General features: G+C 49.5%; 1 protein-coding gene across 1 annotated transcript; it reads left to right on the top strand.

The window, feature by feature from the left end:
• Window positions 1-21,052: 21,052 nt before the first annotated feature.
• On the top strand, window positions 21,053-57,101 carry LMCD1 (LIM and cysteine rich domains 1). The gene is made up of 6 exons (XM_050904557.1): window positions 21,053-21,093; window positions 39,430-39,518; window positions 42,202-42,457; window positions 47,946-48,281; window positions 54,035-54,250; window positions 54,752-57,101. Exons 1-6 carry the CDS (start codon window positions 21,067-21,069, stop codon window positions 54,908-54,910), a joined length of 1,083 nt encoding a protein of 360 aa, XP_050760514.1. The 5' UTR covers window positions 21,053-21,066; the 3' UTR covers window positions 54,911-57,101.
• Window positions 57,102-70,570: the final 13,469 nt, after the last annotated feature.

Genomic DNA, 70,570 nt, shown 5'->3' with positions numbered 1-70,570 from the left:
CAGCAGTCCATCCACCATGGGGTCCCCCTGGACAGGATAACTAACAGGGGGACCCTAGGGTCCCACCAGCTTCCCTGTTCTCCCAGCCAGAAATGGCTCCCCCAAATATTTGGCTAGCTGGTTTCGTATTTGCTCAGGGGTATTTTATATCCACTTCTCATGAATATTTAGCAATTTACTTGGACATTTTTGTAAATCAATTTTAACCAAGTGGGGAATATTTTCATAAAACCTATTTTGAACTCGCAAATGCAAGTGTTCATGCTGGAAGCCTCATTAGAAGAATTACAAGTAATATGCCATTAATGTGTCCAACAAAAAGAAATTAATTCTGAAGATGAACTACAAATGAACTTCAGATCAAGAACTGTCTGCAGAAATTACTTTGTGATGAACTGAATAGTGAATACTGGCAATTTGTGACAAGAAAATGAGGCAGAATTTATTGAATAAATTACTTGTGTTTTTGCTGTAGTGGTGGTCGAGAGATTGTTGGGCTGAGTCTACAATTAGGACTTGGGCTCTTACTGTAGGAACAAACTCTTTTTTTTTTCATTTCTTGACCTGGCATTTTCAGCGATGATTGGTTTATTTTTCAAGATGGCAAGAAATGGACAGAGATAGATGGGGAAGAAAGAGCAACATCAGGTTGCAACAGCAAAGCGACAACAGCTAGCAACAACAGCTAGCAACAGCAAAGATTATTAACCAAAAAATGCGATCCAGCAGTGTGGTTTTTATAACCTCAGAGGCGTACCTTGCTCAGGTGGGACAGCCCTGCCCTGCCAGCCGTGCGGTTCTCCCGGCTGCCCCAGCCCAGGCAGTGCCCGTGGGTTTGGGCTGATACCCGTTCCTCATTCAGAGACTTCACGTGATCGAGAGTCTACATCTTCATTGCTTTGCTATACGAGTAGGTAAGGAATTTTTCATTGAAACGATTAAAAACAACATGTGTGCATTGCTCCGTTAGAGAAAGGAGCCAGTGCCAAAGCAGCGATCTCCGGTGGCTTCCAATATACTGCTCTCCATGCACCTTGTACTGCTGCTTGGACATCATCGGCAAGATGTAGACACACATCCTGTTCAGTAGTACGCGCTAGTGCACTTTTGTTCTCTTTCAATGTTCAAACAACATTTGCCATGAAGACAAAATTGAGCTCGTGAGCCCACCCTGCTGCCCCATTGTGGTGAGTTTTCTGTGGGAGGAAGGGTGGCTTCCCTTCCTCGGTGATGGGCCGTCAGCACGGAGATCAGGTTGCCTCGTGGCAGCTGCAGGAGCACAGGAGAGGTCAAAATGGGTATGAACTGTCTACACGTAAGAGGAAAATTTTATTTACAATTTTAATCACTTAGGTGTTGCCCTGCATTTCTTGCATGACTCCCTAGGTGGCGGATGCTACCTTACTTACAAGAGTTATTATTCAATCAATATTTTCTTAATATTTGGGTGTGTGCTTCTTGATTCTAATTTACACTTAAAGGTTGAGTACGAGCATACGGCTAGACTTTGTCATTTAATCCACAAAGAGGAGTACTTCACCATCCAATATTTCTTCTCCCTTTGACAGGACTCCTTGAGGGAAGAGGCAGTCCCCAAGCCAGAGTACGGATAGCAGAGCCAGGTCCATGGATGGTGTCCGAGCCCACGGGCTCTCCGGGACGCTGCTGAGCCTGGGTGAGTCTGCGTGTTCATCTGCAGCCACTGAAGGAGTTCCTGACCATAGGATTATTTCACACCACTGCCATGTTTACTCTTCTGTATCTGGGGAATTCATCGCACTATGAATAAGTAACCAGATGTTGTCCTTTTAATTACACAGAAAAGCAGCTCTTGCTGTTCAATAAGGAAAATGGTGAATAACAGATCTGGTTAAAGTTAGTGGGGACCCTGCTTTACTCAGAAGAGTTGTCCCGTCTATGAGTAGTTCCATGGATTTCAGTAAGATGCAATTTGCATATTATGAGCATTAGTCCGATTTCTGTTTTCTCAAGATTTATAGAAAACCAGTACTTCTGAAATACTGAAACAAACCTGATAAATGCCTCTTAACAGACTTGTGACCAAATCACGGAAGGCATTACCACAGTTTGTAGTAAAAGCCCGCTTTTTGGAAAATCTCAGCAGAATTATTCAGGGATGAATGAACTGTACATCCATGGCTGGACTCACGGATTTACAGTCAATGCCTTCAAGTGACGGAGGAGTACAGGGACATGCGTAGCAGTACTGGGACATTTTCTGAATCAACTGCAATCAACTGTCTGGGTTTTTTTACTGAAGACTATCTCCTTGTACTGTCTCCTTTCATACGGCATCACGCAGCCATATCTGTGACCTTCACAGATGTCACATCAACAAAGAATAAGGTTCAGTTAAAAAAAATGAATAGAGTAGTTTCAGATCTGGAGTAAATCAGTGTAGCTTCAACAGAGTCAGCAGAGAGATGCTGATTTACAGACACCGAGGAGCTTGTCCTATGATTACAAATAGTTTAAGTGAATTGTTACTACCGTGCCAGTTCAGGGATCTGGTGATTATACAAGAAAAAGCGAGTGATTCATTGGAATATATGAGCTTTCCCAGCGCATGAAAGTGCAGTGCCTGGAAACGGGCAATAGAACTGAAATACATTTTTTATTTTTTTTAAGAGTGGTCCCTGATAATGTGCACTTGAGCCTACCCCATTAAACGCACTGAAAGATCACAACATTAACGAACTAATGCCTACCTTGTTCCGTGCCCTCTGAAATGTCATAATACAGGGGGCTTGTAATTCATTATGGGCAACAGTTTACCTTTCCGTACCTCAATCAAGGGCCGCCAGCCTTCCTGCAGGGCTCGGCTTGAAAGCTGAAATCAACCCCTGCCAACGGCTTTGGGAGAGTGCCCCAAGCCTCGCAGCTCAGGCGCAGGGACCGGCTCTCCCCGTGGCACAGGGCAGGCACCGGTCTGGGCGCCGGTCGGGGCCGGGGGCTGCCCCTCGCCTCCCCTGCCCCGGCAGAGCCCCCAGCCCCTTCCCGCCGGCTGCAGGCTGGGAGGCTGTGGGCTGAGGGCTGCGTGCTCGGGTGCGTTGAAGAGCAGGCGAAAGAAAGCGTTGCCAGCGATCGGACGACAGGGAAATGTGGAATGGTCAAGAACATTTTTTTTCAAGCTTTCCCCAAAAGAAGAATCTCAGCCTGGGTTCTTCTGACTGCATATATAAACCGAGATTTATGAACGAGCGAATCTCAAACAAACCTGAGTTTACGTGTGACCGTTTCATGTTGTTCTGAGTACAACCTGTGCTTTGGCTTTCTCTGAGGGATCCAAATTTGGGAGTGGCTGCTGCTCTCCTCTTAGCCTATAAAATACTTGAAAAATAATAATTTAAGATGTAGTTTAAGATTATGGACTGTCTTCGTATTTCTTATCTCTGAGTTTACTTAGCACTAAGACTACCAAAATAAAATCATCCATTATGCTTGAGATTTTTATTAGCTCCTAATCTAAGAGCGGGCAAAAGAAATGGGAGATTACTTCAAGCGGCGGGATCTGCAAGTGTGCTGAGCAGCACTGGGGCAAGGCTCGGTACCATCCACAGCAGTGAGAACTCATGGGTCCATTTCCTGAGTACAGCAAGTACTCTTCTCTTTTAGATTTTGGCATAAAACAGATAGGCGATAGCTTGAAAATAACGGGAAACATTTATGAGCCAAGAGTCCCTTTCTGTAGAGCTGTGCAGAGGTTCTTCAGTGTCCAGCGCGGACACTCGCAAGACTTTCACTGGCACTCGTGCTCGGTGTGTATTTACTGCCACAGGGAGCAAAACACCTCTGCACCCTGGGAGACCGTGAGCAGTCCCCATGCCCCACATGACGGCGAGATGCGCAGGTAAGAGAACGCCCACAACAAAATCACCCTCCCTGTCCCTGAAAGGCATCTGGGCCATGTTCCGGGCCATGCACCATTTCACTTTTAACCTATGACATCCCCACCAGAAGTGATAAAATATCAGACGTGTTAATGCAATTGCTCTGAAACAGAGCTGGGAAGCTTTATAAAATATATTTACTGCGGTTATTATGTGTGTTATTCTCAGGGGACAGGGGACAGGGGACTTAAAAGTAGCAGCCAGTAAAAAAATGTCAGCTTGCGGGTGATCATTAGAGATCACAACTAGCATAGCACTTGTTTTTGTCTTTTCATAGTCCAGTGTTGAGTTCAAAGTGGCACTGGACATCAAGGATGCCGTCAGTGTATGAAAGGCATTACCAGCAGGTCATTTGGGCAGGTGACTTGGGCTCTGTTCTCCTGTATGCTACCAGCCTTTTGGGTTTCTTTCTTTTTCTTTTTTTTTTTTAACCAACTTGTTTTCCTTACCTTGATCAAGGGTCTTAAACCTTATGCAACCCTACATACAATCATTTTAATTAAGATCAGCAGTGCACTTTGAAATCCTCAGATAAAAGGCAGTCTATAAATGCAACAAATTAAATTTTCAAGAGGAGTTACGCAAGATAAGAAAAGTTCAATCCCCATATTTGCATTTTAAGGAAATTTGAAGAATCTGGGACCTGAGTGTATTCTAGAATATTTTTAGTACTAAGCTTTTCACTTTTATTATTCAGGTCAAAACAACACTCTTCGTACCCTTCACCTTTGAGATATTTTGTTTCTACTTTTTGACTTCAGCTTTACAAGTCTGTTTTATAATTTAGGTAATTAGTTGGGTAGTGTGTAGGTATGTATCCACATGTATACAGGTTTTTATGCCTAGTTTGACTATAGAAATAAAGAGAGTTTCCCATGCTGCAAACACTTCCACATGCATTTAAACATACGTAATTAATGCCATGGCGATTACTGAAGGAAAACAAAATGCATTCCTGAAGATGATGGGGACCATTCACTTACTTACATTACCAAAGCAAAATTAAATAGAGTTGTTTGTCACATAAACGGTCAGCTGAGAAATTCCCAAGTAAGTAAACTCAGAGTAAAAATTGCTATTTTTTCCAGTGTCCGTTTTGCTTTCAGTACAGGTTTGTTTATGGGATTTTGTAGAGTCATTCTGGAATACTCAGAGGCAGGGGGTAAATTAAACGGAATGAAATAAACAGGTTCCTGCGATTCTTGTGTCAAAACCCTTATTGGGTGGAACTCTGAAAATCTGGGAAGTCCTAACAGACACACGCGCCAAGGTCCTTCGAGCGGCTGCCTTCGCCTTGTAGTGCTTGTTGTCTGCAAACAAGTACATTAATATTGCAGTGATTTATCTACTGGAGAATGAGGTTCTCGCTGGATTGCAGAATGCATCTGGACCAGCCTAATGAGCACATTCCTCACCATCAGAGAGGCTGTGGAGGGCTTGCAAATATTTTAGACATGAATCACAGAGCCAAAAGGTCTTGTTTACTGATATGCTATTTATACCTAGCTCAATTAAACCTCTTTGGAAAAAAAAATCAAGGATGCCAACACTGGCAGTGCTGTTGGAAGTGAGTATCTCCTCATTAAAAAGGTTAGAAAAACACCATTAATAATTTTGATAGATTCTTTCGGGCATATTTATGCCCTAGTCTTTGTCCAACTGCATCACGTATCCTATATGGTGCGATTCTGGCAGCAGACGAGATCGGCCAGAGTTTAACCGTGTCCCCACGGCAGCCAGCCTCCGGTGCTGCATCCTTGGGGATGAGCTTTGCTCCCTGTCAGCCCAGCCTTCATCCTGCCAGGAGATGAGCTCCCAGCAGTGCCCGGTCTGCAGGGCACCGGCCCCGCGGGGCTAGCACGAGGGCTCTGGGGCAACCGCCCCCGAGGTAGGGACAGATCTGGACAACCTCCTGAAACCAAAGACCTGCAGCTCCCTCCTGGGAGCAATACTCTCACGTCAAGGTGTTTCCTGAGCAGAGATGTTTCTGCTTGGTCTGGCTCCTTATCAGCACCTGGTAGAAAAACAATTGCTAATTCTCAGTGCTCAGTAGTTGCAAAGCCTTCGGGGATGGAGACAGAGAGCAGGGTGGTGTGAGCTGCGAGGTGCATGGCAAAGGGATGAAGAAGAAACGCAGAGGGACGTGTAGGAAGCAAGCGGCTCTGCTGAGGTCAGATCAGTTCCCGCAGGTCCTGACCTCATAAGCTAGAAAAGAGGTAAATCGCCAGAAGGTCCCATTCTTTGTGTTAGTCGCAGGCTTAGAGAGAGAGAGGCCTGTTTAAAGGAGAAAGCTAAAGAATAATTCATACCACTTGAACCTCAGTTTCTTGGAAATCCAGGTCTTTCAAACTTGATGGTTAAAAAAATCAAAGCTATATGCATAAAGTTCAATGTACTGCAAAGTGCTATTTCCTGGAGCCTTCACAGTGGAATTAAATACCTTGCCTTGAAGTTCACAGTCATGTATGTAGACTCTTTCTGGTACATGAACCAGCTAGAGCTTCTGAAGGTGTCTCCTTGCACAGTGTGGCCATACCTTATTCAACCCCTCGATCAAGAGCAAGAAGCCTGTGAGATAAGCATGAACGTTCATGTGGCAGTGAGCACTAGCAGCATTGACATAAAATACTGAGACATAAATTAGTGGTGGAAAGTAAGCACAACAGCCTTTATATAATACTTTAAAATTATGTATCCATTAAATAATAAAGGTTTTGTTCCCTTAATACACTATTAATAAATTTCAAACCATCGTATCTTTAAAAAAATGTACCTCAGTCAAGTGGAAAGCAGACTAATGTGGATTTAGAAAGAGGTTGGGAGTGCAACAAATTATAAATGCTTTCTACTTTATCAGCATTACAGAGTACTATTAATTTTAAAAATAGCTTTTAAAAACATACATGGCATACCATAATGGACATGGCTGTGTTTCAATACATCATCCTTATGACTCTTTCCACAGCAATGAGTTATGCAGACACGCCAAGCTCTGTTTTGCAAATATGGTATGTACCATGCTGCAGCTGAAAGTTAAAAAAAGCAGTTTTGTCTTTTGATTCAGGATTGCGCTCTGCTGGGACTTCCGAGTGCGAGTGCTTGCGGATGCGCTCTGTGTGTGCATCAAAGGCCGGGACGCTCCCTCCCACTGCGTATCTCTCAAGGAAGCACCATCCCTGCAAAATTTCCGTTGTTCATTATCCCCGTAGAGAGTTGGAGTCGGACCACTAATACGCATTTTGAATGATTAAAAATAAAGATGTTAATGGAAAATGCTAATGTAACTGAGTAGCTCCTTTAAAATACTTTGTCTATAAAAGTTTTCAGTGCTAATTGGCATGAGCATCCTTAGAATGGTGCGTTATGTCTGTCTGAATGATGAAGGAGGTAGTTGCCATAGCAAGGACTGTTTTTATTGACTGCTTAAAGGAAAGAGACACATAAAACTGTAACTGAGGCCAGAAAATGAATTAGAAAAATCCCTGGGTAGCTCTAACTTACACTCGAGCTTGCTTGCTTGCTTTTTTATTTTTTTTTTCCCTTAGACTGCACAGTTCTCTGCTCCTCATAAAATAGCAATTACAAATATGACAGAAGTCAGCGCCCCGTTAGGGCAGCTCTCAAAGGCTGGGGTACAGCCCTGCCTTCTGGCAGGCTGGAAAGGCCCCACAGCCCCCAGACCCCATGTCCCCAAGCTTTCTGCTCAGCCTGTAACGTGCCCCGAGGTGAGCGGCAGCCACCGTCCCCTTCACACGTCCCGGGACTTGGTCCAACTGGAACACCAAACCCGTCTGCATGCGTGTGTGAGACCATGCCACCTCTGTCGGTCAGTGCCTCGTCCCTTCTCCCAGCAGTCGCTTTTGAAGCTGTTTGCCAGGTTCGGCTGCGTTGCCCAAAGCCTCCGGGTCTCCTCGGCCCCGAGAGGCTGCAGGGCTCGCAGCAGCGTGGGGCTGGGTGGGATTCGTGCTGCTGCCGGGAGAAGGGCTGCAGCGCGGGGCCGTCCCGCACACACCGAGATCCTCAGGGAAGGCCTCCGTTACGAACACGACTCTGGCCATGGGAACGGAGACACAGTTCGTATCACTTAAGGCATCGGGAACATACACTCAGGTTTCTCTCTCGCGTGGCCTCTTTTGTATGCGCTAAGACACGAACTCCAGTTCAAGCTTTCCCCTCAGCTGTGTCATTCCTAACTTTTCTTCAATATTTATGCATAGACTCCAATATCAAACTCCAATATTTATGCACAGGACTACATTGTCACTTTCCTTGCGGATAAGAACATTATTTACAGAGCATGTACGTGCTGCATTAATGTGTTCCCCAGTCCCATTTTATTTTATTTAGTAACATAAGAATATCCCTAATTTAATCACCATTTACTGGTTACCTAATTCAACCCAAAAGACCAGAATTCACACAAAGGCAGAAGATTTGTTCTCTAAAAGCATTAGAATAATGATCAGACACTAGCTCAAGCTCTAACGATAAGGTTAGCAAAAAGTCATTTATTTTATTACTTTATCTCTCATAAAAAATAAATTTGTCCACCTAGAAATGGCAAACGCCATTTACCTGTGTACTGCTCTGTTCAACATCCTTCCTTCAGGCTTTCACTCTTGCCTTCCTACCAGGGTAGTCTACTGAGCTAATCAGCGTTCATCGCCTCTTGGGAACTACGGTAATTGAATCTGTCTTTGTGCTCTTTTATGCCAATGTCCAGTTACATGGATTTGGAGCTGCATTATCATATGCTTAGTCAAATGAATATCAGATGCAAAACCATCTCTCTTCATAATGCTTATGTAGCACTCTGTTTCCTCTGTTGTTGATGTGATTATACAGATAAATAATTCCGCTGTATAAAATCTTTATAATGACAGGTACAAGGAAATTCCTTTGCCCAGATTTACTTCCACATGCTGCTGTGCAGCTAGGAGCCATAAATCTGGCTTCATCTGCGGCCAGTAGCCACATTCCAAAATCATGTTGTGAATGTGTGTGCGCGCGTCAGGCTGTGATGGATGGATACACACACAATGGTCACAATCAACCATCGCCAGCAATTCACTTTCTTTCTTTCTTTCCCAGATTTTCCCAGTACTTCATGTAAGTTTAATATCCAATGGCACCTTCTCTAGATTATAACTCAGACCATCACGTGATGCTTCTGTAAAAACAGCTTTAGAGTTCCTAGTCCCCAGTACAAACACCATGGACACATGGTACATTCATTGGTTACAAACGCATTCGGCAGATTCAAATTTGTTGTGAAGGCTGTCCCCCCTCGCCTTACGCCAGATCATGCATTGTGTCCATGCTATGCCAGCTTTATAACAGATCAGATATTGTCTCTTATCTCACATCCAGTAGAAAAGTATGAGTCAACATCAGTATCAACGTAGCATGCTGGCTGGAATACCAGGAGTTTAACTGGGTATTCATCTGTGCTGTACATCACATCTATATGTTGGGTCCTATGAAAGGACACAGACTTCATATTAATGGTCGTGGAGCCCCTGCCTGCAGAGCAGATTAAGTCTGTTTGTGTAGGATCCAGATATGCTGCAAGCTGTAACATCATTCTCTCATTTTTCCTATTATGTTATGATCAACTGCTATTATTCGAGAGTATTTCAGCTCCATTCATGATGCATACACAGAAAAATGTTCCGCACCATCATTCTGAGAGTAAGCTATCTAGCTTAAATGAAACATGATTGTTCCTGCTTCAAGCAAATGAGAAGAGACTTTCTATTTTGCACATCACTGAGTTCTACATTTTGGCATTGTTTATCTTACTGAGCCTACATTACAGAATTAAAATATTAATATATTGGCGTTATTTAGATGGTACCTTGAGTATGTCTCTCATTTATATGAATTTCCCAGGAGGGAGATGTTTCAAAGACCCAATCAGAGAACAGAAATAACTTTATCTTTTAAAACCATGAAACATCCTCTCCCTTATTCCCAATTACAGGTTTCAGTGCCGCATCCCTCAGAAATCACCAACAATGTGCTCAGCACATGTCAGTCATCCCGTGTCCTCTGTTCAGCACCTCCAGCCGTATCTCTCGGCTCCACTTCTGGTTTCCCAGTTCAGCACTCGCACCTTTCCCTGGTTCTGGGCTGTTTCTCCATCACCTTCCCAGCGCTCTGGGGGTAAAGGAGAGAGGGTGCTTGGGCATTAGGGTGCAGACTTGTTCACGTGGGTTCGTTAGGAAACGCTCTGCTGCGAGAGCCCCAAAGGTGATCGATAGAGATCTCAAAAAGTAGTTTACATTGCCCAGAATGCGTGGAACTGTTATGCTGTCTCAGTGAGCAGCATTCGCTGGCTTCCAGCAGCGCTCCAGTGTGTGCGTACGCTCTGGCCACGGCCACAGAGAGATAATCACCCAAGAAGTCTCTGAGACAATCTAGATGGAGGGAAACGAGTGTGTCGATGGGGAGTAATGGTTTTACAGTGTCCCCGCATCTCGACTGGGGACTGGAAAAACTCAGGTCTACTTTCCCCCTCCTGCAGCCTTCTGAGTTTTCGTGACCCTTGCTACGAGAGCAGGGGAGATGTGTCTGACCCTGGTGTTGGTACGTCCCCGCGGCAGTTGACCAAACTTGACTAAAAACCTGAGGGCTCTTGTTGGGAAGTGTCATTTTCAGATGCGCTTCTCTCCCACCCTGACTCTTTGGACAGAGATGTGTTTTAATAACCCCTCCGTCTCGATGCTGATTCAGACCGCGAGCTCCTTAAAGCAGCCCTGAGCCAAAGGAGGGCATATTTTCCAGTGACAGGTCGAAAGAGTTACAGCCCCTTAAATCAAATTAGTAGACAGCATCTGAGTGGGAGCCTCTGCGAGATGAATGAGCTGGCAGTTTTTAAAAAGTAACAAGGAGGTAATAAACAAGATTAACACAAAACTAATGGAGGAATGGAGATAAATACAGGGAATGTCTATGTAATGTCAGAGGGGGTTGCATGCCAGACTTCTGGCAACGTGTTTGAGACAGGAGTAGGTAACTCGTACCTACTAAATCACAGCCATAAATCCTACGCTGTGTTAACAGAACATGAATGATCTGCTCTGAAATGAATGGGAAAAAGAAAGGGAATTCACTGTTTGTGATAAAAAGAGCTGCTAACCTAAGCTGCTCCTTTTTGTTCGAGCCGGGTTTGGAAAGGCACTCTGGCTGCCTGCTGATGCAGGTGGGTGTGCATGTTCAGTCCCCCCGCCGCAGAAAGATGCCCCCTGAAGAAGTCTGTGTGCTCAGGGTGCCACCAAAAAGGCTCCCAGAGCCGTTGTTTTGAAAAAAAGAGGAAATTTATACTGGCAAGTCGATTCCAAATTATGAACCAAGAGCAAAAGGAGGTGAAAATGGCCCGTTCCTTCCCCTCCAGTCAGAGCAGGTCCCTTTCGAAAGCTAAGGCAGCCTACACCAACCCGTGAACCTGCATCGCGGGTTTACGAAGAGATTTCAGTGTGTCAGATCTCCAGGTACGGTCTGAAGTTTTAGTCATTTTTGGTTGAACATTAATTAAACAAAGGAGTTTCTTGGTTAATAGGTGGACTTACTACTAACAGAAGTACAAAAGCCTCTCCAAAGGAAAAGATGGTTTTGTGGCTACAGCACAAGACTGAACCTTTGCAGCTCTGATGCAGAATTTCCCTGTTAGTGTAAGCAGGTCTTGTGAAGTTCCTTGTCCTTCAAACTTATTTGGACAAAATCTGGGTAAGGTAAGGGATAATATCTTTTATTGTGTGACCTGATGATACACTTGGAAAAAGGAGCCAAGCTGTTGAACTGACAGACTTCATCAGACCCAGCTCTATCCACTCCACAGGTTCCAGTTGTATCAGCGGGTCTGGAGAGGTTTACCTTCTCGCTACAAACCTTCCTGCCTTCTGTCCTCAGACCATCAAAGCATAACAAGAGGATGATTTGCCTGCTCCTCTGGAGCTATTGAGTGTGACTGTGCAAACACGTGCTTACAGTCCGGCACTTGTCAAGTACGTTTTTATTAGCGTCCACACCTGGAGAACAATAAAAGAGGAGACATTAACAGGGACTTGAAGGGCTGTGAAGTGGAGAGGAGCCTGTAGCGCAGTGTTCTGAGCTCTGCCTGAGACCTGGAGAGCTACCAGCGCTCTTGCCACCGGCCCAAATGCAGTAGTTAGCGACGTGAGAGCAGAGGTGGATGCAGAGGTGGTTAGGCAGGAGCCTTCCTAGCGAACGGGCTTGCCAAAGTCTCTTCTTGCAAGGCAGAGTTCGTCATTTGGAGCTGGGCTCACGTTTTAGGCGTGTAAGCTCATACTTGGATTGAAACCCTTTGGTGGTGTTTGGTGCCCTTACAACCATTTGAGCAAATAATGGAAACTATTACATTTGTGATTTTGTCAGCCACTGCTCAGAAACAACGCGTACGGTACAGAGATGCCTTTCATTTTTAAGTGCTGCATGGTTTCAACTCGCAAGAACATTTGATAAACTGTAGCTAGACTATAGGGAAATAAATACTTTCTTTTAAATCCATAGTTGTTTTTTGAACTTGTGAGCAACCAGTTAAGCTAGAAGGATTTAGAAAGGCCCTACAGTGTTTTTCTGTTGAAATACCAAATAATAAACACCATTTTTCTTGTGTCTCTGCAGAAACAAGACAGCCCAGGGTAACATAAAATTTTCTTTTACTTCCTTCCAACAATGGCACATTTCTTCTTTTAGAGGCTGATTAATATTTATTACTATAGTAAATGGCAACTTAAATATATGCTAGCAGTTCTGCAGTATATCATTAATTTAAGAAAACAGGACACCTACTATCAAACTACAATGGGTCCTTCTGCAATGAATAATGGCAGTGATATGGCAGCCTTTTAAAAGGAATTACTGAAGCATCGTGATACCGATTTAAATGGCAACACGTTACCATGCAGAAGCAGATCATTCCAACCAGTACATATGATTACACGGGCAACCAGCAAGTGAAGCGCCTTAGGTCATGCACTGCGAGTGGCAACATAAAAATAAGAAAGTGGGAAAACAGTCACAACGTGAACATGAAAATTAGTATTCTCCTCATAAAGGATACTGAGAGAAGTCCTTCATCCTTTGTCCATCCTAGGGGTGCAGGGATGCCTTTGGGGGGGCTGGCGGGCATTACTGCATGTTTTGTGAAAGGCTACTCTTAAATTCTTCCAAAAGAGGGTTTGAAGTTGGAGCTGGGAGAGAGACTTTTGGGGCTGTGTTTCAATTAAGAAGATACTTTGCAGAGGAGGAATCTTTGGTTTTGAGTATTTTTCTTTTTGAGATTCCTGAGTTGTTTTCAGGTGTGCCTTTTGGAAAGTTAAAAGAAGACTCTTAGTGTCAAAATGAAAAACTATATAATCCATAAAACTACATACCAGACTCTAAAGAGTAGCATCAGATAAGGTTAGTTCTACTTTGTTAATGGTTCTATTTTTTAACTACAATGATCTGCAAAATTACTTCTGTTACTTTTGTATTCTTGCACTTCTAAGATTTCTCACTGTCCTGGTTTCGGCTGGGATAGAGTTAATTTTCTTCTTAGTAGCTGGTGTTTTGGATTCAGTGTGAGAATAACATTGATAACACACTGATGGTTTAGTTGTTGCTCAGTAGTGCTTATCCTAAGTTAGGGATTTTTCAGTTTCCCATGCTCTGCCAGCAAGCAGGGGCACAAGAAGCTGGGAGGGAGCACGGCCAGGGCAGCTGACCCCAACTAGCCAAAGGGATATTCCATACCATGGAACGTCATGCCCAGTATATAAACTGGGGGAGTTGGCCGGGAGGGGCGGATCGCTGCTGGGGCATCGGTCAGCGGGTGGTGAGCAATTGCATTGTGCATCACTTGTCTCTTCTTGGGTGTTATTTCTCTTTTTTTTTTAAATATTCCTTTTCATTACCATTATTATTATTATATTTTTTTTATTATTATTGTTAGTATTATATTTTATTTTACTTTAGTTATTAAACTGTTGTTATCTCAACCCACGAGTTTTACTCTTTTTCCTGATTCTCCTCCCCATGCCACTGGGAGCGGGGAGCAGTGAGCGAGCGGCTGCGTGGTGCTGAGCTGCTGCCTGGGGTTAAGCCACGACACTCACTCTGGTCATAAAGGTCTAAATGCCACAACACTTCAGTCTTCAAATAAAGGCAACTCAAACAGCCTGATACAGACACATACAGAGCGGGTGACACAGGTTTGGTGCAGGACCGAAACAGAAGGCCACTACTTTATTTACATGTAGTGACTATGCACAATAAGAAACCAGGGCTGCTGGATCCGTAGGTCTCTGCCATTTGTAGGCTAAAAGATCTACAGCTCTGAACCAAACCACTCCTGCTCCGGGATGGCTTTGCCGTGGTTGAGGCACCCCAACGGGCTCCCATGGTCATGATCTCTAACGGCTGGTCTTTGTCTGCCCTACCACCCTCATCATCTCCACTGCCTTTGCAACCGCATGACTGGCCAGTGCCCTCTGGATCTGTCTGCTGACCTTTCACAGCCACACACACGTCAGCTAAATACAGCCCTTCACCCTGGGACGTCCCTTCTGGGACATTTCTTAGTTTCCTTGTGTACGCCCACGGCTTTCTCAAGAGCTTTTGCCTCATCCAGATTCAATTTCCTCCCTTCCCAGATCTGTCCTCCTACCAGGTGGGACAAAGCCGCTCCTTCCTTGGCAGCATGGCCAACTGGGCGAAGGATGCTAACTGGGTGATGGAGACGCGACATGGCAGCCCTGTAACACCCTCCGCTCTCAGCACTGGGCGAAGCTAATGCAAACCACAGAGCTTTGCCCATCAGGGTGCCAGTCTCTCAGGAGCCCAGTGGTGGGTCCTGCAGCCCCTGGGCAGCAGCGAGCCGGCAGCCTGCCGTGACCCCCAGCTCCGGCCGGACCCCCAGGCAGCGCAGGGCCGGCCAGACCCGGCTGCACCCGCACCGTGCGGTTCTGGTGGCTGCTTTGGCTCGGCACAGAAGCTGGTTGTGCCGGGCAGCCGCTTCCCGATGGGTTCGTCTGCACTGGAACAACATCCTCGGAGCAGCATGGCCAAGGCAAAAATAGAAAAAGTCCTTGATTCAAAATAAAAGGGCAAAAGGGATGATTCATTTTCTTCATAAACGCTATATGTCATTTCTTACTTTATAGATAGGCTTACAGAATTCAGAGACTCAGGCTGATACATGATTTTAAGAGCTTTACTCACTACAAATAATCTTTTGATGATGAAACTAACTGCGTAAAGCTTTGGAAGAAAGACCTTGCATGAATATAGCCAAATTAGGAAACCCATATCATAACAGCTGTGTTCATAACCACATGTATTGCTGTTTTGTTTTTTAATCTACATTACTGGATCTATTTTTGACTACAAACTAGATGACTCATTTGATCACAACCAGTGAAAAAAACATAGTATGTTGCCACAAAATATTTCTTAGAGTTGATGCAGTATTTTTTTTCTTTCCACTGCAATCATATATCTCTTTACAACCAGCCATAGGCAAAACCAGCACATACAGGAATTTGGCTTGTTTTATTCAATAATCAATAGAAAAGGAGCTGCCTGGATTTAATTGTCATTTGTCTGCGTTTTTGATTAGTTTCTTCCATTTATTTTTCTGTCTTTTTCCTTTGATTGCATTGCTCTGATTGAGATGAAAATTTCTTCAAAAATATTTCAACCAAATCTGTAGTTTTACTACTACGTTCATGGAAGGGGGGCAAAAACTTAACCAAAAGCAGCTGCGGAGCAGTATTTTCTACTTCATTTATCCCTTTATGTTTGTACAAAAGAGAAAAATTGAAAATTAGCCAAGAATGTAATACCACAAATTCTCTCACTAGAAAACACAGCATAGTTTGCAGTAATCCCTTTAACCATAGCATTAGCTTCTTGATCTGCAGCGCCCAAACTCTGCTCTCAAAGAGGCGAAAGACTTGGCCAGCTCAGGCAGGCCCCCGATCGCTGAGCCTGCGGTGGTCCACCCTGGCACATCGGGCTGTGCTGTCTGTGACTTCAGCTAGTTCATGGCGTCATAAATATTTATAGTTGTTGGCCATTTCTGTTGTCTCTGGGCGAAATTTTCACTTGCCTCAGTCAAGGAGCAAGTCAAGCAGCTCTTTTAAATTAACAGTATCAGCGCGGGTCTACCCCGGGGGGCAGAGCAGCATCGACTGCTCGGTGAGGCTCAGGTTAGCTCTGTCAGCCCAACGGCACCAGCCTTCTGGTTCACAGCAAAATTCATTTTCGGCTCCAAGGTTTCATCCCCCTTTCTGCAGCAATTTCTTTTATTTCTTCACAACAAAGCAGGTCAGCATCAATTCCAGGCAGAAATTTGGCCCTTTCCTCCCTGTGGGATTCCTGAAGAAATCAAGACACTCTTAAGAAAATCTTTCTGCTCCCCCAGCGCTGCCTCTCTCCTGCGGCAGGGCTTCAGCCTTGTTACTCTGCTCTGTACACCTCCGGTCTCTTAAACCCCGCACCCCGCAGCCTGACCCCGATTCCCCAGCCAGGCAGCTTCAAGCTGACCTTGCTCCGTGTCACCTCTCCACCTCCCCTGGGACTTGTCCCCTTCCCCTGAGAAGCCCGAGCAGGGAGAGGGGTTGGGATCAAAGCAGGGCACCAGCACTCATCCCTGCACACACGCGAGGGCAGTGAAAATGAAGCTGTGGCTCAGGCACCGGTCTCCCTTCAGTCCTTATGGCTGATGTATATTGTGTGTCCGTAAAGCCCCGTGTAAGCGTGGACAGCATCCGTGGCGGGACCTGCCAGGCTGCGGGTGTCCAGGCAGGGCTCCTGCTCCCCACGGGCAAGACCTCCGGCAGATGCACAGGCAGGAGCACGTGGGTTTGTGCCCGCCGCGATGGCAATCCACATCTGAGGTCGGGCACTAAGGACTGCGCTGAGCGCGTTGTAACCCACCTCATGCCAAGGCCGGATCCTGCCACGGTCTGTGCCGTGTGTCCATGGGCACGCAGCGGGGAGTGGGTGCCACAGCCAGGGATGGCACGCGGGCAGTGGTGAAGGGGGGGACAGGGAAGCTCCAGCCCAGCGAGCTGATCTGGTAAACCATCGTCCGGCTGCAACAACCCGGGGAGTTTGTCTTAATTCAGACAGCGCCAGCCGGCACCTCAGCACCTGACGGGCTCCTCTCCTTTTTCATCCTCTTCTTCCCACCTTTTGGTGGGTCTCCGCTGCATGAGGATAAAGCCTTTGAGCTGGGCTTGCCAGCTCCAGACGCAGCCCTGATGCACACGCTAGAGAGCCGGGCTCGGCAAGCTGCTCCCTCTCTGCCGAGGGGAGCGTCTGGAGAGAGCGGGCGGGATTCGGGAAGGGGCAGGGAGGACGTGGCCTTCATCCTCCAGATTCAAAAGTCAGAAGGGCTGGAAAGCGGCTTGCTCCATTCTTCAAAGCCACGGCTGAAACAGTGGCAGGAACAATAATGAGGAATAAAGCTGCAAGCTCAACTGAGTTACACCTTGCAAAATCCATCTTAGAAAGTACGGATTCTGACCTGAGAAATGGGTATTGCTTAAGACGCTTTAAATCACAGAGAATGATGCACTAGGAGAGACAGCCCTCCACAGGTGACCCAATACGTCTTTTCCTCCCCTGTCCTCAGTGACTCCAATAAACTCCTGACCTTGCAGACCAATAAAGACGAACCCAAAGGAGACGGGAAGTCTGGCTTCACCTTCAGCATCTTGTCAGAAGAAGCGAGGAGCTCTGCTTGGTTCAGAAACGATTACTAATGCCAACCTCTTACTGCCGTTGTATCAGCTAGCAACTATTTTTTTGCCTGTGGTACAGGCTCCTGCCTTCAGAGCTCAGCTGACCGCTGAGCGCACCTCAGGAAGCAATAGTCTGGTGACACCTCTGCAGGGACAGTTTTGTCCTGATAAAAGCTGCCGGTGAATCAACAGGAAGCTGAAATCTCTGTTTCTCATAATTGAGCATCCTTCCCCTTTGTCCATTTGTCGGCAATTTATGGGGAATGACTACTGCCGAGATTTAGCTGTGTTTAGTCATAGGATGATTTTGTCTCTTCCTAGCAAAGAGCTAAGTATAGCACAGACTCATTATTCAGAGGCCGTCAGTGATAACTGGCGTTGGCATCCTTCCCGAGGCACAGTCTGAGCAGCCGGGTCCTCCTCGGAGCCGACTTCAACTTCCCTTCGCCTCTCCCTGACTGCACTTCGCTCTGCTGCACAACCTGCCGCGACGCTGGAGCAGACCTCATCCTCAAAGACAGCATTTATGGTTGTTTATTCCTGGTGACAGGCTGAAGCATTCAGAAACCTAGAAACTGAAATAGTCACCATCCAGCTTGGCTGAGCTTCCCGTCTCTGAGAGCAGCCACTATCAGGTGCTTCTCAAGGGGTTTCTGATCATCAGAAATAATCTGCCCTTGATATGGCTTCACGCTCTGGCTACACTTAGATATCGCTTGTCATGATTTATTTGTGTTATCATTAATTACAATAATTCTTGATGTATTTTATTGTAACTATAAGCATCCAGGATGTTTTTAAATCTTATTCTAATCTTGATTTTATTATCTTCCAATATTAAGAAATCGTAGAGCCTAATTACACACTGTGCCAAGCATTGTTTCCACGCTGATGAAAAGCCTTCGCTACACAGGGAGAGCCTGGTCATTGCCCTGGCACCCAGAGCCTGCTGGTGCGCAGCTTTACAACTGCTATTTAAAACTAAAACCAAGAAACAAACAAAAAAAAAACCCCAAACCCTGCACTTTCACATGTGACGTCTCCCTGCAACACAGATTTGCCACCCACAAACAGATGGCTTTCTCTCCGTGCTTGTCCGACGCGCGTCCCTCGCTCCGGGCGAGCGCGGGAGCTGTGGGGGGACCTGCCGCAGCTGTCCCCGGGGCCGGGCGGCCGCGGGGCAGTGCCGCCGCTCCCCGCTGGGTGCTGGCCCGTCACCCCGTGCCTCGTGGCTCCCAGAAATCCCTTTGTGAGTTCTTTCCTACTTCCCAGGTTGCCATGTGCATGCGTGCATTGGGAAAGTGAGATAATGTCACCCCACTGCCATTTCAAATGTTTCCTGGGGCTGCCAGGCCCTTCACGGCACGGGTTTGAAAAACAATATCCCTGTGCTGTTCCCTCTGCTCGCTCCCAAAATGCCTCTGGAAGGTCAGGTTCAAACGCCCTCCCCAAAGGGACTTTCTCTCTCCAGAATTTCTCTTCTGCCTTTGCTTTTTAACCCAGATTTTTTTGAGGATGTTTAAACACCTCTTCTAAACAGATGCAGACATTCGCTCTGCGTGTCAGGGCACGTTCCCGCTCTGCGGGGGGGTCGCCAGCCCCTGATGCCTCTGCCCGCTTTGCCGGACCAGGCCGGCATTACCTACGCGGCTCCATCCCGATTATTTCTCTTGAACAGAGCGAATCCCTTCTCCCCGGGCTGGATCCTGGGAGGCATCGACCGCTCAGTCCTGCGCCGGAGAGGGAGAGCACCCAACGTTGCAGAGGGCTGCAGAGGAGAGCCCAGTGTTCACCAGCTGTAGAACGATGTCATCGCGGTCCCTGGGTGATTTTGAGGCACGACTGGAGGATTCAGCGAGCCAGCTCCCCCTGAGGCACTGTGCAGATTCACCCCTCTCTGCAGGGACCCCAGCAACACATCCCATAGCTGGCAGCAGCAGAAAGTCCTTCTCTTCTTCTGCAGACTGAGGAACCATGTCGGCAGCAAAGCAGAGCGTGGCTGGAGCACGAGACGGGAAATACAGGCGCCTGCGTTGCGCTCCCAGTCTCCTCCCAGTGAGGTACCAGCCTCTGCCGCCGTTCGCTCCTTTTCCTTTCCACACGGCTGCTGTAAATTGTATCCCTTCGTTTCGGAAAAGCATATCCAGGTGCTGGGGACAAAATGCAATGTGAGCTCTAATAAATCGTGCCGGGGTCACATGCGGAAGCAGATGAGCGAAAGGGACAAAATTAATCGTGAAGCACTCTCAGAAGCTGCATACAGGTCACAATGAGCCTGGGGTATCCGTTTCCCTTCTCTGCAAGAATGTATGCAAGAAATCTCAGAAGAACGTACCAACATGTGAGATATTAAATCAACACAAGAGTTTGGGATTGTTGTTTTCAAATTACAGTTGTAAAGAGGCAGTTCTGTCCTGAGCTGTGGTTGTGTTCCGTGCTCCTGGTAGCTCTGTGTTGATGACAAAACATAAGGAGGCAGTTGGGTCCTGGTTTCTGTTATTTCAGCACGGGTTTTTCCTGGACTCAGGCGCGATGAGGAAGGGAGAACGACGGGGGACAGCGGAAGGGGGGAACTGGGGGAGAGAGCTGGGAGCAGGAGCACGTGGAGCCCTCTTACCCTCACCTGCACAAAGGGGCTTTGTGCTGGACCTCCTGGCCAAGCAGGAGCGGGCAGGAATGTTGGCTGAAAGCTGTAAAGAAGACCTCGCCATTTCATGTAAAAAAAAACCCAAAAGGCAATAGATTGTCATTCAATGCTTAACATACATTGAAATAACAAGAGAAACATGGTTTCGGACAGTTTCTTCTGCTAAAAACATCCCACGTCTGTCTTCTGTGATAAACCGCCCCGGCACATTCCTGTCTGATTCGGGAAATCCGTTTCCCTGCGCTTGGTGTCAGAGCCTGGGACAGCGGGACAGCGGGGCAGTCCCCAGCCCAGCCAAGTAAAGCGACTTGGCTTGAGACCTGTCAGCTCCCTCCACCCGGGCCACCGCTTGGGCATCCCCGGGCCCCGTCCCCTCCCTTCCGCACCCTTCCCCGGCACCGCCGCTTTGGGGCGGGAGCGCTTAAAAACATTCCCCCCCCCCCCTTTTTTTTTAAGCCCCGGGCGCTACAGCGGGGGCTGGGCTGGGCTGGGCTGGGCTGGGCTGCGCTGCGCTGCGCTGTCTTGCGCTGCGCTGCGCTGTCCTGCGCTGCGCTGCGCGGAGAGGAGCGGAGAGCCGACCCCCGCGCACACGTGCGCGCGTTAGCCAGCGCGCCCCGCCCCGCCGCACGCCATTGGGCAGAAAAGTTTGTCGCCGGCGGCGGATTGGCTGAGGGCGGATCGGGGCAGCCGCGGTCGCCAATGAAAGGCGCCGGTCGGGCAGCGCGCCCCGGGCGAGCGGCGGGCGCGGCGCGGGATGGAGCTGAGCCCCGGCGTGCAGAAGGTGGGTGCGCGTCGCCGGGCGGGGGGACAGACGGACAGACCGACCGACCGACCTGGGCGCCCCGTGGGGTGCTTTTTCCCCTTCCCTCCTCTCCGGGTGCCCCGTGCCCGGTCAGGGCTCGGGCTGCGCGGTGCCGGGAAGCGGTTGCGTGCGGAGGCGGGAGAGGCGCGCACCTGGGAACCGCGGTCACCGGCAGGGCTGTAAAACTCCATTTTTTTCTTTTTTTTTTTTCCTTTTTTTCCCCGGTACCCCTTCGCCTCCTGTCTTCTCCTGCCCCGCGGCAGCCTGGGCTGTACCAGCCGCTGTGCTTGCTCAAGTATTTCACTGAATGGGGGGAGGTGCTGAGCCCCCTTGGGTCTGGGTGATAAACGCTCATCTCACACCGAGTGTTGCGGTGGCAGTTTGCTCCCTTTTATTTCTTTCCTTCTGTCTATGTGGCCCAATTGAAAGCTTCTCTGCAGCAAAGCTCCCCCAGCAACTGTTGTTGTACTGGTTTTGAGTAAGGAACTGAAGCAGCGGATGCAAAGAGAAGGAATGTCGCAGAGCGTGAATATTATGTGAGTTATTAAATACTCAGGGTTAAGAGTGGACAAAAGTGGTCTCTGAAGTACTTTTTCCTACATCTCGACAGGGCAAATCTAGCTGTGTGTTGTGGCCATGCAGGCATGCTCTGGGTCTGCCCAGCCACGGTGTCCAACGGTGCATCGGGGTTTGTTCTTATTTCTGTACAAGAAATCTACTTCAGCAAAGCTTTTGCTAGAAAAGCAACTGTTCGTTGTCTACCTTAACTGGCAGAAGACTGACCACCGCTGCTCTGAGCTTGTGTCCTTGGGGGGAGTTGCTTGTCTCCTTTTAGACCCTCTGGGAAGTGTTCACTCCCCGTGCTCAGGCTGTCGAAGGCTTGCTTTCCCCAGGAAATCCCAGGTCTCTGCCACAGTGTCTTTTGATGAGCAAAAGAACCAGAATAACTGAAACGCCCTCTTGGCATGGCGTTAAGCTGAATGGAAGGGACTTTAATTGCTAAATAAAAAACGTGTGGAATGGGTTGCCAGGGAGCAGCTGCTCTTACGACCTTACTTGCTGTACCTTTGTCACTGCATAATTAGGAGATGAGTTAAACACTTAATGTCAGCGCTTCTCGGTTTCCACATTGTTGTAATCCCATCTCTTGATGCCAGATGGCCCCGACGGGGCAGCGCTGAGTGCTGTGCCCAGGGACTGGCCTCCACGGGTCTGCCAGGGCACAGGGACACCTCTGGCCCTTGCCGGTGGGGGACGGCACCCTTTGCCATGAACTTCTGTGAGAAGTTTCTTGCCAATGCTGTCCTTAGAGATCCCTCCCTGGCTGTCAGCATGGGAAGGGTCAGCCTGCCTCCCTCTTTGAGGTGTAGCTCCCTCTATCCCGTTAAGTTTGAACTGTGCCACTGCTGAATCCCAAGGAAAACTATTTGCTGGATTTTGTGGAAAACTGGATGCTCCTTGCAGGTTGCCGCAGGCAAATGTTGGTGTTTGCAGCAGGAGTCACTGTCTGTGCTGCAGTCTGGGTGGCCGGGGCTGTGCCATGCACTCCCTGCGCTGCCCTCCCCTCTGCAGCGTGATGCTCCTGCTTTCCCTGTGTCCTGCCTGAAATACCTGATTTTTGGGTAGGAGTGAGGGCTTCCTCTTTCCCTCCCTCCCCTCCTCCTTCCAGCTCTGCTGACCCTGTTGGCTGCCTGCCACAGGGACCCTGTCAGTGCTTGCTGGCGAGGGCATGCTCCCCCAGTGCAGCACTCCGGGGTGACCCTGTCCCTGCAGGTGGGGATGCGGGGGGTGCCCAGGGCTTGGCGAGGACCTGCCGGGAAGGTCTCCTCTGGTGTGTCATCCCCAGAGACTCAGAGTAATCTGTCCCCTGCCAGCGGGTCCCTGTTGCAGCTAACCCTTGGGCATGTCCTTAGGGTCCTGGTTGCCACAGCTTTGTGGGGAGGGCACCTTTGGGTGCCGACTGGAGGTCCTCGATCCCACAGGAGGGAAAACCGACCCTGTTTCATGGGCAGCTCCAGCTGCGGGTTGTGCGCTGTTTGCTGGGCTGTGGTCAATCTGTTTTAGTCGGACAGCGGCTCAATGCCTGCCTCCCCCAGAGCACTGCCCACAGGGCTCGGGGGGCCTGAGCAGGGTGAAGCCCCTGCCAGCAGCCCCAGGCTGGGGGTCCTTTGTGGGAGGGTGCGGAGAAGCAGGGCTAGACCTGGGCAGCAAGGAGGGCTGAGCAAATCTGTGCTGTGGAGCAGAAATATGCCCCGGCAAAGCTGTCTCTGCACTAGACCCATCTCCCAGGAGCTTCTCGAGCATCATCCACAGGGGATGGAGCAGTGAGGCCGCACAGCGGTACGTCAGAGGGCTTACCATGCGCCCTGAAAGACTTGTGAATGCAGAAACCATCAGAGCCTTTCCAAACTATGTGGCTGGATTCTTAGCTCCCCTTGGTGGAAGGGCAAAGGACAAGATGTCATCTTTAATTTCACTTAAATCTGTGAAGGGAATAGCACAAACTGTCTGCAGTGGAAGGGTGTAGTTCTGCTGTGAGGTCTTCTCATGGCTGCTGACGGGCAGGCAGTGCGGAGTGTAACACCCCCTGCATGGGGCGAGGGAGGTGTGATGCCCTGTGTCTGCCTAATTCTTCTGACAAGCTGCCTGTCTCCTGTCACCTGAACTGGAACCGGGCATGGCAGTATAAAAAAGGAAAAGTCCCAGCTAGCTTGTGCTTCGAAAGGGATATGAAATGACATAATAAAAAAAAGAAAAAAAAATAATACAGACCCTGGATCACTGTCTGAATAATATATGTCCAAAGACAAATGGGCGTCTTTGCAGTAGACGGCTGTTTAATTTCCTGAATCATGAGAAGGGCACTTTTTCTGGGCATGGGGTGGAATACTGTCAAATTTTAATTTGGCTTGGCAGTGTCGCACAACCAGTTTGAGCAAGTCGGGGAAGGCAAGTCTGGAACTCATTAGGGCTTGTTGCAAGGCCCTGAAAATTTGATTTTCAATCACTGTTGGGTTTAATTATTGTTGATGTCTTGCCTAGTGTATTATGGGATTCTTTCTGAGGAAATTAAAACAGCATGAGTGGGACGGCATTCTGTTTGGCAAATGGGTTGTTTAGATTAAATTCTAAATGGAGTTAAAACTCGAAACAAAGATAAAGCGTGATGGCTGGCATTTTGTGCGTTACTGGAGCTGGTTCAGCTGGACTGTGCAGGCAGCAGGATTTGTGTACTGTCCTCACTAAATTCAGTCCATTTTTGTCAGGAGAAGAAAATAACCCACTAAGCTAAAAGCACTGTTCAAAGCCAAGGTAAAGCTTACTCAGTTAATACAAATTTTGGTTCTTTAACTTTGTCTTTCTTCAGTTCTTCAGCATGGGTTTTTGCAAACATCTGAAGCAGACTGTAGGACAGGAAAAAAGCATTGCTGCTGCTGCGGTAAATCAGGCCCAGTGTATGCAGGGGTCTGGGTGACTCGGGGTCTCGGGGAGAGGCAGAAGCCTTCCTTCTCCGTCAGCAAAGTATCTGGACACTTGAAGACTCCTCTGCGTATATCTGCAGACGCCGATGGGAACGCTTTTAAGGATTGGGAACTTGCCTTTTGTAAAGTCCAAATATTTAGAGCTTTTTAAAAAAACTTGAGGAATACATTGGAGACTTGGCTTTCTCATTCATTTTTTCATAAGCTGCATCTATCCCTTGACCCAGGTGTACAGGGTGCCTGGGCTGAACCCCTAGCTGTGTTTTCCCCTCAGCACGGCGAGTGCTCGGCGATCCTCCGCAGCGCTCGGGCAGATGGCTGGCTTCGTGGGGGGAGACGCTCAGCTCCCGAATAACGGGGGTGATGCCCAGAAGTAGTCTTCTGCAGGACACATCTGCGAAATCTCAGTTCTGTCCAAAACCACTTTTAAGCAATTTGGGCACGCAGTGATAAAGATGGCAGGCGCAGTAACTGCAGCGAGTGTGCCGGCAAAGCCATCGCGTTAGTCATTTAAACGTGCTAGTGCTCGTCTGTGTAAACGCTGTCAGGAACTGTACAAGCAATTTCATCTCTGCTGTTGAAAGTTGGACCTCATAATTTTTAACAATTAGACCACCGAAAGTTATTTAGCCCTTGCAGACTTCTTTCATGTTCACAATTTCTGGTTATAGTCTCCACTCGCAGAAGCTCAGAGTTTCATTAGGAAAAGTTGGTACCTTCTCTGTGAAGCCTCCTCTCGATGGCCAAGGGGTTTGGTCCCTGTGTTGGTGACGGGTGATACATGGCTGATGGCCTGGGGAGACGGCTGTATCACCCCGTGTGCCCCTCTTTGAAAGCTGTTTGTACTTGTGGGGCCGAACCCCCTGCTCCAGGAACAGTGTCCTTGTGTCGGAGCCCAAGGGAGGAAGCGCTGCTGCAGCTGTCACGGGGAAACAGATGTTGATCTTAATGCAGAAACCTGCTTAGCTCTGAGCAAGTATTTATAGATATGAAATCATAAAGCAGCACATGGGTTAAAGAGCTTATTTTGGGACTTGGACTCAGAGCTAAATCGAGTCCCATAAAATACAATTTACAAGTTACAAAATCCCTCTCGTCCTGCAGGGAGGCAGTGTCTGGAGTATTTGTTTAGGCTGAGTTTTTTCTCTTTAAAAAGGAAACACTGTATTTCAGCCATTCAGGAAAAGAGGTATTCAGACGTCCTAGCTTGAAGCTATTGCTCCATTTAAAGATGGGGCTCAGAGAAAGGGAAAGATTTCAGGGGAGCTATTAGCAATTTTTGGAAGAGGAAGAGTTTCCTAATGCTGGTTACCAGCCTGATTCCTCGTGCTTTTACCATCTCACCTACTCCGAACCCTTTGACTTCATCACTTCAGTTACTGAAAACCTCTGAACTGCTCCGGAGCAGTTGTTTCCCTCTGCAATGGGGGGCTCTTTCCTCTTGCTGGGTATGCTGGTTTTGCACTCCCCTGCAAGTCAGTGTCCGTGCTTTCATGAGTCAAATGCAAAGTGCATTAAAAGCAGTTGATACAACTTAAATGAATAGCAGCTTTGGCTTAATTGCTGACAGATAAGGCATCATGAAATGTTAATGTTTAGCTCACTAGGTGCAATATCTCAAACCTGTTCAGGGACGGCTCTTCTGAATCGATCAGGGAGGCGAGGGAAAGGAAAGCCTGTTCTTCCTCATCCCGAGGGGTGGGTGATCCCAGTGAATTAAAATAGGCACTAGTGAACAGGAGAGTGTGCTGGCTAGCTCACCTGAAAGTCAAAACGGTGCCAATAAAAATACTAGGGAAGTGGAGGAGGATGGCTGAGTCTAGGAAATAGGGAAAATGGAAAAGGTTTTTTCTGCTATACTTAATTGTGGATGCTGTTAGCTGTATCTTTCAGACGTGCAAAAATACACGCTTCTAGGAAAGTAACTTTTGCTTGTGCCTGCAATGTTGAAGCCTTGGTTAAGAGAAGCACTGAAGCAGCTGGGTGGCTGTTGTGTACAAACTGCTGTGCAAATACCATTATTAATTTCTAGCACAGTTGTATATATCTGTTGGAAACTTTAAATGCTGGGGGTTTGTTGCCTTACCTACTAAGAAAATGGGCTAAATTATGTTAGGATTAGCTTTTACATAGTCTTTGGCAAATTATTCCAGATAGTGTTTCATTGGGAAGGAACCTGTCACAGGATGAAAAATCTACTGTAATCTTATCAGAGGAGCATAGGAAAGCAAGTTTACCCAAAAGCATTGTGGCCAGTTGCCCATGCCCTACCAGTATTTGAGGTGGCACAGCCCTTCAGCTTCTGCGTTAGGGTTCAGGGCATCACCAGCCACAAAATTGACTTGGACTTCTTCATTTGCTCTTTCTGAAGACCTGGAAGCGTGTCACTCAAAACACCTCGCTTTATTTTCCCTCTGTATAAGAGGGTAACTTGTGTCAAGATTATGAAGCTCCAGGGGGAAAAAAAAAACACACAAAAAAACCACAAACAAAAAACCCCTGTGTTCCTATCACACATGCTGCCAAGTCTGCTTGGACTACCAAAGTAGTAGCACTACTACCAGCAAGTGCCAGGTACAACAGGGAGTCTGCAGGACAGCCAGCCGGCTCCTGCCAGCCATGTATCTTAATCCAGAGCATCAGGATATGGTAACTGAGCAGTATTTCTCCTGGTTTAAAGTACCTGTCCTGGATCTGGCCATTTAGGATGGAACACAGACCTGCAGCCCCGGAGGCTGGTGTGACAGCTCCTCAGTAGCTGTCAGAGGGCTGCTAATTTACTACACCTTTCCTCTTAAACACTTCATGCCGAAGCCCTTTTTTTGGCATTCTTGCACAGCTGGATGGGCCTTTTGAGATTTCGGAGGGGTTTGTGATAGTGGCCAGATCCTATGGAAACCTCGGAGCTGATCCAGTGAAGCGGCAGCGCAGGAAGGACGGGGTGAAGGCGAGGGATGGGTGGCCCAGGCGTGCCTCTGCCCTTTGTCCGCTCTGCTGCGAAATGCCTGTGTGCCCGTGGGCACATCTTCAGCTTTCTTGTGTCTTGATCTCCTCAGCTGTAACACGTGAACAGTAGAGCGGAGGAGGTATTTAGGAGGACCGAATCAGTCGTGTTGTACAGGAATTTGATGGAAGCAGCTCCATGACACTAACACATCGGTGTACCGAGGGATGCCCATTCCTGATGGTAGCTCAGCACCTTCTCCTCATGCTGGAGGTGGGAAGGACAAAGCTGGCTCAGTGAAGGTAACTGGCGATTGCAGGGAGACCCTTACCTGAGCACTCTGGAACTTGGCACAGCTGCTGTGCAGTGAAATTTGGGTGGGTTCTTCCCATTCCATACGCCTACTCGCAGCGTGGTTTGGTTTATAATTAAGACCAAGTGTCTGAAGCACTGTCTTGCTTGTGGAAAAATCTATTCATCTTAGTTTTCAAAGTTTGCCCTTCTCTTATCATTAATTCACACATTGTTAGTGGAGAAAGGAATGCTGCCAACTATGTGCTCTTGGAAGAGCGAGATATTTGCAGAGGCTCTGGTTCTGTTGTATCTCTGTCATCCTGTAGGTTGAGATCTGGCAGCTCCATTGAAATAGTTTTCTCAGATATCGGTGCCTTTTCCTGGTCTTTATGTTGCTAAAATAAAAGGTAACAAACTTCTTCCTCTGCAAAGTTTAATATCAATAAGTGCTTCCAGTATTCCAGATGATACCAACTCATTCACTGGTGAGTTAAATAAATCCTATAGAGCGAATTTGAGATGAAAGACAGTCTTTTGTAAGTGATTTTTGTTTTCCTGTGAGTGTGGTAATTTGGATAACTGTGCTTGCTCAGAATCTGGCAGGGAAACAAATTACTTTCAGGTCATGATTACAATAGATGTTTTCTGTCTACGAAAATGAGAAGAAAATAAATCAAAACAATCCTTTGCTGTTCTCAGTCAAAGTTATAGTAGTGAGTGTGCATACTGACTAATGCACTTCTAAGAGCAGTTGTTTGCCCCTGCGGAAATTTATTCCACTTGCAGACACTGTCGAGGAGCCCCTTCTGAAATCCAGAAGAGTTTGTTGAGCACAGCCCTGAGTTTCTCACTTGAGGTAAGCCCTCCTGCCTGGCCTTCAGCTGGTCCAAGGTACGTTTTGGACCACTTTCTTCTGTGCCGGTACTGGGAGTTGACTCCTGAGCACACCTGAATCTGGACCTCACCAGACAGCAGGTATAGTCAAGGAGGATGTTTGGTCATCAGCAGGAGGGGAAAAAATTAGAGTAATACCCAATATGTAAAACTGTTGGACAAGGTCAGTGTGTTTCAGGGGTGGCAGTTGTGCTGCTGTGGCTCTTTTCTGCTCTGGTGTATCAGTGTCCTTAGTGCTGGTGCTGACAAAGTGGAAAGGAAAATCCACATCCCCAGGAGCACCTCTAGAGCTAATATTGCTCGTACTTTAGTTGGTCCAAACGCTGTAGCTTTGCCTGCAAACGCCCAGGCCACGTATGTCTGGGGTGACAGATGCTTGCACGGGCTGAGTGCAGAGCAGAGCTGATGTGTCAGACCGATGCCATCAGACCTTGCCTCTGCTTGATAAGCAGAAGCAGAAAACATCTTCCCTAATGAATGGCAGAGGGGTGAAACCAGACAGGGCTCTTGCATGTGAGACTTCTGGAGTATCTGTTCCAGAAGAGAGGATGAGCCAGAACAAACCCAGGCTGAATTCCCTGTCCTCCAGCTGGGACATGGGTATTTGATCTCACCCAGGGCTTGTTTGTTGGGTGCCTTCAGTATTTCACTTGTCTTAATATGCATTTAAGATGAGTGAAGTGGGGTGGCATCACTGGCTGTTGTGCCCTCCCAAGCAGAAGTCTGGGGCAGTGTTGGCTCCGACGCTGGTACCCACAGCGAGCTGAGGTCGAGTCATCTGCTTCTCTGGTCTCTGCCAGGTCGAGTCATCTGCTTCTCTGGTCTCTGCCAGCGCTCGGTGTCAGATGAGCGGCTGCTCCTCTTGCGCTGGAGCAACGCTCGCCCCAGGCCATGCTCAGCACTGGGTCCTGAGGAACAACTCCACAAAAGAGCTTTCTGACTTTTCAGCTCTCTGGTGATGTCTTCTGGGGGTAGTTTTTCCCCAGAGGTTTGAGGCAGGTTTAATGAGAAGCAGGTGATCCCCTTCCTCAAGGAATTTATTAAGAGGTTTCCAAGATGGGAAAGCTATCTAGCAAAATGCTGAGTGAGACAGATTGCCCATCCAAACCATGAATTAAGGTGCTTGAGGCCAAGCTCTTGAAAGGAGGTTTCTGCCCCACAGGAGAGGATTCATTGGGATTCTTCTACATGGTAAAAGGACCTTAAGTCAGTATTTTAGGGTTCAGAGTAATTACTTGTTTAAATAGCTAAACAAAGCTGTGTTTTTTCAGATATATACAGCCTTTCCTACTGGGACATTTAGGCCAAGTTTTCAGTGCCTTTTGTGTTTATCTGAAATTCTGGACCATCATTTAGGTTACACCAAAAATGAGATTTGATTTTTGACACGCACTTCAATTGCACCTTGTGAATGCGGAGCTTTAGCGGATAGCTCAGCCTTCAGCATCGCTGTGCTGAAATGCAGGTAGTGATACATTGATACCCTAAGGAGTGTTAGTGATAACTGCCCTTGCACTTAAATGTATATACAAAAGCTAGCCAAATGATTAAAATCAAAGGGCCTCATTTAACCAAGCACCTGCGGGTTCAGATTTGTTGGACTGATGTGAACCTTTTGCCAGCATAGGAACCACTGAAAGGAAAAACAATCTTGGTAACTTGACCAGATAACGGAGAAACTTATTTCTTCTAGTGCATCTGCTTTTCTGCTTGAATTAGGAAATTGAAATAGGAGTGAGACTATTTGACATGGGTTTCTTGTTAGTTCAGAGTGAATATTACCTAGGCACTACCTTTACTATATATAGCTATTTGAAGCATTGATACCTTATTTAAGACTCCCAATAGCGTACGGAACATTATGGGCTCAGAACTAGGGTAGTTCTAGTTACTCAGAGATTTGGGGGGAGCAGCAGAGGATCTGTTCGTTGCTAGCACAACAGTGTCCTGCCTTGCCTTAAATTTAGGGCAATCTCATAATGTGCATGCCCCAGGCTTGGTCTCTGATGGCTCTGTCCCTGCTGCTGATGCCCTATGGATTTGCAGAAGTCACTCAGCCAGGTACTTGGCCTCGCTGCCCGAGTGAAATGGTCCGAAGGAAGCTTTGGACACAGCCAGGGCAGTGCCCCAGTTCAGCCCAGGGTCTCTGTGGGGCTGGGGGGCTGCTTTGGGCAACGAGCCCCAGGTCACTGGCAGCAGGTGGGCTTGCCAGCTCTCTCTGCTGGGGAGGCTCGTGCCACCGTGTCCCTGGGCATGCCAGAGAAGCTTTTTCTGGCCAGTAGCTGATGTTACATGCTGCTGGTACTTTGAGGAGAGAATTCAGAAGTCTCTAGCTTTGGTCAAACAGGCTGCTAGGTAGCTCGCTGTTCCTGGAGGAGAGGTGATTGCATGTATACTGAGAAGGGACAGCTGGGTGCAATTCATGGTTGTGTATAATAAGACAATTATAGCAAATCTGCCCTGCTGGACCCACAATAGGAAGGAAAATGCAACCAAAGAGGCTTTTTGTATGTACTGACTCTGGCTTTATTCCTGCTTTTAACTAAAACACAGCCCCTTGGATGTGTTAGTATTTTGGTGTTGGGCTTGGCTGGTTTTTCTCCTGCAGCCCATGTAAATACTGCTTAGCTTTAACTGGTGGTGGTGTACTTTTCCAGAGCTTGCAGCATTCCCCTTGCTGTGATACAGATACCTCTTCTGTTAGATGTAAACACTTACACCCTCCAGTTATTGGAAATCTTTAAGGAAGTTTGAGTTAGCTCCCTATTATGCAAGCTTAGCTCTATTATAGTCAAATAATGACAACAAATTAATTGCTATCCATCCATATCCCTGAACTCCTCAACAATTGTGCTGAGCAAACTGGTCCCACCCATGTGAATATTGTATGACTTTTCCCCTTCTCCTTTGTTCAAGGGACTCTCTCAAAGTTAGAGCTGTTCATCTCCCAAATTTGTTGCAGCTGGAGGAACCCCACCCAATGCGCTCATGTGCTCCCTTAGCTTCGCTTCGGCTCTCTTCTGCCCCGGCTGTGATTTATCGCGGTAGGGTATCGAATGCCGAGGCTGCGTGAGGGTCTTCCAGAGGCTGCACAGAAGGCTTTGTATTGAACTTGCCGTGGGCGCTGGGGAGCGGTCTGACTGCAAGGGGAGGTGAAACGAGGACCTCGGCTCTGAAGGGATGTTGTGAACTTGTAGTAACTTTTTGGAAACCAGCTTTTCCTCTTCCCTCCCTAAAAAGGAGGAGAAAACATATTTGAGGTAGTTACGTGTCTCCGTTGCCGTTTTTAGTCTCCAAATAAGGTGTTGTGCAATAAGTGCTTTCAGGATCCAGAAACCTCTGCAGAAGCAGGAGGGCCCCGCTTCGCCAGTCCCTTCTGGAGCTGCGGCTACGGCAGCCGGTCCCAAAAGCCCTTCCAGAGGCTGGAGAGCAGCAGGTGACTCGTGCAGCAGTGCTGGGGAGGAATAATGCTCTCATGGGGTTACCCTTCAGCCCGCTCATGGATCTGCCCTGATGGTACTTGTGCTCTCTGCTGGCATCGTGCACAGCGAGTTGGAGCAAGCAGGGTGCTGCCTCATGTCCCATCACTGTGCATGAAACTAACTTTTGCGGGAGGGTGTATGTTCTTGGAAGCTTTAGGGGTCTTCAACAGTCTTTGATTAATAACCACATTGGCCAAACTTGCCAAAACTCTGAACCTTATTTCGGGCCTGAGTTCTCTGAGGATGCAACTCCAGATTAATCTGCCAGCTGAGCTCATGACCCCATGGGTCTGCTCCCCCTCAGCAGTGGCATGGTGGCCGCTGCTGCTGACCAAAGGGGAGTCCTCTTCTGGCTGAAGCTGCCCTGCATTTTCTTGTGGCACATGGTGTATGTACTGCTGATGGTGAAACCGTCCTGCTAGGAGATACCTTGGCTTTTCAGGGTGTTTGTTTCCCATTGGCAGGACTATTACAAACTCTTTTTGTGATTAGACCAAGGTCCCTGTGGATATGCAGGAGAAAAGAGAACTAAAGGTCTCCCAAGGGAGTATGGTCTAAGCATCCCTCATCAGATAAGGATGTCCTTACTTCAGTTACCATCCTTTTGTTACAGTGACTGATTTAGCAGCTGGAGCTGGCTCCACGTTCCTGTTTCCACCTTATTTGTCACTTAACCAAGTCCCTGGTCTGTGCTGTGGTCTCGTGACATGTAGCATGCTTCTGCTGGAGGTCAAAACTAACTTATCAAGTCTGTCTTGACGCTGTGCCTTGTGCATAGCCAAAGTAAGATGGTGTAAGGAGCAGTCTAACAGCAAAACAAAAGGAAGAAAACTAAGCATCACCAAAAAGCAAGTGCCAGACTTGTGACTGCATTTCCCTTATGCAGTGTCAGTAGCAAATTGTTCAGCGAAGGTGGGTGCCTCTGGCTGGGGGGACCAGGCTGCAGGCAGTGAAACAGCCCCTGGAGCACGTGCTCGGCTGCATTAGATATTGGTCTGCTGTTACTGTGCTCGATTCCCCTCACGTATCAAACTCATTAAAGTCCTTAAAGGAAAGCAGAATATTGCTATGGGTTCTCATGGCACTCGGTGGGTTAACCTGTGTGTTGCAGCGGTTCAGTGGGACTTCCCAATTCTGCAGTGACCTGAGATAAACCAACCTCTCTGCAAAAGCAGCTGTTAGTGGAGGACACTAGGATGTTAGCTTTCCCTAACTGGCATTCTTGTAAGCTCTCTGAAAATTTTATATTAACATTAAATTTCTTCTACTCGCTACTCCATAAAACAATTGGGTCTTATGGAATGAGTGACCCAGGAGCAGTGTGCTGGAGCCACCCTGTACTTCTGTGGCTATACAGAGCAGAGATGTTAAATACATCCCAAGGCACTTTTTCCCGTACTGTACAGTACATCGGCCTGCTCATCACTGTGTGCAGGAGGATCTCGGCAGCCATCCTGCTACTGATGCTTTTGGCAGCGAGCTGTTTATCGCTACAGCTTTAGACTGGGTGTGTGGAGACCACAAAACCATGACAGCTAATGGGGCTCTGTGTCTGTATATATCCAGTTATACCTAAGAGGAAAGTACTTGTGTAAATGCAACTCTCGAAGGGAGGAGACACTTCTGAGGGCCTGTGCTTGTGATAGCTGGTGTGTCTGTTGAGCACTGGCAGGTCCAAGTTCAGGCCACTTGTAGTCTAGAAGTTTAGCCAGTCTGCCTGTAGCATTAGCCTGGGCATGGCATGGTTGTCCCTAGAGGACCCTTCACTGGGAAACACTTACCCAAGTTTAATCTGAAGTCTCCTCTTCGTGGATGTACTAAATCTCTGGCACTGAACTGGCTGTGAGGAGAGTGGAAAGAAGCTTCCACTTCTTGGAAGGATTTTCAAGTCACGTGGATGTGAAAAGAGCATTTTCTCCATGTGCCGTTGAAGACTGTCCCCTTGCACCAAGCTCAATTGTCAAACTAGCTTCGGTAGACCTTTTGGCAAAGGGTCATTGGCCAAGGTGTGCTGGGCTGGTCAGAGGGTGATGATACACAGAAAAACCTTCTGGAGTCTCAGCTGAGTTGCGAATGGAGCAGGCTGGTGGAGCTGGACTCTGACCTGCTCATGACTTCTAACCAGGGGTCTGTCCTGCCAGACCTGCCTTGGAAGCTCAGTGGTCCTTTCCAAAGGAGTCCTCAAACCCTAAACTCAGATGGAGCCACGTTTGGGTTTTTTCCTTGTCACTTGTCATTATAGGCTCTCTATTTTCCAACCATTGAGCGAACTTACCAGTGTCTAAGGATCGCCCTGCCTTTGGCCAGTAAAATAGTGAACCATGGTATTACTGGCATATTCCTGAGATTGTTCAGAGATGTTTTTGTGGGTAGAATGGCCTCAATTTCCTATCATTTCACTACCTAAGAATTTCCTCTGCACTGACTTGCTTTCTCTCTTTTAATAGCAAGAATGCTATAAGACAAAAAAGCCAAAACAGAAATCTTAAAATGCATTGTATATCTAGTCATGGTGAGCAGAATTTGCTTTTCTTCCAAGCAGTTTGTTGACACGGGCTTTTTTAAAAGCATTACAAATGTCTTCAAACTCATTATCTTAAACTTTAGTATCTCCTCATTTAACACTGCTGTTCCCGAATGGGCTTGGGCATAGGTGGAGTCTAAGATAGTTGGGGAGCATTTGTTTTGCATTATCTTACTGGGTTTGGGGTTTTTTGCAGTGTCTTATGTGTCTCTTTTTTTAAAGAAATCTCCTTTTATGCATATTTGAGGAGCTGGAGCGGAGCTGCGAGGAGAAGCTCCATATCTGGGCAGGAAGTCCTGCTGACCAGGCAGCCTGAAAAACAGGCAGCGGCGCCTGTTATGCTTGGCCCCTGCACAGAGATGGAAACGAGAGTGGCTCAAACCTCCCTCCACTTCTGAGGGAGCGAGGAATAACGCTGTCCTCCAAACAGAGACGTGGCTGTGCTTCCAGTCGTCGCGAGGAGATGCTGCCCAGAGGGGTCTGAGCTCGCAGGGGCAGGCGATGCAGCAGTCGGTGGATACGTGCCCCGTCCCCATGTGGAGGGGGCTCAGGTCTGTTCGCCCAGGCTGCTCCCGCTGCCCCGGTGAGGTCTGCCTGTGCCGCAGGGATGTCCCCGAGACTTCACGGGGCCACCTGAGCTGCCCTGCAGGCAGTGGTGGGGATGAGCTGCCATCCCAGCACCTTCCCCTCCTGCTGGAGACCTGCACCTCCGAGGGCAGGTAAACCTGAGCTGTCTCAGGAGCCACATGTTGCCATGAAGAGCCTCTCAATTTTTGCATCATTTCCCCCATATGTTTTCCCATAGCTTCAGACTCACAGCTAGCTCGCATGGTGAGGAGCGGTGAGTCACGCCACTGGCCCCTGCGAACAGAAGTTTCCGAGGAGATCTGGAGCTCCTGGTCACAAAGGCATTTGGTCTGCTCCTGGCTAGAGCAGGGTGTGAATGGGATGGCTGGTGACAAGGTCTTCTGCGTGTGTCTGAAGCTGTATGTGGCCAAAGATCAGGGCTAGGACTTGTTTAGTTTTTCTTAAGGAAATGGATGATCAGCTTTTGTTGTATAATCCGTTGGCATCGACAGGCGATCCTTGCCTTTGGGTTTGTTCTTCAAGTGAGACAACGGCAGTTTAAGATAAGAGCTGAGACTTTGCTGTATTAAATGTGATCCATTTTACTGTATTGGTTAGGGCTGAGTAAACGTGTAACTGCGGTGAGACAACAGTGGACGTTCAAAAGCAGTCCCCGGGGTGCTGGCAGAGGTGCCGTGCCGGGTCAGCAGGTGGAAAGGTGCAGCCTGCCTCACGTCGGCTGGTCCGGTGAGCCTCGCACGGACAGCATGTGCCACAGCATGCCACGTGGGTTGGAAGCACTTGTTGGACTTGTCCATCCATCTGTGAGCTGGCTCTTTAGCCCACGGTGGTGTGGGGCACCACCCGTTTGATCCCAGCTCTGCTGGCTGGTAGGCTTCAGGATGTTCATGCTGCCCTTGGCAATGGACAGTCATGCCCAAGGCAGCGTTTGGAGTTGGGTAGGTGTCTAAAACAGATCCAGCAGCCTGGACACAGAGATCCTCCAGGTAACTGGGGTGATGGGTAGTGCCAGCCTGCTCTGGAGAGTGGGTACGAGGGTGTTCTGGAGAGTACTGATTCAGTAGGTACTTCCATGGGGTTTAGTAAAGAGCAGTTAACCTCAATTAAGCTTGGACCTGGGACATGAAGCAGAAGTCATGTCTGGACAAGTAGAATAAATTACCAAGTTGAATAAATTACCAAGAAAGGGGCTTGTTAACACTGAAGTAACAAAGTGAAAGACTGGGTTCATGTACCAATGTGGAGGTCACAGGCTGGTGGTCAGCCCCAAATGGCTGTGAGCTCCTGCACTTGAACTCTGAAGTGTCGGGTTGTTTTGGGGGGCTCACACGCTGGTTCTTGCTGCTGACGATGCTTTTCCCTGTGCTTTCCCCCTCATATGTAGTGGAACTTTTCCAAATGAGTTTATTTAATCCAGATGCTTGTATTTTAAATAAACAACCATTCATAGTCCCTTGCCTATACTCAGCTTCTGTCTGACTCATTAAGATCAGAGTCAGTTAAAAAAACCTGTCAGTAGGTATCTAGCACACGGTTCCAGAACTGGCAAGATTGTAAGTGGTCTGTGCTGGAATCTTAAATGTCTTTATCTGTTCTGGAGAGCTGGCACAGAGCTGAAGAATCAAAAATGTCCTATTTTTCTGGATATTGGAGGCAGGGTGCAGTGTGTGTGCATGTTAAGACCATTTTTAAGATGTATTTTTATGAATTCCCAGGGTGAGAGGTCTTTTCACTGGCTTCACAATATCTGGAAAAACTGCAGGTGAAAAATGAGGTGAAAACTACAGGTGAAAGCTGAGGCACAAATGAAATAGCAGTCCCGTGGGCAAAGTGAGCTGAAATGGCCATTTCATACCCTTTGGGCTGTGTTTCTCAAGGATCAGCAGCCTTGTACGGAGACTTAATAGTTCTGTGCGAAAGAAGTGTGTAAAGGCTTGTCGTCTACCTTAAAACTGGCAAACCAGCGTCCGGCCCTTTCTAGAACCATCTGTTCATAAAAGCTTTGTCCTTATTAGCAACACTGGGTTTTCCAAGTAAATTGAATGTCTTTCCTAACTGAGTGCCATGGAATAACTTTTTCCTCTTGAAAGCTGCAGAGTATGAGTTTGAATCTCAGACCTCGGGGTGCCCCAGGTCCGTGCGGGAGCTTTGAGGAGCCTGGGAGCTGGCGCTGGAAGCGGGACGGGTGGATCTGGGAGGCAGCGGGAGGAAGGAGCGGCTGCCAGCATCATCACAGGCTTTGCATCTGAGCAGAGCTGCGGAGCCCAGCGCTGCTGGGCAGAGCTTAGGGCTGGTCACCAGCTAAGCTGCTGCCTGCAGAGCCTGGCCACCCGTGCAGGGTCCCTGCAGAGCCTCCTCAAAGGGGAATTTATTTTTTTTTAACCGCCCACAGCACTGCAGAGTGAAGGAGCTGAGCATGTTCCCCCAAACCCACACTTTAAAAACAACCTCTCTTCTTTTACTGCTGTTGATCCCTCCATTTGAAAATAGGTTTTGGCAAGGATGGCCTCTGCCCATCCCTGTGTAAAGCTGGGGAAGGCCGTGCTCTTGCTGCGGAGGGAGCAGCGTGCAGGGGACAAGGGCTGCGGGCTGCTGAGTGGGGAGAGGAGCTGGGGCACGAGGAGGCGTAACAAATATCAATTTAAATAGTGTGTGATCTTGTAATGAAAGACTATCATAACACAGAAACACACATGGACTAGATTAAGATTGCATAGGCAGGCAACACCCTTCTCCAGCAGTAGAAACCTCTGCAGCCTCAACTGTTCTTCTGATGGGCTCTAAATGTGTGCACATGAATGAGTAGTCAATGCCTAGAACAAGTTTGTATTTCGAGAGGGCTTAAAGATCTCCTGCAAAAACCTGATGAATGGGAGCAAGCACTTAATGGAAAATGCAGACTGCAAGGTCCAAAGTGGTCAGAAAATTGCAGGAGACTGACACTATAATGCTTCTTGAGGACTGAAAGTATTAGGTATTCGTGGAGGTGGATGACCGCCCCGTAGTTTAATCCCTGACCGCACAGGGTCAGATCTGCTGAGATGGGGTGAAGCTCCCGTGATGCTGCCATTGCTTCTGCTGGGGGTGTGTGTCCGGGGGGTGGGACTGTCCTTGTTTTCCTTAAGTCTGTTTTTACAGGGAACAAACATGTCTTTCAGACAGGAGTCTGAGAGTTTCTGTAAAAACAACCAGGCTGAGAAATTCGGTGTCCCGTGGTGTCACTTCTCCCTGATGCTTCCTGCAGTACTTTGCTTGTCTCCCATCGTACCCTCCTGCATTCTTCACATTCAAAAAGCCATGTTTGATAAATCCATGGTGCAGATGCTAAAATAGGTTTATTTTCCAATGTTATTGGCTCCTGTTGTGGTTTTTTGCACTTGTCTCTCCCCTGTTGGGAGGTTGTTAGGACCGTCTCTGTGCAGCAGTGAGCACCCATTTATAAGTGACTTTCTCCTGTTTCCAGTGAGCAGCAGAAAGTGCAGCACAACCATAGCCCTTTTTCCCCTCCCGCCTTTCCTCCCTGGAGCCTTTCCCTGCCATGTTTCCTGTTCACCGTGGAAACCACCCGTAAAGCCCAGTGCCCGAGGCATGGAAACGTGCCACATTCCCAAAATACACTTGAGCCCCTGTAGAAAGACCAAGGAGGTCCAAGCTGCAGTGAAGCAAGTTTAGCATCAGGTTATGGCAATGCACCTCCATGTCTCACTGCATGAAATTTCTGACTTGTGCAGATTCATATGCGATATATAAGCTGAATTAAAAGGTTATTTTGATGAGACCTGAGGCCTCTGTGAATGAGATTAAGGTGGCTGCCCAGTGTGTGTGCATGTTCCCTGTGTTTGTGCCATCCCCCCCACGCTGTTCCAGACATGCCATCTTCCCTCACTTTAAGGTGAAAACCTTCATCCCAAGCGTCCCTGAATGAGCTTGTAGGATGTCTGCATGGACGGTGGTCAAACGGTGTTTGGGAGGTTTGAGGCTTCACAGGACATGAGGCACGGCTGAAGAAATCAACGTCTGAAGGACAAAACACAATACTAGTTCTCTAGTCTCAACTAATCTTTGAGGATAAAGCCTTTCTAACTCGGGTGTCCTGTTCTTTTCCAGATGTCGGTGAGCCAGCCGCAGTCGGGAAGAGGTGTGCCTTGTTTACGCTGCAGAGGGACGTGCACAGGCTTCGAGCCACATTCTTGGAGGTAACGTCTTGGCCTTGATGGGCTCTGCCCTGACACTGTCCCTTTGGTCCTGTTGATATTCAGACTCCAGTGATTTTGAGTGCAAAGAACAACTCCAGAGCACTTGAGTGGCATGGGGAGGTGCAGAGAACATGCTGTCTGGCTAGGACAACTGCTGAGTTGAGAAGATGCTCGTGCTCCCTGCTCTCCATCCCCCTTCCCTCACTGGTCCTGCTCTTTTATTTTTTGAGTTAAAATCTCATCCACAAGTGCTTAAACCAAGCTGAGGCTCTCATGCAGTTGGGGTCTTTTTTCCACTTTTGCTAACATTGCCTGCTCCCTGGGAGTTGAGGCTATCTCTGCTAGGTTGGGCGCAGGTCTTGGCAGCAAGCTGTGGCTTGGGAAGAGGAGAAAGCCGGGGTGAGAGACGACCCAGCCTGCAGAAGGGTCTCACCAGCCACGGGACCATCCCTGGCACAGCCCTGCGTGGTTGGTGCTGTTCAGTGGGACACTGGGAGGGGGGCATGGTGCTGAAGCTGCTGCACGCTGCGTTCGGCACAAGCCACCCAGCAGCACGTGTGCTGGAGCACGGATCTTTCTGCCTGCACGGATCCTGCTGCACGCTGGCTTCCCAGCCCATCAGATTGTTTGGAAATGAGTTAGTGAAAACAAACATGTCCTTGCTTGCTTTGGAGGCAGGGAAATGCTGACCAAAAGGATAATCCGGCGCTGTCGGTAGGAGTTGTGCCGAGTGCCTGGCTGTCACCCTTGTCCTTGAGGGCGTGCGTGGGTGCAGAGCTGGTGGAGTGAAACAAAGCCATTGGCGAGGGCTCGGTGCTGTGTCCCGCTCGTCAGCACCACGGTGGCTGTTGCTGCTGGCTGTCCTGAGCATCCTGACAGCTGAAATGCTATGCTTAGTGCCAGAAATATCTTGTTATTTGATACTTTATTTTCAGTTTTTCCTCTTAAAAACACAAATTTAGGTAAATAGCCACCAAGATCAGTAGCTGGTGGGAGCCGACCAGTACTGCGTGTTTGGCTCTGGGCAGGGGCAGTGGGCTGCTGCCCTGCCCTATCTGCTTGCAAACTGCAATGGGAGAAACAAAAGGGGCTTTGAAATGGAAGGGAGCTTTGCAGATGTCATTAATTAAAAAAGAGTTAGTGCCCTCTGAGGTTGTCTTGCAAAACACTAGGCTCTTTTCTGTGGGCCTGGGGAACTCCCGTGGGCTGTGCAGCGGGGTCCTGTGGCAGCGGTGCCCAGGAGCCTGCAGTCTGCAGGTGTGCTGTCTGCTGCTGACCTGCCTCAGCAGGCTTCACGGTGGTGGCATGCGATTGTGTCCTGCAGCCTTCAGTTCCCAATTTCAATACCTCAGCTGTGTGGAAATACAAACTTTAAAACGCTCATTTGGTTGAATCACTATGGGTTTTTTAATTGACTCAAAGGGTGGTTTGAATCATACTTGTTCCAGGATCCTGCTGAAATACTTGGGGTTGCATCAGAGTTAGTTTGTCCTTTTCGCTATTAGCATTTGACGGGAAAGCTGGCCAGCAGAGAGTGACCTTATAGACTGATCTTTATGATCTGTAGCTATTATAATTAAAATGATAGACACTTAAGTATCAATTCCTCTTTTAGCAGTCACTTTCTCAATGGTGTGTAAAGCTTCATAAGAGGTGAGGCTAGCGCTCAGCTGTTGGAGACCGGTGAGGGTGAGAGTTTTAGTGATGCTTGAAGGGGTTTTCAAAGTTCACGGAAAGCGGCAGCTCCCCGCGGCGGGTGGGAGGCAGCAGTCTATCGGCACTGCTGCGGCTGCTTTCGCCTGGGGACAGCACTTGGGGCTTTGTAGCTTTCTGCTCCGCGCCCCTGCCAGTCCCTCTGGGATGAAAAGCTGGACATGAGCCGGCAATGTGCGCTCGCAGCCCAGAAAGCCAACCGTATCCTGGGCTGCATCCAAAGCAGCATGGCCAGCCGGTCAAGGGAGGGGATTCTGCCCCTCTGCTCTGCTGAGACCCCACCTGCAGCACTGCATCCAGCTCTGGGGTCCTCAGCACAGGAAGGACATGGACCTGTTGGAGCGAGCCCAGAGGAGGCCACAAAAATGATCCGAGGGATGGAACACCTCTCCTCTGAGGAAAGGCTGAGAGAGTTGGGGTTCTTCAGCCTGGAGAAGAGAAGGCTCTGGGGAGACCTTACTGCAGCCTCTCAATACTTCAAGGGGGCTTATAAGACAGGTGGGGACAGACTTTTTAGCGGGGCCTGTTGCAATAGGACAAGGGTAATGGTTTTAAACTAAAAGAGGGTAGAATCGGACTAGATGCAAGGAAGAAATCTTTTACAATGAGAGTGGTGCAACACTGGCACAGGTTGCCCGGAGAGGTGGTAGATGCCCCATCCCTGGAAACATTCAAGGCCAGGCTGGACAGGGCTCTGAGCAACCTGATTTAGTTGGAGATGTCCCTGTGCATTGCAGGGGGGTTGGACTAGATGACCTTTAAAGGTCCCTTCCAACCCAAACTATGCTATGATTCCATAAATCATGCTGAATTCCCACGTGTGGCTCAGGCCTCGGGAGCCTTTTGTCTTATGCCGTAACCCTGGTCTGCGTTTAACCTTTGGAAGAGGCTGATGCTCCGTGGCTGAGCCATCACGTGCCTCCTGCAGCCCAGCCTGCATTGAAAGGATGATCTCGCTTGTCACCCACAGGAAAATCTGCAAGTCATGCAAATGCAGCCAGGAGGATCACAGCCTGAGCTCGGACATGGAGGACGATCGGAAAATTGGGCGCCTGCTGTCGGACTCCAAGTACGCCACGCTCACCGCCCGGGTGAAAGGAGGTGATGGCGTTCGCATTTACAAAAGGAACCGCATGATCATCACCAACCCCATCGTCTCTCGGAAAGACCCCACCTTCGACACCATCACGTACGAGTGGGCTCCACCGGGGCTCACCCAGAAGCTGGTAAGACAATCCAGGGTGCGTTTGGCGGGTAGCTGTGTTGCTTAATGGAGAACATAACTTGGATCTGGAATAAAGTTATTGGGGAAAATAGTAAAACATATGGTTTGCCTCAGAGAGCAAAAATGTACGTAACACTTTGTATTTTGGAAAACGGTGTAGATAACCAGAGTAGGTAGGGTAGGGGAATGGATTGCCTTTAGGTTTTTATAGGTTTGCTTACATTTCTAGGAGAAGTCTTAATGGCTTTTACAACCAGAAAGCTCACTACTTTGGTAAAGCTCATGTCCAATAAAAACATTGCTGAGGAGAGATCCCATCTCTGCTGTCCCGCCAGTTGTACAACGCCTGTGCAGCCCACGCAGGCGTTTGCATGCTCCCAAACCCCAGGCTGGATGTGGGAGCGATTCCTCCAGGCCTTCTCAGGGTGTCTGGGCTGGGATTTGGTCCTCTCCCTAAACACCCCCAGGAGGGCACCAAGGAGGCAGAAAGCTGTGCAAGCCATGGGATACACACAAGGACGAGTTAACTCCAGAGACCCGTCTCCATGCTTCTAAAGCAACGCAGGTCTGGACCGGGCTTCGGGGAGAAGCAGTGGAGATGAGCTGTTTGGGTGGTTTATTTGGGCAGGAGGAGTTGTCCTGGGCTTTGACATCCCTGTTGGAGAGGGAGGTCCTGCCTTGCTTGTTGAATCTGATCTCTTGCAGATCTGGGTGTGAGCCTGTCCCAAGGCCAGCCAGCGCAGGTGGCGGTAGCTAGCTGGGACACTTCCACTAACCTGGAGGTTTTTTCAGCAAATGCTTCAGGAAATTATGCTTCAGTCTGTCTCAAAAGCATAGAAATTAAATCAATGTGGAAAGAAGTAATGCTGCATCTAAATCCAGCACTGTGTTCGTAAATTATTCTGTTACGGAAATGGGCTTTAATGATAACTGCAAAATAACTGTCATCTTTAATATAGTAATTATTTTCTTTGCTTGCTGAGGTAGTCATTAAAATCTTGGACTTAAAATAGGCCTGGCATCTCAGGTTTATTAACCAGGAGTGCAACTAGTGCTCACTTGTGCCTCTGTAAATCACAGAACGGCCCTAAACCTCCCCAGAACGCAGCCTTGTTCCCTGTTGGATGCTGCATCACCTTGGCCCCAGACGAGTGTCTGTAGGAATACTGAAACAGAGCCAAAACAGTGTGCTGACAGTGTTTACTTCGTGGCTTCACTTCTTTGTCATGCTGTTTTCTTTAATTTTGGCTCAGATTTGCTGGGCAAGCGGGGGGGGGAAGGGGGGTTTAAATTCCCCTCTTGGCAGTGGTGGGCAGTCAGGCTGCTGTGCCTCAGGGCTCTCCATCTCCCACTTGTAGAAGAGCATCGCTTCAGTGGAAAACATCCTCCAGCAGTGGTCCGGGGCGACCGAGCGGAGCCGTGGGCTCAGAGCCCCTGTGCCCAGGGACCCTCTCACCACCTCTGCCGAGGTGCAGCAGCAGCCCGTCCCTCTCCCCAGCAAGCTTGCGGAGCTTCCTCTCCCAGGGAATGGGAGTGGGAAAGCTCATCATGCCAAGGCGTGCTAGCCTGGAGGAAAGCTAAGCTGAGCTCTGCGGCTGAGAGCATCCTGCCCGCAGCCCCTGCCTGCGTGGGCACGATCTCTGCCCATCGCTGCTGCCCGAGGAACCCCTCCCAGATTCAGCACTGGAGCTGGGATTTTTTTTTTCCTTGCACTTAAACATAGCCTGGTCCAAATAAAAATATTTGTTTAGGTTTTGTAAAGAGAACTCGGGGTAAAAGGGGGAGATGGGGAGCATGGTCCCATGCCAAGGGCTGGATCCGAAAACAAGCCCCCAGCCCCTCCTTCCCTCCTGCGCCTGGTTTCCATCTGGGCGAGCAATATTGCCATGTGGGAACAAATGGAAGTGGTTTTCGGTGTGTGGGAGTGTTAGCCAGCAGAGCACTTCTTGAGGGAAGGCATTTAACCGGCTTTTAACTGTGTTGTGGTACTAAAAACATTATATATTACACTGTGTGATTAGTGGACAGCTTTTGCTCTTCAAATTAAACAAATAGTTTAAAGCTGCTGAAAATTGCGACCAGATTTTTTTCAAAGAAGAATTGGGGAAACAAATGTGAAATTGCAGCTGCAGACCCCAGAGGCAGACTGATTATTTCTTCTTAAAACTCAGTTGCCCTCACCGCCTTGGAAAGCCTGACTGGGGGTGGCATGAAGTCTGTACTGGGAACACAGTTGGGGCCTGTGGTGCTTACTGGAGCAGACCACTGGGCTTTAATGAGGGACCGAGACCCCCACGCATCCGACTGCCCGGCTGTTTAATGGCAGCGCTGCTGCTCGCAGCCGCCTCTTCCTTTCTCTTTCCTTCAGTAGGAGCTGGCCCAGCAGGAATGTTTGTTTAACCAGTGTTTGCCTTCCGCAGGTCCCATGGGGAATCAGGGAGCTTGTGAGGGATGGGGAGAACAATGATGGCACTCTTCCCACCCAGCCCGATTCATTAAGCGCGCTGCCCAGCCTGGGCTTTATCAGAAACCCGGGTTTCACTGCTCCGCAAGCTGGCTGCAGCACGGTGCTGCCGGCACCTTGGGGCAGCGTCGGCTCCTTGCTGTGAAGGATGCCCAAACTCTGCCGCTCCTGGGCTGCTTTCTTCTATGGGCCTGAACCCCGACCGTTCCCCCTTGTGAGTGTGTTTTTGGGGTGATCCCAAACCGCAGCCCCATGCAGCGGGGGCACTGGGGAGCCCGGCGGCTCCCCCACCCGCAGCAGCAAACTCGGTCCCTGCGGTGCTGGCATGGGGGCAGCTCGGAGGGTACGTGCTTCGTGAGAGCTTTGGAACTCTTTGCGGTGCCTGAACAGCCTGGAAGATATCTTGGTTCGAGTAAACAATGTGCAGGAGCTTTGAAGGCAACCTTGATAAATTTTGGCTTGAAGATCAACTTGACAAACTTTTAGGAGAAATGCTGGATATCAGCTATACTCAGGATAGTTTAAAAGGGATTTGGGCCAAAAAGCTTTTAGTGCATAACTGACTCGCTCCAGTGATTTCCTTTTGAAGGCAGGCTGGAAACTTGGGATTGTTTTTAATATTGTTGTCCTGAAGTGGATGGTCCAATAATAGGAGGAAGTTCAGAGTGTTTTCATTAAGCTGTGCCTGGAGAAGTTATGAAGTAGATATTCAGTGTCCTTGGGGAAAGTGAAAAGAACAGATCATAAAATATCTCAAATCCAGTAGTTAACAGTGAAAACCTAAAATGCTCTTCCTAAAAATGATCTGCGCTAAGGCAATGTAGTAAAGCATTTGACCGTAATAATACATGGTAGCAGCAGAAGAAACAACTTTTTATTATCCTTCACGTCAGTTTTTGGTGTCAGATTGAATTTTTTTCCCTGATCTAGTCTCTGGACATGTTTTATGACATCTGCAATTATAATTTTAAGCATTCCCTTGATCAGGGAGTGAAATCCCACCACATGTCTGGGCAGATATTGAAGCCTGCCACTGAGCAGTCCAACTGTACTTTTAAGAAAGGCTTGAGACTGCTTTTCTCTCTCACTTTCAGCACAGACATTTTGTATTGGCAATGGAGAGTCTGGTGCTGGAGTGGAACAAGATGCTTCAGATGCACGTGCTGGCATGGTGCTATTCTCAGAGCTCTGGTATAAGTGTTCATTAGTCTTGGCACGTTTGTAGTGGATTAAGAATTTCTTCCATTAAGATCCTACCATGTTACTACTCTGCTAGTGCTCTTGCTGCAGCTGAACAAAGCCAGTGCAGACTGCATAGCATACGCTGTCTTAATGTTCATGGTCGTACAGCATGGAGGCTTTGGTTGCTGCTCTTCCCAGTTGCCAGGTACCACTGGCAGTATCCTTATTTTGTGGGGCAGTGCCTGCGTGCGGCCTGGGAGGAGCTGTCAGGGAGTTCTTGTCTCTTGCTTCTGTAGTTCCTGTTAGGATTTCTCACTTCTGTGAAAGCCATCTGTGCACCAGATCGCTTCTACAGCATCCTGCAGCTCTCTAACCAGCTCTTCCCGAGCAGCACCTTCTCCCATGGGGCGACAACCCTCCCCCAGTAAACATCTGGATATCAATCCTGCCATTGCACAGAGGCACGATATACTGAGTGTTGATGTCTAATGTTGTAATGTGCAGCGACGTTAACATGCACTCCAAGAAACGGGGAAGAAGCCCTGCCTCCATTAAATCATTTATCTATCGCTGTTGCAAATCTTCAGGCAGGAATCTTCCCTGCAACACTGCTATCTGGCTGAAAGTAGCTGAGGTGGAAGATGACTTTGAAGTTTTTACAGACGCGATGAGTTGTTCAGTGTTGTGCAAACGTTTCTGTATTTAAAAGGCCATACTGAAGCAGACTATGTACAGTAAACAGTTAATTGCTTCTCTACTTTTAAAATTCAGTTTTCAAATGCTGACCAAGTAAGAAACAAATCTAATGCAGCTGGTTGCTGGTCTTTAAAACACAATGGCAGAGAGCCAACTGGCTGCCCCTTAGCCCTTCACACTACAATAGGAAAAATGCCTTGAGAGGGAAACTCCCTTCCCCTTAGCACCAGGCCAGAAGAAGTTAACTGTACAGACCCCACTGTCCCGCAAACGCTAATTCAGCGTGGGGCAGACCTCTCGTGAGATCATGGCTTACTCCGCTTTTAAGAGAGCGGCTAGTGGGCAGTTGAGCAGGAGGCTTTATTTTGGATAGTTTCTTGGCAGTTACTTTCCATGTTGCAGGGCATCAGTGACCCAACACCTTCCTGTTACTGCAAAATCAATAGTTGGGTAGAGTTGGTGGCTGTCAGTGTTGCATACAGACTCAACTGCTATCTGACTACTCTTTCTTGTATTAAGATTATTTTTTTAATTAATAAAAGGGGATCTTTTACAGTAAATTATGCTGCATGCAGCCCATGAGGGCTATGGGGTGCTCTTGGTGCAGCCTCCGACCCTCTCCCCGGAGCTCTCCCCATCCTGGCATGAGGCAGTGAGAAGCTGGCTGCTCTCAGGTATTGATGTTTATGGGTTTCTGGTCTTTTCAGCAGCCTTGTTGTCAAATTACCTGGAATAGTGGCATGCTAGTGCCCACGAGGGAGGGTGTGTTGGGATCTGGGTGCAAACTAGTGAAGCAAGTCTTTGCTGCTTTGCTTTCCTGGGGAGTCTGGTTTTTTGTGTTTGGTTGGTTTGTTTTTTTTTAAAAAACAAACCCAAAAATCCTCAAAAAACCACCCAACCTGTTTTCTGAGAATGAAATGATTAACAATCGCCTGGCTGCTCCTTGCATCTGAGTAAGTTCAGCCTTTTATTCCTGAAGTGTAGGTCAGAACAGCTCAGCGGGAGAAGGGAGGGGAAGGGGCACATTTTCTGCCACCTCCCCGTAACGCGAGCAGAGCATCTGTTTGCAGAGCACCCGCGCAAAGAAAGCTCGTGCTTCCCCGCTGAAGGCGGCTCAGAGTAACTGTCGGTGCTCTCTCCATCCCAGGCCATGCAGTACATGGAGCTGATCCCGAAGGAGATGCAGCCGGTGGCGGGGACGGACGGGGCATACTATCGCCGGCGGCAGCTGATGAGACAACTCCCGCTGTACGACCAGGACCCGTCCCAGTGCCGCGGCCTCGCCGAGGGCGAGCTGAAGCTGATGGAAGACTTTGTGAAGAAGTACAAAGCCGAGGCGCTGGGCGTTGGGGAGGTGGCGCTGCCAGGCCAGGGCGGCGGTGGGAAGGAGGAAGGGAAGCCGCAGGACAAGAGCACCGGTGCCGGCAAACCCCCCGAGTCCACCAACGGGGCCCTGGAGAGCGCGCCCGCGGGAGGGCACTACGTAAGTGCTGGGCTCTGCGGCGGCGGGACAGGCTGGCAGGGGTGTCCCAGCTCTGCTCTGAGTTTGGGGAGCTTTCGGGGGACAGATTCAGTCTCAACTAGATGGGGGGGAAAGGTTGCACCAGCCAGGGTTGTCTGTTCCTTGTTCACAATACTGCTCCTGTGGGCTTCTCCAAGTCTGCTGCGGTGCTTTTTCAAACTACCGGAGCAGTGCTGCGATGCTCAGTTGCATCGCGGCGTGCTTTGGTACGGCACTGTGATCTTTCACAGTGGGACCCCTCGTGTGCTCCTGCCAGCCCTGCTGAGCACGAGTGTCCATCTAACAGGGGTGAGGAGGGGTGGGTTATCTCCTCTTCACCATCTCCCTCCCTCCACAGCAAAAGCTGTGCTGAACCACCAGGGTAAGTAAATTTTCCATTAGCTGTAGGAGCTGGTGATTTCAACTTTGGATTCTTGGCAGCTCTGACCGACTGGGCGTGACACGTCCCTGGATGACTGTGCATCAGTCAGGTACTCAAGATCAGAAACTGGTTTTACTGCGAGCTAGTGTGTCTTTCCAGCTAGGCTTCCAGACCAGTGCAAGTGGAAAGACCATAAGTGACAGGAGGTGGTGGCTCAGTGTAATGCAAGGCTGTGAACATGGAGATAGTGCTCCCAGGGCTGTAATCACTCTGGGGGACTTTGAACAGACCATGCATGTCTCTGGGCATAAAAATACATTTCCACAGGGAAATGATTGTGATTCCCTAACACCCTTTTAGATTTATATTCTCCCAGCACCGTCTGGAGTGGCCATTGTGCTTGCTGAACAAATGCTTATCACAAAATATGGTGAGTGAAAATATTTTGTACTGGCCCTTGTGAGGGTGACTTGCAGCAGAGCATTTAAAGCTGGGGAAAAAAGGTGTCTGAGTGTTTTTAAGGCAAGGTTTTTCTAGCCATTACTGCACTGAGATTGTAACATGTTAAGAGCAGTTTTCATTTTCTTTCCATATTGGGTAATGTCTCCCCTCCGCTATGGCCTTTTCTATTAACGTGCATCTGACTTTCAGAGTTCAGTGATACAGTAAAAGTTTTTCACTATTGCAAGAAAATACTGAATTGGACAAAGAATTTTAAGCTAAAAAAATAGCCAAAAAAGGAAGGTTTCCATTAAACTCATTAATAAAAGTCATCTTAGCAATGAGGGTTTATTTAGACTGCAAGTTTGTCCTTCCAAATAAATACATAACTGTGATGTTATTCTCTGTCATTTAAAGCATCATTTTTCTAGAGGCACTAGCTGAAAAATGGAACTGCTTCAAAAGCAGTTGCAGGAGATTCACTTTGACCAGCACGCTGTGCAGCTCAGCTCACAGCAGACTGCCAAGTACTGTGGTTTCTTGCCATGCTGAAGACAGACCTCCTGTTCCCCCCCCAACCAAACACCACCCGTTTTAATTTGATCTCCCGTGCAGGAATTAATGCAGCTGACCTGATACGAATGGGCTGCGGCCCAAGATCTGAAACGTGCTAAACTTCCAGAAGGTCTACTGGCTTTCACAAAACTGCACTGGAAGAGAAGTTCTGCCATAGAAAAAGGAGATCTAGCACTTTACTCTGCAATATGTGTAAGGCTGAAAGTAGATGGGAGCAAAATGAGCTATATGAAGACTGAGGGTGGATGTAAAGGGACTGAGAAATGAAGTGCGTGAGGCCAACGACTCTGGAGGCTTTAATGTTGTCGATGTATTCAGGGTTGAAATGTAGATCAGCACACTCCAGATGGGTGGAGGTTTAGGTGCCCCTCTACTTGGATGACCGTCTCTTATGTGTCTCCTAAAACTTGGATGTTAAACGTGACGCCGGCTCCCGAGCCCGAGGAAGCTCCCGGAGCCTCCCTCCGCCGCCGCTCCCTGGGGTGCTGCGGGCGATGCCTGTGAGTGCCACCAGCCTGCCCGGGGCCACTCCAGGGCCTGCGGCCCTCAGCTGGGAGCACGTTTGTCCCAGCACTCAAAGACCTGCAGGATTGCAGCAATGAGGAAGGAAAACAGGGGAAAACAGGGTGCTGACTAGCATATTTTGGAGATCCTGATTCTCAAGCAGTTTGTGTGATGTTTCTTCATAGAGTCCATTAGAAGTAGGACACAGATCTGAATCTGTTGAATACCAGACCTCTTAATCAGCACCAGCAGCTTGATTTTACCTATTTCAGATCAAGGTGTGAGTCTGAACTATAGATTTATGAAGGGAGCGGGGGGAGGAACCTAACAAAAACCCACTATCCTTTCTCTAGAAGAGAATGAACCCAGAAAGCACCAAAGCTGCACCAAGAAACAAGCTGGAATGATTTCCCTGGGTGTTTGTGTGGTCCCTGTGCTAAGGTGGTTAAATCTCTTATTGCACGCTCAGGCCAGCTGTGTTGAAATTGGTGTGTAAAGGAAAACATACAGGGCCAACGTAAATCACCATGAGAGAGGCATCTGAGCTCAAACAGCTTTTTGAACTTGTCTCGGCTGCAGAGAGAGGCCCCATCACTGTAATAAGTCTGTCCTATGAGCTGAATGTTCTCCACCAAGCATAAAATCATCTTTAACCCCCTCAGAACTGGAAAGTCTTCTAGTGTTATAAGGCACTGTGTTGGAATCAAATCAAATCCTGAAGCAGTTGATCAAAATTAGCCATTGTCCCAAAAAGCCAGAGGCCAGCAATGTAGTGAGTGCCCAGGGGAAGCCTCGTGGTGTCCAGGGAGCTCCTTCTGTGGGAGCTGTCATGGCAAAATAGCAGCCAGCGGAGAGAGCGAGTTTGAAAAAGCTTAGGAGAAAGGGACACTTTCTTGGCCAACACCTCTGGTAACTCTGCTAATAAAGTCTTCACTCCTCTCCCTACATGATGGAGATGTAAAATGAGTACCAAGCTGTAATCCCATCTTAAATTTGAAGAGCCACTTTTTATTTAGCGTGTAAATGGCAGGGGGATGGAAGTTATATGATGCTTAGGAAAAGCCCTGTGAATAATTGCCATAGAAAGAAACAGCAGAATAAGTTGTTTTTTTAACAGTTCTTATTGGCAAGAAACTTGAGCCTGGAGTTGGAAAGCTGCTCGTGTTTGTTCTCGCTGTTAGATCTTGCAAGATAAGCAGGGCTGGGGTGGCTGGGTCTGGCGGTTCCTCTGGGGGTGGCAGCGTGGAGGCAGCTGCAGAGCTGGGCGCTCTGGTGCCCTGAGTCGCCCAGATCTGCTGCCTTGGGGAGGTATCGGGGTGTAGGGAAAAATACGGCCTCGCACCCGTATGATGGGTGCAGAATTCATCGGTGCCCGTCTGCCCTCACTGACAGCGAGGCCAGTGTGCCAGCTCCTGTGCACTGAGCGCGGCAGCTTCACGTACTTGTTTTCTTGTTCATACAGACCAGGAATAGCACGGCTTCTGCACCGCGCCGAGTTTACTCCTTCGTTGGCGTGGGGCTTGGGAGCACTTAGAAATGCGTCTGAAGCCCTTCGCAGTGGAAGGAGCAGTGTAAGCAGACATATCCCCTTTCAGACTCGCAGAAAAGCCAAGCCAGGAAACATTTTGTCTCTCCTCTTGCACTGCCTTCGCTCGTCGTACTGGATTTGCTGGTAAAATAGGAGATGCCTGTCAGTGTGGTGGAACCGCTCCAAGGACTGTGGGGCAGTTACTGAAAATCCGGACTGAATGAAGGAGGGGGCAATAGCAAAATGCGTGGTGTGCTAGAAATAATGGTAACAAAACAAAAAAAAAGCCACTTGGTGGGTGTAGCCTTCTGCTGTGTGAAGGGAGAAATGAGTTTAAGAAAACTCCCTAGATGCAAAGAATAGTCCTTTTAGCACTCATGCTGTGAACTAGCAAAAGGGGCTGGATGTGGCGGGGAACTTGTCTTTCGTTTGACACGTGCAGAGCTCATAGAGAAACCCCGCTCCCTCTGCGCCCCCAGAGAGGCCGTTTCTGCTGCTGCTTTACTGGGGTTGTAGCAGGGAGGATCACCGGGGGGTCCTGTCCTCCCAGCGCCGGGTTTCCCAGGCTGTGGTGGCATCAGGGTGGTGTTCCTCAGGACACAGACCATAGCTGCCCCATGGGAGGTCCCCCTCCTCTGTCCCTGCCCCATCCCCGACATCCTCCTGCAGCTCAGGAACTGCTGTTAGCTTACCTTCTACTGAGAAATTTCATTTCTGTGTCTCTTCTACCCACCTATTAGAAGCTTGTTGACTTAAATCGGAGTGTTTGTAAGCGAAGTCATCACCTGAGCACAGGGAAATTCCCGACCCGCACCCCTGGAGCGTGCTGGAGAGGGGGGATGCCGCTGTGCAAATGCTCTGGTCGGGCACAGCAGCTTAAACCACAACACGTGCGACACGCAAGCTGCTTCACGCTGCATCTTGGTTTCATAAAAGCCTTAGCCAGACTGCTGCAGAGATTGCTAGTAGAAGTCTGGCCTTGCAGCCAAGGGCTCTGCTGGAAGAGACTCCAGCTGCTACTTAAGAGCATTTCTTTTAGGGAGTGACAAAGCACAGACTCAGAAGCTATTAGCCTGACCTCGACTATCCAGACTTAAATGGGAACTTAAATAACAGCCCGCCAGCTTCAGAGAGGAGAGCTTTAAAGCTTGCTCTTAACTAATTGCAGGATCACTCTGCAGGCACAGATAAAGAGTAAACCCAGTTGGTCTTGTGTGTAATATGCATAGATGCTAATTAATCTTCAGATTAGCCAAATCTAATTCTGTCTCTTTGGACTGTTCTAAGTTGAAAGCACTGTGCTGAAATCTGTAGAGTGACATCCGTCTTATGCATAGATGTATACATTAAAAAACAGTGAGAAAAGAACAAAGTTCCTAATCTCTATGCAAAATAATGTCTTTGACATGCTGCACTCCTGCACTATATAGGATGGCTTAACTCTTTCTTGGAGAACCTTTGGATTTTGGTGAAGGTTGGTTTTAGCTTGGGGGGGTCCCAAAGGCCAGACACTTAGCTGATGGTGGGTAGTGCCATTCTTACCTGCCCAAGGATCTGGCTGGAAGAAAGTAAAGAGTATTCCAGGTGAAGGCTGGCAAATATATCTTTATAATGACTTTTAATTATATTACAGCTTGACACTCTGTCCATACGTAGCACTGGTCCAAATGTTTGCACAGGATGTGGAGCGGTAGACTTGGAGATGTTGGTTCTGTTGGCTGTGGGTGCCCTGTGATGCTCTGTGTGTTGTCTGAGTCCTACTGCACAACTGAGACATTTTTCCCAGCGCTTTTCTCAAGCTCCAACCATTGCTTTCTCTTCAGTGTAGCGTTCCCTTGCTCTTCCACCTTGCTGCACTGTTTCTATAGCCTCATTGCGGATTGGTGTTTGCTGGGCCTTCCAGGCTGATGCAGCTGTAAAATCTGGCTTTGGTATTCTCAAGTTTCCCTTCACAGAACAAGAGCTCAAACAAAAACAACCTAAGGCACACAGCTTAGCAGTCCTGGAATTAAATGTTTTATTTCCACTGTCCTCCTCGGTGCTATGGGATGTCGAGCAGGAACGCAGTAGGTCCTTCAGACTGTGTAGAAGTGGGAAGCATCGAGGACGTGCTCGGAGATTGTGGTGTTCTGTTCTGCCAACCGTGCTTCTTACCAGCTGCGCGGTTGAGAACAATGCGTTGAAAAGATGCCATGAATCAGTGTGAGAAGGAAATATCCCTCCCGTGCACTGAACATCGCTGCTTCGTTCCCGCCCGACGCGTGCGCCCAGCCCCACGCTCACTCCACTGCCTCTCTGTTGCAGCGCTGCGAGACCTGCAAGCAGGCGGTGCCAGGGGACTGCCCGGTGGTGTACGCCGACCGGGCGGGATACTCCCGGCAGTGGCACCCAGCGTGCTTCGTGTGCTGCCGGTGCTCCGAGCCCCTCGTCGACCTCATCTACTTCTGGAAGAGCGGGGCCGCCTGGTGCGGGCGCCACTACTGCGAGAGCCTCCGGCCGCGCTGCGCCGGCTGCGACGAGGTAGGGACCGGCCGCCTTCCCTCCGCCTGGCGCTCCCCGCCTGCGCTGGGGTCCTGGCGCGGGCTGATTCAGGGCTCCTCTGGCGTGCGCCTTCACCTGCTCGCCTACCCGCGCCTCCTGGGATGCCCTCTGGGAGCGGCATCCTTCTGGTGCTGGTCACCAGGGCTGCGGCTGCTCTGGGGAGCTGGAGGTGCCTAAAGAAAATGGGGTGAAGCAGCGTGATGTTAGCAACAGTCTCGGCTAGCTACGCCGTATCTATCTCAGAGCAACAATCCAGCTCTAGTTGCATTTAAAACCTGATGGTTTTACAGTGCTTAATTGCAGCCCATGACTGGCTCAGTTGCTCTGGGGCAGTCCTGTGCCTTTTATTTATCTGTTCCCAAAGCCTGGCCTCCACGGCTAACGGGCTTGGTGGGAGGCACAGGGCTGGTTCTCCCTGCTTCTGCCATGCTCCGGCTTGGCGAGATGGTGGAAATAAGCAATTGTCTGTCTGTCCTGTAGATCATCTTCTCGGAGGACTACCAGCAGGCAGAAGGGATGGCCTGGCACAAGAAGCACTTTGCCTGCCTGGAGTGCGAGACGCTGCTGACCGGCAAACCCTTCGCTCTGGACAACGCCAGCCTCCTGTGCACGACCTGCAGCAAAAGCAAACGCCTCTGAGCGGGGAGCAGCTCGGGGGTGAAGCGGGCTCCCCGAGGTCCCACCAGAACTGGGGTCATTTGACAAGTACATGAGAAGGGGAAGGTTAAAAAAAAAAAATTAGAGCCTGGCTATTCACTTGCAAGCAACTAAGTGCCCCCTTGCATCTGATACAGCTTGCAGGAGAGCATTTCCTTGGGGAGGAAGCAAAGGAAACTCGTACGCCTGCGGGTGGGAGGTACACGGCATATCTGACTAGGAGGGACTGAAAAGGAGGTTCTGTGTTGTGCTGGGTTTTTTTATAAAGTCTCTCCAAGCTTCTTATGACTTAAGATCTTGCAATAGTCTTTTGGAAATAACGCATCTCAAAAGTAACTTTTGGCATACTAAACCTACAGTCATGGTCAAAAACAAGGGTTGTTAGTATTTTTTTGAAATCCATACTGGAAGTTTACACTAACAGGCTGCTGACAACTGTACTAAAGCAATGGGTTTGAAGAATGTGATTAACCTGGGTGATTACTTTCTGAAAGCAAATGATACAAAATTGCAGCAACATGTAGCTGTAGCTTTCTCCTCCTAAGTGTACAATAATGTAAAAATAACGAGTTGGCACACAGGGCGATTGGTTTAACCCTGGCGAGATGGGAAGGGTGCAGCTCTGCCCTGGGGCAGCCGACTGGCCCAACCCCTGTGAGCTCTAGCCCTGAAATGAAAACGGGAATGCAAAAGCATTCCTGGCAGGTCCCACCGACCGGGCTCCTCGGCCTCTCGCCTGCCTCCGACTGCCTGTTATTGCAGGCGAGCGTGTTTCCACAGAGCGGCATTGTGTCCCTACCGCCATGCTGGAGGTCGTTAAGCATTTAAAGTATGGGCCTTTATTTTGGCTGGGTTTGCCAGGAATTTTATGGAAAACAGCTTTCCAGCCTAAGCTGTCTTGGGGGTGGGGGGGTGCCTGAAATGCTGCAATGCCAGTTTTTCCCTGTAATACGTCAATGAGTCCCTCCAAGTACCAGGGAACCATACCTTCCCCTCGGAGCCGGCAGCACCCTCGCCCTGGGCTCTGCCCTGCTCCTCGTCCCGCAGCTCTCCCATCCCAAGGGGAGGTCCCTGTCACCTTTTGGATCTGATAGGGGTGACACCATCCTAGGATCCGGCACTGAGTCTCTGCGGATAGTATTTGTTCCCTACATCAAGCAATGCTTCTGGTAGTCACTGAAAATATCAGATAGTCCAGGCTGGCAGATGTCTGTGTGCTCGGTCTTTTTTCTTATATTAAATGTCTCCATTATTTGCCAGAGAACTGGAATTTTTTTTTTTTTTTTTGCAGAGGTGAGTGTGCAAGGAGCTCACAATTGCTAGGTTTTTCTTTCTGCTACAGAAGACGCTGGTTTCTCTTTAAAGCATGCTCCATGCTGTGGATGTTTGCTTGCTTATGATAAAATAACTTGCCAATGCGAGTTGGGGGAAACTGTACCTGCTGCAGGGTTAGAGCATGCGAGCTGCGGGCCGGACCCTGCCGCCTGCCTCGGGGGCTGCCCCGCTCGGCTGCTGGGCAGGAGCAGGCCAAGTCCATCGCTGTCTTTGGGTAGGTGAGACCGATGCCGTGTAAAGACGTATCTGTATGTGGGGTGTGAGTGCCTCCTACGCTTTGTCCAGCCCTGTGCTGTTGTGTGGTTGATATTCCTGGAAACGCTGGGGTATTTAAAGAGAGTAAATGAAATGCTGCCGCGGGAGCAGAGCAGGAAGATCCCGAGGTGGCAGCGACGGCCGTAGCTGTGGGGGTGATGGACGTGTGTCACAGGGTATCGCGGTGCACATGTTCCTGGGGTCATTTGTCCGTCTTGGGTTAGGCAGTGGATGCGTTGAGTGCCTGGGGCCGTCGCTTCTGTAAACTCGGGCAGATGCTGCAAGTCAAGAGAGGATGCGTAGACCTGAAGTTGTGCTAGGAATAATAAAGCTCCCTTGGATCAGCCTTGGATACAGGCACTTTGGTTATAAGTAAAGTAGGAATGAAAAATAAAGCCCAGTGCTTAGCCTTACTGCCTCTTCTTCATTTTGTTACCAGGGAAATGTCTTTACGTCTTTGTAAAATTTTTTTTTTTTAAAGACATATTGTTGTTCTAAACCCTGCAATGTTAAGGCAGCCAAAAGTGCATACACTCAGTGGAAGCAGTGACAGGAATAGTGTGAATCGCCTGTGAAACGCTCTTTCAGCATGGGCATTAACACCCAAACAGCATTCCCTGATGGAAAGTCAGTGTCCATTTGCACACGCGGCTGGTTACCTCTTAGAGTGATTTGCCTGTGAGGTAGGTGCACAGCTGTTACAGAGGTGTCTGGAAGAAAATTAAATGCAAAAAAAAAAAACCCATCAACAAAACATCCAGTTTTTAAAAGTGAAAGACTATTGACTAAACTACTGCCATCACAGAAAACTCAGCAGCGTGCTGCAGTCTTCTCCCTGGGTGTTTTTGGTTTGTTTTGCCTCAGCTGGCTGCATAGTCCTTGCAGGGTTTGTGATACAGTGAGCGCAGGGGAGCGGTGAGCCGGCCCCCTGCCCGCACTGCCGTGTTCCTTAAATGTCACCGTCTGAACCGGGATGCTGGCCGTGCCCGCTCCGGAGCGGCTTCCCCCTGTGGCCACCTACCCTCCCCAGCTGAACGGGGAACCAGGGGCTGGGGGGGTCTGTGCCAGGCAGCGTGGGCCCGCTCCCTAGCCTGCAGGGTGGGGGGCTCGGGGGACCCCGGGAGCTGGGTGCCATACTCTCAGCACTGACACCGTTGAGCCCTACAAACAGTGCAGTGACCATTTTTCCTTTTTTTGAGTATTTGACACCGAGTAAGCTAGCTTGAGGTACATGGTGTGCATCAAGGCCAGAAGAGACGATGGTAGGTGGCCTGGGCATGTCCCCGGGGGGGAGTGCTCGTCTGGACCTGGAACATCTGTTGCTAACCCGCATGGATGGGGACCCTCACCCTGTGCCTCTGTGCAGAGCGGGGTGAGGTTGCTCCCAGCTCCCTGTGGTTGGCATGTTTGCTGCATCTGTGGGGCGGCACCTACACGTAAGCCCTTTAGAAGCGGGATTTCCAATGGACCCCTCTTCTCACCTGCTTGTGGAGGTGTGCGGGCAAAGGGGATCCCCCTTCCACCACGGCCAGGGTTAAAAAACCAATAGAGACTTAAAGGGAGGCGATGGAGAAGAGGTGGTTCTTGTTTTCTCTGCTGCGGAAGAATGCGTGGTGGGAGCTTGGGTAAATGTCAGAGGGGAGGCGCGGGGAGAGGATGGGTTTTGGGTGGAGGGCTGGCACCCCAGTGCGGCGGCGGGGAGGGAGGCGTAACGCCGAGACCGGGGCCAGCCTCCATGTCCAGCACTGCATTGCTGTCCACCACAATGGTGGGTGGCCCTCCCCTGGTCCCCAGCCGTCGCTCCCGGGGGCTGTGAGGGCAGGGCTGGGTCATCCCCACCACCCTCCCTGCGGTGGGATGGTCTCTGAGTGCGAGAGAGGTCGAGTCCACTTTACGTACAAGGATTGTCCTCAATGATATTACCGTTGTTGGGCTTACCTTACTGGTCTGTGACCACAATCCACACACAGCAGCATCAACTTCTTACACAGTCTATCTCCATTAACAATCCTCCATCAGTAATTCCTTTATTTAGCTACTTGGAAGAAAGATCCCACTGTAGCATGTTCTGGTTTGGGTTTTGATTTTGTGATCTATAAATTGTAATTCTTCTCCTCTGAAGTCCCTGTTTCAGCATACACATGCTTGCTTCAGGCTTTTTGGACTGCTGGCATCCACTCGAGCCTTTCAGGTATTTCTGCAGCTTGTAAAATACTGTCTGCTAAAAAATTTACTGCAATTAAACAGCTTAGCAAAATCCTGTGCCTCTCAAGTGTCAGGAGCAAAAGCATGAAATTAATGCATCAGCTCAAAACATATGTGAGTCTTTAGTTTTGATATTAAAATTGAAATTCAGTGTAAGCATGAGAAGATATGCACCCCAAGTGAAGACATTACACTGTGTTTTGCTATGGTTTATCATCTAGAACGAAGGAGGCTGCTGAAGCTGCCTTCTGCGGGTCACGAGCTCTGGTTTTCAAGAAAGTTAAATTTACAGGGATATGCTGGCCTGTCTAATAGAGAGCCGTCAGCGAGCAATATACGGAGTGTCTGTCCAGAAAATTAATAAAAATGGAGGTGTTTCACAGGGTTACTGTGTACGACAGGAATAGACTAAGGGCAAAGACTGTGTTGGGTGACTGTTTGAGAAGCATCTTGTGCCACAGCAGTGTCCAGTCTATCGTTGCAAATAAAAGCTCCTGTACAAAGACCGCTGTACGCTGCCTGGCTGTGTGCGTGACCTGCAGCTGGTACAGGCTGCTTTGGGACCCCGGGGGAGAGGGTCGGTGCACAGGGCAGCACACGAGCCCCCAGACAGTTAACGTGATCTCCTTCCCTGCCCACAGCAAAGGTCTCTGACGGAGGATGGTGTCAGCAATCCCACTTGCTGATTCAGCTCATCTGCATTGTGCTGTGGCCTTTAATGTCCCTGCACCTCGACAGCAGTGTTACAGCCCCCTGTGACGCTGCTACGGTGAGATGATGAGATGGTCTCATCTCAGTACACTGCTATTTTGAACATACAAGTCTCTTCTCATCAGACAGGGAAATGAAATAAAAACTAATGAAGAAGCAGGCAGCAGAATGGGGACTGGGGTGCGATGGGATGCTTGCACCCTGTCAGTGGGGAGCGGGCATCTCCCAGGACTTGCCACTGCCCGCCGTGCTCTGGCAGGCAGCTGGAGGGAGATCTGTGTTTGTACGCAGCCCAGAGCGAGCAGCTCATGTTTGCGTGAACAGCTCGGATGTAAAGCCTCTCGCCTGGCCGTGGTCGGACAGCCAGGGTGGTAAGGACCTTAAGATACGGGTCCCTCTCCGTGCTCAGGATGCTGCACGGAGGTTAAGCTTTCAGAGCGGCTTCGTTCGGAGGCGTGCTGTGCCCAGTCTCCGCAGGTGTTCCCGTGTGCCGGGCGTGCTGGCTGTGTGACTTTGTTTGTTTTCTCCCCAAGCTTTGCACTGGGTTCCTTTAACTGGAAAATCCAGGCGTTTGGATGCTTCAAGCTGCTGGTCCCAGCTGCGCCAGGTTTGCTCTCTGCCACGTGAGACCAGACAGGGCAGGGTGAGGGATTTCGTAACGGCCGCGGACGGGAACAGGTCTCATTGCGCCGACCAAGCGCCCCAGTGTGCCGAGAACCTCGGGTGCCCTTCCCGGGGAGGCGGCAAGGCCGGGCGGTGACAGTGCCACGGGGCCGGTAATCTTTTCTGTGCCGCCGATCTGTGAATTTCAGTGCTGCTGCTGCGAAAGCTCTCCGCAGATGTGGACGCTGCTCATTTCAACCGCTGCCGCATGGCGCAGGGGTCCCGCGCGGACGGTGCGGAGCGCTGGCGTCTGCCGGTCGGAGCAGTCCGTAAGAGCTGAACCGGTGAGCTGAACTTCTCACCTGGTGGGTTTTTAATATTAATCTAGCTCTTTCGTGAAAGCATAGGGATAAATTGTCTAACGGTCAAGTCAGCACCGCCTATTTCAGTACCAGTGTTTTACTTGTGAATCTGCAAAGGACAAACCTCTTAATTTCCTCCTGTCGATGGCCACACATGGCGAGCACAAGGACTTTGTGCCTCCTACATGAACATTCAGCTCCAATTTAAACTCAAATGTTCTGTCTAGTTGTTCGCCTAAATATGACCGACAATACATGAAAACGTTCCTAAAACTTTAAATAAACTATTTCTGGACATGAAAGTCTCCCAAGTCTTGCTTCGGTTCCCTTCCCGGTCTCGGGGCGGGCGTGCTGCCTGAGGGAAGGGCAGGAGCGCGGGAGCTGCAGTGGGGCGAGGGCTCCTGCGAGGAGGAGGGAAGGAGGAAAGTCTGAGATGCTGCTGCTTTTCACAGGCCAGAGCACGCTGTCATCCCCACATCTGAGACACTGGCTTGCGTTGGTAAAACGGGCTGCGGCAGAGCCAAAGTAAGACGGAGACCGAAACAGCAGAGCAGGGGCCATGGGTGCATGGAGAGATGCAACCCAGGTGAAGCCGCACCGGCGTGCGCTGAGGGGCGAGGAGCTGGCTGCGGGAGGCCACGGGGTTCCTGGGGAAGCCTTCCTGATTGACTCTGCAACATCTGGGGATGCTTGAATAGTTCTATCGGGATAAAATTAACTCATTGCCCAGTGCCGTTATTTGAGGTTAATTATTTAACAGGCTTAGTGAGTGCAATTACCCCCAGTATTTCCTCGAGATGGTCTAAGAGAGGAAGCACTTTGAAAATAAACTCTTTAAGGGAGGAGAAATGAATATTGGAGTGTAGTGGCTCTGGCAGGGAAGGGTGGCTGTGCCTGAGCCCCGGCCCTGGGCTGGAGCCCGCAGTCTGGCACATTGCGGCAGCCGAGGGGCAAGCCTCTGGAGCCGGCCGGGGCGCGAGGGGCTGTGCCAGGCATGGGGGGTTCCTCACCTGCTCCCCCCGACTGCAGACCCAACCAGGAGCACAGGGTGGGTGGGAGGGAGAGCAGAGCCCACCGGCAGAGAGAAAATAACCATTGACCGGGCAGAAACCACATTTCAGCTGAAGTTTTGCAAGCTGAAGTTTTTCAAAGCTTAACTGATCTGAATCTACAAATATTTGCAGTGCTGTCTCATTTGTGGTCCCCCTTTTTTTTTTTTTTTAAGAAATATTTGAGGAAGAAAAAGGGACCGTCTGTTTGTGATTTGGGAGGATTTCGCCAGTGGGAAGGCAGAGGCTGTTTAAGGACAGCGGCTCCGTTCAGGTCACCTTCCTCCTCCTAGGTTTCCCACGGCATCCCCTCCGCCTCACCACCGGGGTCATCCCCACCCTGGGGCCACACGTCCCCGGGGACCAGAGGAGGAATTGGCCCCAGCTGCAGGGGGGATCCTGTGCGCTGCCCTGCACATAAGCATGGGGAGCCGTCACTGCTAAGGTGGGGAGAAAAACAATTAAGAAATGAGCAGTGGCTGGAGCGAAGCCTTTATACACCTCAGCAAGGGAGGTGGGCTTGAAGGAAGGGAGCCCTTTGCTGAAATAAATGCGGATTCTTTGTATATATTTGCAACATCTAGTCTAAGACAAACAATAAAACTTGAAACAAAACTTCTCAGCTCAGATGGGCAGGAGAAAATTAGCTATCCCTGTGACAGGAGGACAGCATCTTACTGTTAACGGGGTATGCCCTCAAGGCTAGGTGTCAGTCAGCCCATCAGTGTTGAGGAGGCACCAGGAAGCTGCCTGGAGTCTCGCAGCAAGGCTTGCTCCCACCACTGCTTTGCACAGGTTTCTCTAGGCAGAGCCAGAGGGAAGGCAGATCCGGAGGCGTTCAACAGGTTTCCCTCAGAGGTCTATGGCAAACACCTGGGCACTGTGATTTATTTATGGGCCCTGAACCCGTGAGGAGGGGGCCCTGTCATCAGGAGTAGGTGAGTGGTGACAGGGTGAGAGCTGGGTGCTGTAGGGCACAGATGATGTGTGGGCCAGGGGCCAACTCTGCAGCCCCTGCACTTCTGGGACCATGCAGAAAAGGTAGGAAAATCCTTAAAAGGAGGGGTAGAAATACGCTCTTCTGACCTTTTCTTGCAGTGCACGGCTTCTGGGTGTGAGAGCAGTTCTGCTCTGCAGGGCTCTTCCTCTCAACCTGGAAGAGGCTGTTCTGCTCTGGCCCAGGAGGTGAAGGTTTGGATCGACGGTGATCGGGCTGCGTTCCACATCATTCCAGGCAAGAAAAGCTAAGCAGCACTCTCCTTCACAACGTATTTCAAGAAAAAAACCTGTTTGCTTGGATGCTTCTCTAATGAATTGCCTCGGTCCTGACTTGTTGGAATCAATGGGATTCTTGTTGTTTACCTCGGTGGTAACAAACAGCCATAGAAAAGTTGTTGATCTTGAGTATAACTCAATAAGAATCTGATACCTGGGTGGAAGACAGTTGCCTTAAGCAGAAACTTTTAAGGAGTTTTATTACTGCGGTCGATTCTTGAAAGAATGATTTCAGATACCTATAACTAATAAAACTCAAAATTCAGTGGCTTCAGGTGAGAAAAACATAAACCAAAGGCAGACTGAGGTGGCTATATAAACACTACAATAAAACTTGCCTAAAAGCCCCAGAGAGAAAAATTTAGAGGTGAAAAAACAAGTATTCATGAAGTGCTGGTGTGTGTCAGTGGAAACACTCTTCCAGAGACTTGCAACAGCTGCTGCTTTAGGACTGAGCTAAATAAAGTTCATATGGCTATGTGTTATTCTATGAAAAGTGAGGTTAATTATGGCTATATAAATCTAATTTGAGCTTTTATTTACTTTTTAACTCAACTTCTTCAGCCAAATCACCAAAAAAGTAAACCTCTCCACAATGAGGTTTTTATGCATTGTTGCCTTATTTCAAGCGTTGATGCAGGCAAGCATCTCCAGCAGCCCCGTGGCACGGTGCTCAGCCGACGGTGCTTCTCCCGTCCTGCCTTGCACGTCTGCAGGAATACCTGATTTATGACTTTGCATGTCCACGCACTGCGTTGTATTGCTAATAAAAGAAAACTGAAGGGAACCAGGTTTTGTCTACCTGGAAAGCAAGGTGCCTTCTGAACAAATCGTGACGGATGGTGTTCAAATAACCACTTGTACTTGTCCAAGCAACTTCCAGGTGTCAGCTCAGACCATCTTGCAGGCAGGTAACCCCACTGAGAAATGAAGACTTCTACAGCACGCCCAGCCCCGGCTGCTGACGTGAGGGTGAGCTGCGGCCGTGCCTCATCGTCCTGCTAGCTGCAGGACCGGCGCTGCAGCAGCTAAATATGCTTTTTTTTTTGAATCAGATTTTTTTTCAGTTGTGCAAAGTGCTGACATATTTCACTGCTCCACTCGCTTGGCAAGGATAATTCTCCCATTGCTTTTCTACAGCCTGTGCTAGAAATTTGTCCCACTGAATCGCCTGGGTACCCCATGCCCGTCCCTCGCAGCTAGGCTCCAAGCAAGTAGCCTGTGTTGGTGAGAGGTGTGGGAAGGCGGCCATGGGGCGAAACGGGGCAAAACCTCCGCAGTGGGAGTCCAGGTCTGCAGGTCCCAAACGCTACAGACACGCTGGGTCCTCCGGAGTTCCAACTGCCCACGCTTTAGCTCCATCTACCATCCAGAGTGGGAAAAGGGCTTTTCCATGAAGCAGTTTCTGTCCCAGCGCAACTTTAGCAGGCAAGCTGCAACAGATCTGGGGTAAGAAAGCATGCACAGCAGGGTTGGTTATTTTTTCCTGTGTGACTCGTCTGCCTTCGCACTGGCGTATCGCCCAGCGTGCTGCCTGCGCTGCCCGTGCTGCCTGCGCTGCCCGCGCTGCCCGCTTCCAGCGTGCCCCCTGCAGCAGGCTGCACCGAGCCGCAGCGTTAGTTGAGATGCCCGTAATGCCGAGGGGTACAGCACCTCAGCACCTCACCGCCCGGGGTGAGAAGGCGCCGTGCGCAGCTGTGTTATTGTTGAGCCAGATGTTTCATTACGGGCTTAGCAAATTCCTCCGGAGCCCCACAACGGCGCTGAAGCATGGAAACTGTCAAAGACAGAAGTTTTCTCTGCACATGAACTCAAAAAGCCGAACGAGACACAGGCCAACTTAAAGACCAGTGAATAAAGGTCTCTTTTATAAAAGAAACCTATTAATACTTTGCCAAGACCTTCCCTTGAGAGTGCCTAAATAAATTTCCTTAGATTGACAAGGCTTGAAAAGCAACCCTTTTAGTGAAACAGGACTCGAAAGCCGTTCAACTGGAAGGCACCAGCCTCCTGGTTTTGCAGCTCTGAATTTAGTCAGAAAAGAAAGGTCATTTTTCAAACCCGAGGAAAACTTGTTGCAGCAATTTTTCTTTTCTGGTGATTTTACAGGGACTAAACAATCACATACTCTGGGAATCTCCAAATTAATAACAAGAAGTCACCTTTAACTGACTACTCTTGATAAATTGACTGTGCCTAATGTTGAGGGGTTTTCATAAATTCCCTGGGGTTTGGGATGGACCTTCCTGTGGCTGGAAGAGAGTGGAGTCGTGACAAGCAGCTTCAGTAGTGCCACTGCGCCGGGGGAGAGGAGGGATGCTGGCCCACCCAGGATGCAGGAGAAGAGACAATGAAAAGGAGTGGTGATTCAAGGGGATCCCTCTGCAAACTCCATCAGCCAGTTTATAAACAGTGTCGTACAGTGGTTTCCCTGTGTCTGTACTAGAGCTGTGCTTTAATGAAGTCCCCTCATGTTCCTGGGCTTCTCCATGACTAATGCAGTTATTCCCTAGTTGCCACAGCATTAAGAACTGCCGAGTCCGTTGTGCTCATCCCTCTCCAGACACACCACCACGGTTCCTGTGCTAACAAAAGACGTTTTAAACCATGTGATGAGAAGCTAAAGGAAAGACAAGAAGTGGCAGGTTTGGGGTGGAAAAATCAGACTTGCTCCAATGAGCGTTGCATTCCTGTCACCCAGGCTTGCAAACCCGGTGATGACAAACGGGGTTGGTTCGGTCGTGCCCGGGTGCGTGCCTGGCGCAGGCAGGGCAGCCGCCCCGCGCCCCGCTCTCGTCCCGGGGAACATCGCCTCCCCTGCATCCCACGGGCACAGAGCCTTCGCTCCCCCGCGCAGGGGGATGAGGTCGTTTCCCCTGATGGAGACCCAGCCGTCGGGTCCGGGCTGGTCTCCAGTGTATTAGTGCATGAGAAGGGCCGTGCACGGCCCCATCGCGGCTGTGCGACCCCCGGCAGCGCGGGGAGGCTCTTCCTCCCCATCTCTGCCAGCCCAGCGATGGCCAGCATCCCAGCAGTCAGTAGCGCAGGGACTGCAATTTTGGGTTGCGTTTGCCTCGTGGAGCTGGGCTGTGGTCAGGAACTTCCCAAGAGCCGGTTTGTCTCGTACATCGCACAAGGTGTCTGCGTGGCCTTAAATGGGCATGATGCTGGAGCTACAGCTCCCTTTTTTGGGGGGAAAAGCCAAAGAGAGCCCTGGCCGTGCTTCCTGCTGCCCTTGCGCACATGCACACGCCGCAAACCGAAATGAAACGTTTTGTTCCTCAGCCTTTAATCCACCAGCGCTTCCTCCAAACGCGGAGGCCAGCACACAGATGGCTGCTGTACAAGCTGGGCCGCGGGAGAGACAGAGCCGCGCTGTTCTCGGATTGCTTTTTCCATGGGTGTTTCCACGCCCCGCGGTGCCAAACCGCACCTCCCGGGCGAGTGCCGACAGCGAGCACCAGTGGAGGGTGGAGGCAGCCCAGCGAGGCCGGGGAGGGGACCGGACCTGGAACGGGAGGGCAGCGTGCCCCGTGCCCTGCTGCAGCCTCGCAGCTCCCGCGTTGCTGCCTCACCAGCTGCCGGCAAACGTGCCCTGCGGTGCCGGCGGGGGGGTGATCCCGGTGGGATGCGGCACGGGCAGCTGTGGGCAGCGTGGGCACTGCCCGACGCCATCCTGGCTGCCACCAGCGCCTGCCAGGGAGACCGGGCGTACTAGTGGGGGGACACACACATGGATCTGCTCTTTTGGGTCTGCAAACCAGTGAGAGCATTCAGTCATCCCCATTTCATGCCGGATTAGGTTCATAGTGAGCTACAAGAGATTATTCTGTTTCTACATACCAGCTTATATTTTAGATCCCCCAGAAAATGAATACCTTCCCGTATTCCCGCTTTACACAGCATGAGTAATTCCAGAAGATCTCCGCTGTTTGGTGATTCAGTTTTCCGTCTTTGAAGCAACAACCACATTGCAGTTTGATGTTTTGCTCTGGGGAGGAATCGCTTGCTTTCAGCAGCACCATCCTATACAGTGCCAGCATCCATCACATAGCAACCCACATTGGTCACCGGACCCAAAGAAGAACCTGCAAATGATGGAGAAAGGGAGACTAGCCCAGTAAGGGTGGGGAGAGAGCGGCAGGCAGGAGAGCCTGGAAGTGCTGGAAGGCAAGAGCCTGGTGAGAAAAATAACCCTTCCCGAGTAGCCTGCCTGAACCAAAACGGCTCCACGTTTTGTACCAAAGTTTATTCGCCTGCCTGTGACATAGTGTAAAGGCAAAAGCGTGCACACCCCCTGAGCGCCTGCGGGGGATGTCAGCAGCTCTTTCCATCTGATTTTTAAGTGACTGAGTTTAATCTTCACCAGATGATAGAGTCAAAACAAACATGACACAAGCAGGACCTGATGCCCTCAAGGCTGGTCAGCAAGCGGATCCGTTGTGGTCGCCTCTGTCTCTCTCAGGAGGAAAGGTCACAGTGCTCGTCCCATGGGAACACTGTCTGACTGTCCATGTCCGACAGTCCCCAAGCCCGGGTCCGCGCTTCCCCCTGCCCCGGTGGGGCCACCGGTGCTCTCAGGCTATGAGAAAATCCTCCTCTTCTCCCCCCAGATGTGGGCCCAGGCTTCCTCTTTTCAGGCAAACAGGGGATTCATCCTGATTTCACGCAGCCGTTATCAGGACTAATACACCATGACTGCCACTTTCAGCTTTTTCCATAGTGTACTAATGCGGGAAATGAAAGACTAAATTGCAAAGGTTAACTGTTGGTGGCCTGCCTTATCCTCAGCGCAAACGAGCGCTGCCTGAGGACCAGTAATACCCCGTGAATATTCAGAGCACAGCTCCCAGCAACCTCGGGCTCCTTCTTTATTTTTGAGAGAGAAAAAAAATGGTATTTGCAGAGTTGCTTTCCTAATATTTTGGCTGATCAGCTTAATTGTTTTTCTCCACAGCCCTTAAATCGTGTCTGTTCCTGCAGCTATTACTCAGGCACTGCTTCCGCAGATATTAATGTGTATTTTGTTTAAATACCGAGTGCCAGTGTCAAGCCCTAAGCCCTGTGCTGCTTGAGGACTGGGAGGAAATCCAGGCAGTGTCTCGCAGGTTGGCAAGGACTGGGGCGCAGCCAGGGCATTAATCCAAACTAAGGAAAGCTGGTTATATTTTAACACTGTCCAAATATTAACACTGCCCAAAAGGATGTGGAGGTGTTACCTTGACATATCAGCGTCCAGAACACCATCTTCTGTCGTCAGATGTTAGGTCTCTAAGACACCTCTTTAAATGCAGGGCTTGGCCATAAACTATGCAAAAGAAAAGACTGGGAGCAAGGAGGAAGAAAAGCTCTTGTGACAGTGCATGCCTTTACGAGGCCTTGTCTCTTTCTGAGGGCTTCCATTGCGACTCGTCTAAAACCACTGCTGCTCCGGCGTCCTCAGGCTCCGAGAGCGGATGGGCTCATCCCCGGGGCTACGGCAGAGCTGCACTGACCATGGGTCAGCGCTCAGGATCTGCCCTTGCATCAGCCACCCACAATAATTCTTCTTCAGAGCCACACTAAAAATATTTCCCATTGTTCCTGGTCTACTCTAGGTGATGTTAGCATTTTTTCTTACTGTTTGCAGGTCAAAAAAAATGTGCATTCGGGACACTTAGAGACATTTACCCACTTTGCAGGGACTTTTCAAGGGAGATCAAGTACTCCAGCGGGGCTTATTGTTTTGCCAACACCTGATTGCAGGGGTGCCCGGTGCCTTCAGAGGAGCACGAGCCAAGGCTACAGCAGGGAGGCTGCTGCCTGGGCTCCAGCGTGCCCTCGGCAGCGTGATCCTCGGCTCTCCCCAGCTCGGTGGGCTTGCTTGCAGCCCCTCGAGCGCAGCAGCCCGGGGGTTAAAGCCCTTGCTGCCAGCGGCTGGGTCTGGGCGGGAGACTAACCGCAGAGCTGAACCACTGGCAGACAGTTGGGCTCACTCGCTCCCAACACATGTCTGCGTTATTAAACACAGCTGGGAGAAAAGCTGGTAGGGGGAATCCTGAGCTTGGATTCGGTTTTTGGAAGCGCTGCCGTCCCCCACCTGCCCCCCCGCCAGGTTTCCAGCCAGGGCTGTTCCCGACCCCTCCCAAGCCGCACAGCGCATCTGCTGCCTTCCCAAAAAGCACACGAGCAGGGGCTTCCCCCAGCCGCATCGCTGTGGCCCCGTACAGGGATTCCCCTACCCGCAGACCTGCTTTTGCTCTGCTGGGGAGCGTGCTCGCTTCTCGGTTGCCAGCGGGCAGCCGAAGCGCCCTTGCACTGGCGAGCCTGGCATCCCAGCTGGCTGCTCCAGGGCCGGATCCTGGGAGCAGCTCCCCCCTGGGTGCTGCCTGACCCGGCCACGGCACCCCGGGTCACTGCCATGTGCATAGCCCTGGGGTGAGGCTTTGTTTCAATACGTCATGTCGGGTTAAAGTAAAGGGACACCAAGACCTCTCCCTGTCGCTTGCTCTTTGCCGTCCTGCTGCTGCAGCGTGGTGAGCGGCTGCCTGGGGAAATGCCAACGCTCTTGATAAAACTGGGCTGTATCAGCAACTCGGCAAATCCCCAAGGCACCACTAAATACGAATAAAGAGGGAATAATCCAACCCCCAGGGAATCAGTCCCCGAGGAGAGGCCACCCCAAGATGTTCCTGGTGATTTTGGAAGCCGCCCTGGCTCCAGCCTGGGTGACCGCGCTGCCCGGCACCCATGTTTGCCCTCCTCGGCGTGCCAGGCATGTGCTCATTGAGGCACACCAGCCAAAAGAAGAGCCTTTTGATTTTTTTAGTACAAACAAACTGAAAAAGTTACAAATATCTTATCCTTAAAGACTTTTTTTCCCCCCAAAAGGACAAAAGTTTAGACAAATCAAAGCCTACTGTTTACAGTTGAAAGCAACCAGCAAGGAAACTGCATCTTCTGCTTTGTTTAGAATAGACAAGAATTTACTGCACTGTCGGGGCACAATATTTAAACCATAAAAGTTCAACAAATGGTACATGTTTTCCACTAACCATGGCAAATGCCACATGCACCCGCATGCCAGCCAGTGGCATGCAAACCGCAGGGGCTTTCACCAGCCTTCTCCCATTCTCCAGCGTGCTGGGGCTGGCTGGGATGGAGTCAGTGCTCAGCTGCCTGCAGCCTATCAATACGGACACTGCCCTTCCCTGCCGGTTGGTGTTTGAAACGCCCAGCCCATAATATTGTGACACGGACATTTGTTTAGGGTAGGAAGTAAAGCTGCTCTTAAAGAGGAACCTCTTTTTAGTACCTATGGAAATCAAGCCAGTGTCACAGGCAACGCTTTTTCCCATCGGAAGGAGTACGCTGCAGTTGACGGCATCAGTGGCCCAATTTTGTCTTTTCTTGTTTTACTTTTTCCAGAAATCCTGTCCTTTTATCTTTCATACCCTATGGGCAGTTTGAATGTAACTGATCTATCTCAGGCTGCAGCCTACTCTTAAATCTTCAAGAGGAAACCTTTCTTTCCTTTTTTTTTTTTTTTTTTTTGGTCTGGCTTTAAACACTTCAGCAAGGCATGGCATTTAGATTTTGCATCAGATATCGCTGGTTGTCGTATCCCAGTCAATAGTCCCTCGTGTGACATACGTCTAGGCTTTGAAAGAGCATAAAAGTACCCTTTGATTAAACTCATTGGGTTGCATTCCCCTGTGGAAACTTGCTGCAGCCAGTTGAGTAGCGGCAGGGAAAACCTGGCCCACTCTGCCTGGAGTGAAGAATTTTGGCATCAGGTTTTGGAGGCTGAATAACAGCCTGGAGAAAGAGTCAGGGCTGTTGCAAGCACCAGTCCTGGAGAGATGGAG

Source organism: Gymnogyps californianus, chromosome 13, assembly GCF_018139145.2.
Source record: "Gymnogyps californianus isolate 813 chromosome 13, ASM1813914v2, whole genome shotgun sequence".
Classification (NCBI taxonomy): Eukaryota; Metazoa; Chordata; class Aves; order Accipitriformes; family Cathartidae; genus Gymnogyps; species Gymnogyps californianus.
This window is presented reverse-complemented; position numbering and strand designations above follow the sequence as displayed.

Bases quoted from the DNA above. Each gene is read 5' to 3' on its own strand.
- LMCD1 (XM_050904557.1), top strand. From the start codon at position 21,067: ATGGAGCTGAGCCCCGGCGTGCAGAAG. The intron at 42,458-47,945 runs GTAAGACAATCC...TCTCCATCCCAG, and splicing joins CGGGGCTCACCCAGAAGCTG to GCCATGCAGTACATGGAGCT. The intron at 48,282-54,034 runs GTAAGTGCTGGG...TCTCTGTTGCAG, and splicing joins CGCCCGCGGGAGGGCACTAC to CGCTGCGAGACCTGCAAGCA.